Source organism: Cherax quadricarinatus, chromosome 63 (assembly GCF_038502225.1).
Source record: "Cherax quadricarinatus isolate ZL_2023a chromosome 63, ASM3850222v1, whole genome shotgun sequence".
Lineage (NCBI taxonomy): Eukaryota > Metazoa > Arthropoda > Malacostraca > Decapoda > Parastacidae > Cherax > Cherax quadricarinatus.
In genome coordinates this window covers 23,302,745-23,374,833 of record NC_091354.1, presented here as the reverse complement: position 1 = coordinate 23,374,833, position 72,089 = coordinate 23,302,745, and the positions used below count along the sequence as shown (strand labels likewise).

The 72,089-nt window shown below is 42.9% G+C and overlaps 1 protein-coding gene across 1 annotated transcript; it reads left to right on the top strand.

The window, feature by feature from the left end:
* The first annotated feature begins 33,935 nt into the window (after positions 1-33,935).
* On the top strand, positions 33,936-67,324 carry LOC128698148 (uncharacterized). The gene is made up of 6 exons (XM_053790252.2): positions 33,936-34,107; positions 64,695-64,779; positions 65,028-65,146; positions 65,489-65,601; positions 66,355-66,473; positions 66,750-67,324. Exons 1-6 carry the CDS (start codon positions 34,024-34,026, stop codon positions 67,178-67,180), a joined length of 951 nt encoding a protein of 316 aa, XP_053646227.2. The 5' UTR covers positions 33,936-34,023; the 3' UTR covers positions 67,181-67,324.
* The last annotated feature ends 4,765 nt before the right edge of the window (positions 67,325-72,089 follow it).

Genomic DNA, 72,089 nt, shown 5'->3' with positions numbered 1-72,089 from the left:
TACTAGTGACATGAGTAAATTTGCTGATGATACAAAGATAGGCCGTATAATTCACTCTGAGGAGGATATCAATGAACTCCAGGAGGATTTGGACAAATTAATGTCTTGGTCTGAAAAATGGCAGATGAAGTTCAATGTGGATAAGTGTAAGGTACTTGCCCTTGGTAATGAAAATAACCCTCGAAGCTATAATCTAGGTGAAGTAGAGCTTGATCATACAGAATGTGAAAAAAGACTTGGGAGTCATGGTAAGCAGAAATCTAAAGCCAAGACGTCAGTGCCTTAGTGTGCGCAACAAAGCCAACAGATTACTTGGTTTTATCTCAAGAAGTATAAGTAACAGAAGTCCAAAAGTTATTTTACAGCTCTATACATCACTAGTGAGGCCTCCTTTAGATTATGCTGCTCAGTTTTGGTCCCCTTACTACACGATGGACATAGACTCATTAGAGAATATACAGAGAAGAATGACTAAAATGATTTACTGTGTAAGGAACCTCCCGTATGAAGATAGACTTAAAGCCTTAAATCTCCACTCTCTGGAGAGGCGTAGAATGAGGGGAGATATCATTGAAGTGTATAAGTGGATGACAGGCATAAACAAGGGAGATATTAATAAAGTACTGAGGGTGTCGAACCAGGTAAGAACAAGAAATAATGGATATAAGTTGGATAAATTTAGATTTAGAAAGGACATAGGTAAGTACTGGTTTTCTAACAGAGTTGTAGATGCGTGGAACAGTCTTCCCAGTTGAACATCAAAATGATAAATGGTTGTTAGGTAAGACACATATGCAACAGTTAGGTATCTTTATTATGAAACGTTTCGCCTACACAGTAGGCTTCTTCAGTCGAGTACAGAAAAGTTGATAGAAGCAGAAGATACTTGAAGACGATGTAATCAGTCCATCACCCTTAAAGTTTTGAGGTGGTCAGTCCCTCAGTCTGGAGAAGAGCATTGTTCCATAGTATGAAATAATATGGAGATGAAGTGACAGGATGGAGCCTTATAAGCCTCCATCCATTTGAAGACAGTAGAACTATATACAGAAGATGAGGTAATCAGTCCCTCAGCCTTGGAGTTGGTGTGAAGAGCACCATAGTCGTAAAGGTTCTAGAGCAGAGGAAGGAGGCTGGCACTTATATATTAACGTCAGGTGGAAAGCGAAAGGTTGCCACCATGTTACAATAGATGTACATGTGCTCTTTTACCTAACATATTGTTGGTAACTCTACAAACATTATTAAACGATTCAATACATTGTAAAAATGTCAGCATAGTTGCTGATCCCCCTTATATGTGTTGTATAGCATATCATAGTACCATCCATGTGCTTTATATAGAAGATCCCTTTTAGGCCGAGTGTTTGTGTGGCGTCACGGGATGCGCATGTGTACGTTCGTACCTTTGCCTCCCTCCCTCCCTCTCAGTCGGCGTGTAGACATAGGCAGGACAAAGCAGGCTGGGCTCCATCTCCCATTACCACAGTCTGACAATATAGCGTTACCATCCAACAAGTGTGTCTACCTTCAACCCTCAAATCTCCTTTAAGAACCCCTATGACAATTGGTGACAGCGGTGTGGGCGTAAAATTGATAATTACGCCGATGTACGGAGATTTCTTTCGTCCAGCAAGACGGCCATTTCGTGTCGCCAGTAGGCCGACCTATCCAAGCCAGCTACTCTCTCAAGCTTCTACCAGCCATTACATTATTCTCTGGTCAGTCTCTTTGTATTAGTGTTTATCTGCTTATTTGCATCACTCCCGAGGGGTAGACCCGAGTTTGCAAAGTAAGCCAGCAACCAGTCTGTGGTGGGGGAGTCAGAACAACCCAGTCAGTCCAGCCTAGCCTACTCCATCCAGCTTTTGCCTGCCAAGCCAGCTTTCCACTCCTGCTGTGCTCATCGTGAGAAGTTATCAAGCTATTCTCTGTGAAGGGTTAAGATAAGCCAAGCCACCCAGCAACTAACCCAGGTTTCTTACCCCAGTACTCAAGCAAGCCACGTGGGTACAGTCTTCATCGCTTGTGATTCAAGCTCCAAGCCATTCTGAGTGCTCTTTTTCATCCCTGTGGTGTTGTGGTATTTCGTGGATTTGTTTTTAAGCCAGCCGGCTTAGTTATCTTCGTGCCAGTCAGAGTGTCCCCAGTGAGGCTTACGCCGTTCATCCCATAGGCCCACTCACTCACCACGCGGTCGCCACTGCCCGGCCTCAGACGCCTCACTCAGCTATTAACCCACTCACCCAACCTCTACCATTGTTTTAGTAATCTTACTAGGGTACTAGCACCATATTTTAAGAACCACATAGGGGGTCAAGAGCTAGAGTGTGTTTCGCGCCACCGTTGAAAGCCTCCTGTGTGGTCTATCGTCGATGTAAGCGTAATTCTACGATCACGTGAGGACAGTAGCCAGCCACAAGACGACATCAACACCTCCACCACCCTTCCACCTCATTCTTCAACAAGGCGTTAAAATGATAATATTTTTCATAGAGACATTTGCGAGTGTTGAGACATTTCTTTTGTGTTCCAGTGATTTTTCTTAGTGACATTCAGTGACTCTTGATTAGACTCAGTGTTTATTATATACTGTTTGCAATAATTTTTTCCCTTCTTAATTCAGTGTTAATTTCCGTGCATTAATACATGTCTGTTGTGTTGTGCTTCTTTTTTTTGTACACTTGAAGTACCTAGTGTTTTTTCTTTGTTGTGTGTGCAACATATAAGCGGTATAAAACTTGTGTTACACTTCACAATCACCTTGTGTTCATAGTGTTGCAGTGAAGTAATTCAGTAATTTATTACCTTGTATTCTGCATCGCAACTCAGTGTTGTCTGTTATATTTTCCTCCCAGTATTTGCGTATTCTTGTTTTGTTTTCTCTGTGTGTGTTGAAAATTTTTTGCGTTCATATTCTTTCATTAGCCAGTGTCTAATTTGTCTTATTTTCACAGACTATAGTGCTATTATTTTGTGCAAGCAAGAGATTATTTTCCAAACTTTTCACACATCAACTTTCATAGCAAGAAAATTCTAGTATTGTGTTTATGTTGATGTGTTGTGTTCTACATCACTCTAAGCGTTCAAACCTTTTTGTTGTGTGTTTTAGCACCTATTATTTTCCATGTTTCATTGAACAAATTCACTCTTAGTGCAATTTTTAAGTTTTTCTTTTAAAGTAAATTGTTCTTTTGCTTGTTAAGTGTTGCTTAAGTTGCAGTTAAGAGTTAAAGTGTTCACTCAGTTCATTCCTTGATAATAACATTTTCTTTTCTTGTAAACTGTATTTGTGTGTGTAATATTTTTTTTATTATTGCACATTGACTCATTTTGCAGTAATCCTTGTGCAAACATTTTGTCAGTAAAATTTTTCTTGCAGAAATTTTGTGTATTGTTGTGCAATACTCTTGATTAGCAATTGTTATTTGCAATAATGCTACAGTTTATTTCAGTGCAGTTTCATATGTTCTGTGCATAATATTTTATTCTTTCTGTGCCATTTTATTTTATTTCAGTGAATTGTTCCCAGTTTGTTTTATTTTGCACAAGCTTTATTGAGTCCATTTTAACATTTTTGATTTATTTTATCATTTTTTTGCTGTATTTCCCTATTGCATTGAGAGTAAAGACAACTCACTGTGCCATTCATTCAATTTAAAGTAAAGTTGAGCAAATTACAAGTTCTCTTGATTGTCATTATCCTCTCTCAACCTTAATTTATTATATTTCATCTGTAGACCCAAGAATAAATGCCTTAAATGGCCTCATATAAAAGAACTTAGAAGTTGGTGTTTGTTCTGACAAACATAAATTTCTGATTTGAACTTGGGTCGGCCAAGTGTTTTCGTTTGTGGGTCTGGTTTTGGAATTAAGGGGGACCTGCCTAGTGTGAGCTGCCTGGCCTACTGGAGTATTTCTTCTTTCTTGTGCTCTAATGAGCGAGAGGGGTTGGATCTGAGCAGACTTTTGGCTTCAGCCTCCTCGGTAACCTGGTTATGGACCAGGTGTTTTGGCTCCTTCAGTGCCGTAGTGATTGACCAAGTGCTTTGGCTCCTTCAGTGCCCTGGTCATGGACAATGTACTTTGGCTCCTTCAGTGCCCTGGTTATAGACCAGGTACTTTGGCTCCTTCAGTGCCCTGGTTATAGACCAGGTACTTTGGCTCCTTCAGTGCCCTGGTTATAGACCAGGTACTTTGGCTGGCAATATAAACACAAATGCAGTATAATGTGATCCTTTATTGACTACGTTTCGCCCACACAGTGGGCTTTTTCAAGTCACAAACAGAACTACCTGGGGTGAACGAACGAACGAACGAAAGTTCAGGTAAGATCCCAAATGGGATGAGCGGGGAAGACGGGACAGACGAAGAATAGTGCTGGAGAGGAGTGTTCTTAGTCGTAGAAATAGAGCCAGGGCTTAACCCAGCAGCAAAGGCGATCGTGGGACAGATATTGAAAAGAGAAATTCCGGTTCTTCTGTTGGGACTCCGGTGGGGTGAGCTGGGAGTAAGGGACTTGCGACCTTTAGAGCTAGAGAGGAGTGCAGAACTGAGTCATGTCTTAACCCAAAAAAGCTAAGGCGAACGTGGGTCAGAGAATGGTACCTGTCTTAGAAGGTACCTGTCAGCGGATCCAAGGTTATTTGTAAGTAGGGTTAGGAGCAGGATCATGCAAGGAGTAGAAAAGGTTGTGTTGGTTTGTGGGTCTGCGAATGTCTTCGTCAAGGAGAGAGGTCCAGTAGTCATGTCGTGTCTCAAGTTTGTCTATCTGTCTGTCACTGAGCCTCTTCCAGTACAGATTCAGCGCAGGGACGTCTAACTGGGCATGGAGAGACTCGCTTGTGGCGAAGTCCTCCCATCTGACATCAAGCACCCAGCGCAGCGCCTTGTTCTGGACACGCTGCAGTTTAAGTAAGTTTGTTTTTGCTGCAAGAGAGAGGGCTAGAGGAGAGTAAGTTATCAGAGGACGTATTAGGGATTTGTAGAGGTGTAGTTTGGTGCGTTGAGAGGCATGTTTCAGCTTGTAGAGGCCCGCAAGGGCCTTACTAGCTATTGCATGCCTTGAGTGAATGTGTCCGTGTAAACGAAGAAGGTAGTCAAGATTAACGCCAAGGACAGTGACAGATTGTGTGATAGGGAAGTAAGTGCGGGTGTCAGCTGTTCTGAGTTCGACAGGTAATGGAGGATCACGTTTCCTGTAGTTAAAATACGTAATGCTGGATTTTGCTGCATTGGTTTTGATCCTCCATTTTTGTTCCCAGATGGCTATCCTGTCAACCTCATTTTGTGTTTTGTGTGTGAGTGTATCTATATTGGCATGAGTGATAAGTTGTGTAATGTCGTCTGCATAGGCTAGTGTGATGGAGTTGTGGTATATAGGTGTTGGAATGTCGTTAGTGTATAAAATGTAGAGGGTAGGGGAAAGGACAGATCCCTGGGGTACTCCAGCATTTAGTGTGAAGTAGTCAGAGTAACAGCCTTGGAATTTGATTCTCATGGTACGGCCGTCTAGGAAGTTGCAGAGGAGTTTACGAGTATTGAGAGGCAGGTTGAAGTTAGTGCAGAGTTTGTACTTGAGCCCCTCGTGCCACACAGTGTCAAAAGCTTTTTCAACGTCTTTTGCAACCAGGGCTGTCCTGTTTCTTTGTTTTGTGTTTATGTGGATGTAGTTGAGAATGATGTTAATGGCATCCTGTGTGGATCTGTGTGTTCTGAAGCCAAACTGGCCATCTGAAAGTAGAGAATTATGTTCCAGGTATCTGCGAAGGCGATGATTAATGAGTTTTTCAAAGAGTTTTCCTAAAGTTTCGAGGAGGCTGATAGGGCGATAGTTTCTAGGGTCAGAGTGGTCTTTATTGGGTTTAGGAAGGAGGATAGCAGTAGCAGCTTTGAAGAGGGAAGGGAAGTATCCAGAGGCAAGGGAGGCATTGAGGAGGTTTGTGTAGGCAGTAATGATAGAGTCAGGAAGGTGTTTCAGGATAATATGGTTTAGGCCAGAGGCACCAGGAGCCTTTGGAGGAAGGTGTCTGAGGAGAGTTTTAATGTCTGTGTTGGTGAAAGGAGTGTCGAGTTCTTGGGAGGAGGTAAGAGTGTCTAGATGTATGTGGCTGTCTGGTGTTGTTTCTTGTGTGTGTGCAGTGTTCCAGTGTTCTATGTTCTGAATGTGTTGAATAACGTTAGGGTGAGGTGGGTGAGCGTGGAAGATGTTCTCCCAGATGTGTTTGAAGATGTTGGTAGCAGCCTGTGGGTCTGAGATGTGTGTGTTGTTGTGGGTGATGTGTTTGAATTTGTTGGTGGGAGTAGTGCCTCTGATTTTTTTGATAAAGTTCCAGAAGGCTTTAGTGTTTTTAACACGCTGCCTGTCCGCTTGTTGTATTAGTCGTGACCAGTGATTGTTGTGGTCTTGGTCTAGGCTGTGTAAAATGTTGTTTCTAAGGTAAGTGAGATCTAATCGGACTTGATTAAATCTATGTGTGTTGTAGAGGAAGCGGTTGTGGTAGCAGATAATTAGTCTTCTTGTTCTGAGTGACGGTTTGAAGGAATAACGAGTGGTGTGAGTTTTCTTTGGTATTGCGATGTTGGCTGCTTGTGTAATGGTGTCCTGGATGAGATCAAGTTGAGTATCGATGTCAGAGATAGGTTTGTTGTTGTAGTCATAGGTGAGGTTAATATTGTCTATGTGTTGTTTGAAAGCATCCCAGTCAGCGTTCTTGTAGGAGAATGAAGGTGTGGTTGGAATGAGGATAGGGTTGGAGGAGATGTGTAAGATGACTGGGATGTGATCAGAGCCTGTAATAGGGCCAGGTGAGATGTAATGTTGAAATAGAGAGCTGGCTCGGTTTGCCAGAATGATGTCTGGTTTGCCTTGGCCCGTGTGGTTGAAGAAGGTATTGAAGTCTGGGCCAAGATGAATTAGGTGTTTATGGTTTGTGAAGTTGAGTAATTGGTGACCAAGTTGGTTGTTACTGGTGTGATGAAAGGCAGTGTGTTTGGCATTCATGTCAGCTAGTAGGTAAGTTGGTGTGTTGGTGTAGTTGAAGACTAAGGAGAGGTCGTGTATGTTGAGAGTAGTGTTTGGGCGAGCATAGGTGGTGAAAAAGATAAAGGGGCCAAGGTGGGTGTGTATTCTGACCGCAAGACAGTGTTGGTGAATAAAAGGGATTGGGAGAAATTCATGTTTTATGTTGGAATTGACAAGGATGGCAACCCCATCGTGGGGATCATAGGGGGACTGTAGTGCAGTATAACCATAATGGCGGATACATTGAGGGGCTTTGAGGCAGGTACTGTTTAGCAAAACAATATCTGGCCTCTCTGCTTCAAGGAGCTCGGCCAGTAGGTGTCTAATTGTAAAGTAAGAACGTACGTTGAACTGAATCGCCTTAAACGTGATTTAATGGTTTCGTCTTAGCAAAGTTAATGTCGGGGGAGGAGTTTGGATTAAAGCCCGTGATAGTGGTGCCATCAGTGGATGTGTGTTTGTAGGTGCTACGGACCCGTTTCCTGGAGGGGGAGGAAGAGATGGATCTGTTTTTATGTTCTTTGGTCTGTCCGTTAGAAGTTGGGGTAGGTTTAGGTTTGAGTGGATTTTGTCTGGAGGAGGTGGAGTTGGACCTGGATGAGGTTTTGGTTGTGGTGGAGTGGGCGAAGGTGGATGCAGAGGAAGTGGAAGTTTTGGTAAGCTGTGAGGAAGTGGAAGCTTTGGAAGGGGATGAAGTGGGTAAGGAAGTGGGGGGAGGGGTGGTCGTAGCAGTAGCAGTAGGGGTGTTGGTGGGAGGTGTAGAAGTAGTGAAGAGAGGTAGTGGAGGAGGAGAGCTGGTGGGAGTAGGAAGTGGGGGGGTGGGAGAGAGGAAGGAGGGAGAGGTTGTAGGAGGCTTGGAAGAGAAGCAGGAAGGAGGGATAATTAAAGAGGGAAGATTGTTAGCAGACAAGATTAGGTTAAGGACATGTGAGTAGTCTGATTGGTAAGCTTGTGAGATTACCATCGCAGAGTGGGCAGCAGTGGCAAGTTGACAGTTAGTTTTGTAGTCTAGTGTGGGTGTAGAAGGAGAAGTGCTTGTAGTCTGTGTGTTGGTGTTTGATGTGTGTAGAGTAGAAGAGGTAGACCAAGTGCGTGGGGAGGCCCAGGCATTGGGGGTAGGGGAGGGAGGTGTGGAAGGGGAGGGAGGTAAGGAAGGGGAGGGAGGAGCAGGGAAGGGGTTGGGTAGGGAGGGAGGTTGGTTTGCTCTGAGGGAGGAGAGAATGTGCTTTCTAGAAGGGCAGGAATTTGCAACTGCAGTGTGTGACCCGCCGCAGTTAGAACATTTAAGGGGGAGGTTGCAAGTATTCCAGAAGTGGCCAGTTGCTGAACATCTGGAGCAGACTTGTGTAGATGTGCATGTGTTTTTGTCGTGGCCGAATTTGTAGCATTTAAGACATTGTGTGATTGGGTGGAAGTTCGGAGTGAAGAGAGCGTTTGGAGGAATGCGGATGGTCTTGGCAAAGATTCCTTGACTGAAGAGTGTAGAGGCGTCAGCAGGAGTAGAACAGCGTATTTTGAGAATGGTAGAGTTTTCTGGTCTGTAAATATCGTCAACAGAGACTTTGTTCTTAGTACTGATATCTTTTATTAAGTCTTCTTTGTCTGTGTCATAGGCTGTCAGGAGAGAGTAGTCTACGTGTTTAGCAATGACTGTGCTTTTGGCACGGTGCTCAGGAGTCCAAATAATGGTGAAGCCTGCGTTGAGAAGTTTTTGTCTGGTATCGCTTGAGGTGTACGCTTCGTAGGAATGTTTGTCAAGAAGGAGTTTGAAGCCTGAGTTGGTTTTGAAGACTTTAAGTTGAGGTGCACCAGTGATCTGATATAATAAATTTTCCGGACAGATAGTGGCATCAGGATTAGAAAATTTGAGGTTTAGCGAGAAGGAATTGGATTTAGTAGAAGCAGAGGCAGGTGTGGGAGGTTGGGGGAGAGTGGAAGGGGGGTGGGAGGTGGAAGGCAACGAAGGCATCGTCTAATTACGAAAAGATGTAATTGGAGGTGACAATCGGCCAAAAAGTGAGAGTACTCAGCTAGGCAAGTACGTGTAAGTAGACACACGTACTTGCCTGGCGCAGGACACTGAGGAGGTGAACTGTAGCTTGATGGAGCACTGTATATCCTGAGTGGTGGCGAGACTGGCTGTATGGCGTGCAGTCAACAGGCGAAGAGAATTCAGGCAGCAAGAGGCTTCCTGCCCTTCGGTCGGCAACCACCGACGCACCAATCCTGATGGTGGAGAGGAAGACGAAGGTCCAGCAAGCACTACTCAAAGCACTACTCAACACGGGGTAATTTCGAGAGAGGCGAGATCGTCGATGTGTTAGGTAAGCACACGTCACCACTCGAGCTAAGTCGCTTGATCGCTTCTCACTGTCGAAGTGTTCTTGACCTGGGGTGGAAGGAACGCGAGTATTTATAGTCCGGCTGAGGTCAGGTGAAGAATGCTGCATCTGATGATGTACCGAGTTGGGTTGTAGAGTCTAAAAACTTGGGTAGCTTGGAAAGGAGACTGGACAAGTTTGTGAGCAGACCTTCTACAGTGTTCTTATGTGGGATAGCGATGAAGAAGTTTCTTGGCAAGTGGTTCAGCTATGTTATAGAAGCCACTATTCTGGTTGAAGTTGTCGGATATAGAAATAAGTGATGATTCCAGGATTCTTCGGTATTGGGTGTTGTCTTCTGTGGCGATAAGTCTTGAGTTTCTGTAGTTTATCAAGTGGTTGTGTGAATTACGGTGTTGTACGCAGGCATTCCTTGTGTCGTCAGACCTGCTTGCGTATTGGTGTTCTGAAATACGTGTTTGGAGGTCCCTTGATGTTTCGCCCACGTATAACTTGTTGCAGTCATTACAAGGGATTATGTATACCCCTGCAGAGGATGGAGGCTTGTCCTGCCTACTACTGGTGATGTCCTTGATGGTCGTGGTTGTGGAGGTAGATACTTGGAATGATGTTTTGGCAAAGATGTTGGAAACATGTTTGGCAATGGAGTTGGTGGGAAGGACTATGTATCTCTTCTCGGCAGTGTCTTCTCTGGGTGTGTTGAAGATGTTTAGTGCTCGCCGTCTGCAGTCTCTGATGAAGTGACGAGGATAGTGGAGTTTGGAAAATACCTGTTCAATTATAGTGCATTCTTCCTCAAGGAACTCGTTGCTGCAGATTCTGAGTGCACGCAGGAAGAAGCCTATAATTACACCACGTTTGGTTTTGGTGTCGTGGTGAGAGTAGAAGTGGAGAAGATCGTTTTGGTTGGTGGGTTTTCGATAGACTTTAAAACGAAGTTCGTGGTCAGCTTTGCAGAGTAGAACATCAAGGAAAGGAAGAGTGTTGTCGACCTCTTCTTCAAGTGTGAACTGGATTGAAGGCTCGACCTGGTTGAGCTTGTCTTGGAGAGCTTGAACGTTGAAGCGTTTAGGAGTTATGAGGAGAATGTCGTCAACATAACGGAGCCAGGTGACAGACGAAGGAATAATGGTGGAGAAACGTTCGGCTTCTAGATGTTCCATTGCCAAACATGTTTCCAACATCTTTGCCAAAACATCATTCCAAGTATCTACCTCCACAACCACGACCATCAAGGACATCACCAGTAGTAGGCAGGACAAGCCTCCATCCTCTGCAGGGGTATACATAATCCCTTGTAATGACTGCAACAAGTTATACGTGGGCGAAACATCAAGGGACCTCCAAACACGTATTTCAGAACACCAATACGCAAGCAGGTCTGACGACACAAGGAATGCCTGCGTACAACACCGTAATTCACACAACCACTTGATAAACTACAGAAACTCAAGACTTATCGCCACAGAAGACAACACCCAATACCGAAGAATCCTGGAATCATCACTTATTTCTATATCCGACAACTTCAACCAGAATAGTGGCTTCTATAACATAGCTGAACCACTTGCCAAGAAACTTCTTCATCGCTATCCCACATAAAAACACTGTAGAAGGTCTGCTCACAAACTTGTCCAGTCTCCTTTCCAAGCTACCCAAGTTTTTAGACTCTACAACCCAACTCGGTACATCATCAGATGCAGCATTCTTCACCTGACCTCAGCCGGACTATAAATACTCGCGTTCCTTCCACCCCAGGTAGTTCTGTTTGTGACCACTCTTGTTCCATCCTGTTACATTGCTCTTCCCACCATTCTTCCCTACCAGGAACATCTTCCTCTGATTCCCAGGGCTTCTGACTTTCCCCCTGAGCCCCCATTATTTATTTTAATAGGTTAGGTGTTGTAATGTGTGCTGTTTGTGTATGTAGGGGGGTGAGGGAGTTGTATGGGGGAGAGATGGGGAGAAGGGGGGACGGGGAGAGAGTGATGGGGTGGTCTAGAGAGAGTGGGAAGGAAGGTATAGAGAGAGGGAGAGAAAGAGGGGAAGGAAGGGAGGAGGAAAGAGAGAAGGGGAATGGGGTGACAGAGTGGAAGAGAAAGGATCGAGAGGGAAAGGCAAAAGGAGGGAGAGAGGGAGAAGTTGTGGGAGCGGAGGGGAGGAGGAGGAGGAGGGAAGTGAGAGTAAATAATGTGAGTGTGAGACAGTAAGAGAAAATGGGAGAGTGAGACAGTAAAAGAGAGAGAATGGGATAGTGGGAGAGTGAGACAGTACGAGTGTGAGAGTGAATGAGGCAGTAAGAGAGAATGAGAGAGTTGAAGAGTGATACGGTAAGAGTTGGAGAGTGAGACAGTAAGAGTGAGTGAGAGAGAGAGAGAGAGAGAGAGAGAGAGAGAGAGAGAGAGAGAGAAAGAGAGAGTGTGTGTGTGTGTGTGTGTGTGTACTCACCTATTTGTACTCTCTTCCTGCTCCATGAGCTTCATCATACCTCGTCTTAAAACTATGTATGGTTCCTGCCTCTACTACATCACTTTCCAGACTCTTCCACTTCCTGACAACTCTGTGACTAAAGAAATACTTGTTATCGTCTCTCTGACTCATCTGAGTCTTCAACTTCCAATTGTGACCCCTTATTTCTGTGTTCCATCTCCGGAACATCCTGTCTCAGTCCACCTTGTCAATTCTTCGCTGTATTTTGTATGTCGTTATAATGTCTCTCCTAGCCCTCCTGTCCTCCAGTGTCGTCAGGTCGATTTCCCTTAACCTTTCTTCGCAGTGTGTGTGTTAATGAATATAAATATATTTTCCTCATCATTTTTCTTTCTGTCACAGTCTCGTAACTATTTAAATATACTTATTGAATTCTGACAACTCTCCGGTAATGGTTTCATTGCACGCTTAATAATATAAAAAACAGAAGCACATGTTGAACGATTTCAAGAAGACAGAGCCATCACGGCGATGAAATATCAGGGGAAACCTGAGGACCAGGTTAGTGGTTGAGCACTGCTGCTGGACACTGCTGCTGGACACTGCTGCAGGACACTGCTGCAGGACACTGCTGCTGGACATTGATGCGGGACACTGATGCTGGACACTGATGAGGGACACTGATGCGGGACACTGATGCGGGACACTGATGCGGGACACTGATGCGGGATATTGATGCGGGACACTGATGCGGGACACTGATGCGGGAAACTGCTGCTGGACATTGCTGCTGGACACTGCTGCGGGACACTGCTGCGGGACACTGCTGCGGGACACTGCTGCGGGACACTGCCGCGGGACACTGCTGCGGGACACTGCTGCGGGACACTGCTGCTGGACACTGCTGCGGGACACTGCTGCGGGACACTGCTGCTGGACACTGCTGCTGGACACTGCTGCTGGACACTGCTGCGGGACACTGATGCGGGACACTGATGCGGGACACTGATGCGGGACACTGATGCGGGACACTGATGCGGGACACTGATGCGGGACACTGATGCGGGACACTGCTGCTGGACATTGATGCGGGACACTGATGCTGGACACTGCTGCGGGACACTGCTGCGGGACACTGCTGCTGGACATTGATGCGGGACACTGATGCGGGACACTGATGTGGGACACTGATGCGGGACACTGATGCGGGAAACTGCTGCTGGACATTGCTGCTGGACACTGCTGCGGGACACTGCTGCGGGACACTGCTGCGGGACACTGCTGCGGGACACTGCCGCGGGACACTGCTGCGGGACACTGCTGCGGGACACTGCTGCGGGACACTGCTGCGGGACACTGCTGCGGGACACTGCTGCTGGACACTGCTGCTGGACACTGCTGCTGGACACTGCTGCGGGACACTGCTGCTGGACACTGCTGCTGGACACTGATGCGGGACACTGATGCGGGACACTGATGCGGGACACTGATGCGGGACACTGATGCGGGACACTGATGCGGAACACTGCTGCTGGACATTGATGCGGGACACTGATGCTGGACACTGCTGCGGGACACTGCTGCGGGACACTGCTGCTGGACATTGATGCGGGACAGTGATGCGGGACACTGATGTGGGACACTGATGCGGGACACTGATGCGGGACACTGATGCGGGACACTGCCGCGGGACACTGCTGCTGGACATTGATGCGGGACACTGATGCGGGACACTGATGCGGGACACTGATGCTGGACACTGATGCGGGACACTGATGCGGGACACTGATGCGGGACACTGATGCGGGACACTGATGCGGGACACTGATGCGGGACACTGCTGCGGGACACTGATGCGGGACACTGATGCGGGACACTGATGCGGGACACTGATGCGGGACACTGATGCGGGACACTGATGCGGAACACTGATGCGGAACACTGATGCGGGACACTGCCGCGGGACACGGCCGCGGGACACGGCCGCGGGACACTGCCGCGGGACACGGCCGCGGGACACGGCCGCGGGACACGGCCGCGGGACACGGCCGCGGGACACGGCCGCGGGACACGGCCGCGGGACACTGCCGCGGGACACTGCCGCGGGACACGGCCGCGGGACACGGCCGCGGGACACGGCCGCGGGACACGGCCGCGGGACACGGCCGCGGGACACTGCCAGGGGACACTGCCAGGGGACACTGCCGCGGGACACTGCCACGGGACACTGCCAGGGGACACTGCCAGGGGACACTGCCGCGGGACACTGCCACGGGACACTGCCAGGGGACACTGCCAGGGGACACTGCCGCGGGACACTGCCGCGGGACACTGCCGCGGGACACTGCTGCAGGAAACGAGTACAAGTGAAAATCCTGAAAAACAAGCGAAACAGTAACGTAAAACCTGAAAACTGATGTAAATATATTTGTCTGACTATATGGAAATTTCTTTTATTTTTATTATGCATAAATATGATGAATTTACATAAAGAAATATTAGATTTTCATTGCATCACCGACCTAAATATCTATGCATAATATAGTAACTATTACTGTTAGGTAACATACACTAGGTGGGTTTTTGACTTTGAATAGCCATAATGTTGATAAAATTATTTAAAAAAATAATTTACTTGAGATTAAACAGCTGAGATTCGTTTTCAGCACATCATTGTTAGCTTAAAAGAATCAATTTGATTTCTATGGATAAAATGTTGAAATTTGTCGACTAGTGTTATTTGCCTCCTCATCTTCCTGCACAAGATTCCTTATTTTAATTCCTCCAACAGTCCGTATTACTTGTCTCTTCTATATTCCATCCTTCTTTTGTCCTATCTCTCTTCCTTTGTCTGCACCTGGTCCCCATCACTCTGCTCACCCTCCCGCGGGTGGTGTCAGCGGGACAGATATGCGTGTCGACGCCTGCATTATATACGGTAACACGTTTATGCTAATATCATCCACCTCCCTCCATTTACTCATTTGCCTGTCCGATGCTATTTACAGTGCTCGTTTTATTGGCTTTGGGGAACGACAGGTAGTTGCGTGTAGCTACACACACACACACACACACATACAGCCGGCTGTTATACACACACACACACACACACACACACACACACACACACACAGCTTTAAGACGAGGTATGATAAATCTCGTGGAGCAGAGAGAGGACCTAGTAGCGATCAGTGAAGAGGAGGAGCCAGGAGCTAAGTCTGGACCCCTGCAACCACAATTAGGTGAGTACAGTTGGTGAATTAGGTGAGTACACACATTCACACCCACACATCCCCACATATAGACGCACACACACACTCTCCCCCCCACCTCTCTCCCACTCCCACCCCTGATGCCCCCTCTCTTTCTCACCCTCTTCCTTCTTCTCCCCCCTTCTCTTCATCTTTCCCCCTCTCCCTCTCCCATTCTCTCCCACTTTGCTTCTCCCTCCTCCTCTCTCTCCCCATACTACCCCCTTTTTCCCCCTTCCCACCTCTCTCCCTTTTCCTCACTGTCTCCAGCTTCCTCCTCTCCCTCCCTCCGCCCCCCAACACACTCAAACACACCGCAAAACAACCACACAGAAATACATAGTTTTTCATTCTGCGGCAACCGAACACAAAATGGATTGCTAAAGAGCAGGACAGAAAACCAGCGGACTGGAGGATGAATCTGCGAAGGAAGATTGGGTAGCATAGCTCATGAAAAGGGAACATGAGTGGGGAAGGAAGCCAGAAGAGCTTAACATGGAAATGGAGGAGAGGACAGCTGCAGAGTGCAGGAAGTGGGAGGTGCAAGTCACAGCAGCAGAGGCTAGGATACAAATATTAGAAGAGTAACTGAAAACTGTGAAACAGCCTAAAGAACTAAAGAACAATGTGGGCATGACATAATAAACTGCTACCTCAGTCACAAACAAGGGAAATGTAGGGAGCGAAGGAGTGAAACTGTATGCTGAGGCCCTATCAGGCCATCACAGAGTTTGTGAAAAGAGAGGATCACATCAGGAACAATCGAGGGGACTGAAGAAAATGAAAGAGCTAAGCTATATGTAGAGGCCCTAACAGACCAGAACAGTGCCCAGAAAAAGCTGAGAAGTGAAGACAGGAAGGACTCCAGGAATTCAGAACAGGGAGGTACACCAACAAATGCTGGATGAAATATACACAACCGAGGAGGAAGTGAAGAGGCTGCTATGAAAACTTGATACCTCAAAGGCAGTGGGACCAGACATCTCTCCATGGGTCCTTAGAGAGGGAGCAGAGATGCTGTGTGTGCCACTAACAAAAATCTTTAACACATCCACTGAAACGGGGCAACTACCTGAGGTAGGGAAGATGGCAAGTCCCAATTTAAGAAAGGTGACAGACACGAGGCATTAAGCTAAAGACCTGTAACTGACGTGTATAGTATGCAGTCATGGAGATCATCTGGATAGTGGTGGAACACCTAGATAGACACAGGCTTATAAACAACAGCCAGCACGGTTTTAAGGATGGAAAATCCTGTGTCACAAACCTACTGGAGTTTTATGACAAGGTAACAGAAGTAAGATGTGAGAGAGAGGGGTGGCTAGACCGCATTTTCTTGGACTGCAATAAGGCCTTCGACACAGTTCCTTACAAGTGGTTAATGAAAAAGCTAGAGGATCAGGCACGCATAACAGGAAAGGCACTGCAATGGATCAGAGAATATCTGACAGGGAGGAAACAAGTTATGGTAAGTGACGAGGTGTCAGAGTGAGCGCCTGTGACGAGTGGGGTTCCACAGGGGTCAGTCCCAGCGCCTGTGACGAGTGGGGTTCCACAGGGGTCAGTCCCAGCACCTGTGCTGTTTTTGATAAATGTGAATGACATAACGGAATGGACAGACTCAGAAGTGTTCCTGTTAGTAGACAATGTGAAGATAATGAGAAGCATAAAATTGGTCGAGGATCAGGCAGGACTACAAAGAGACCTGGACAGGCTATATGGAACCACAAATAGGTGAGTACACATCCTAGGAAGAAAGGTTTAGGGAAATCGCTCTGACGACACTTGAAGACAGGAGGATTAGGGAAGACACGATAACGACATTTAATATACTATGTCCAGAGATGGGACACATAATCTAAGGGTCATAATTGGAAGCTGTAAACTCAGACGAGTCAAGGGGATGTTAGAAAGTATTTTTTAAGTCGCAGAGTTGTCAGGAAGTGGAATAGTCTGGAAAGTGACGTATTGGAGGCAGGAACCACAGTTTTACGACAAGGTTTGATAAAGCTCATTGACCAGGGGGAGAGACGAACTAGTAGCGATCAGTGAAAAGGCGGGACCAGGAGCTGTGACTCGACCATTGCAATCACAAATAGGCGAATACAAATAGGTGAGTACACACACACACACACACACACGGATGAGGATCAGGCAGGACTATAAAGGAACCTGGATTGGCTGCAAGCCGGCTCCAGCAGCTGGCTCCTGGAGTTTAACCCCACCAAGTGCTAAGTCACGAAGATTGGGGAAGAGCAAAGAAGTCCGCAGACAGAGCACAGGCTAAGGGGCCAAGGACTACAATCTTCACTTAAGGAGAAAGATTTTGGGGTGAGTATAATGCCGAGCACATCTCCTGAGGTGCACATCAACCAAATAACTGCTGCAGCATAGGGGTGCCTGGCAAACATAAGAATAGAGTTTTGGCACCTCAGTAAGTAATCGTTCAAGACTCTGTACAGCATGTACGTCAGGCCCAAATTGGAGTATGCAGCACCAGTATGGAACCCACACTTGGTCAAGCACGTCAAGAAATTAGAGTGCCAAGGCTTGCAACAAGGCTAGTCCCTGAGCTAAGGGGTATGTCCTATGAAGAGGGGTTAAAAGAAATCGATCTGACAACACTGGAAGACAGAAGGGTGGGGGAACATGAAAATGACATAAAATAATGAGTGGAATTTACAAGGTGGATAGGGACAGGATGTTTCAGAGATGGGACAAAGCAACAACGGCTCACAACTGGATGTTGAAGCTTCAGATGAGTCACAGGGATGTTAGGAAGTACTTCTTCGGTCATAGAGTTGTCGGGTGGTGGAACAGTCTGGAGAGTGATATAGTGGAGGCAGGATCCATACAAGAAGTGGATGCCACAAGCTACAGCTGCAGAAGTTAGGATACAGATCGTAGAAGAGGAACTGAAAATTCTGAAACAGGATATAGAGCAGAACAGGCATGACATTAGGAACAGGAACATAAGCAATCAGCGAGGGGACCAAAGGATAATGCCACTGGGTACATGAATACCAAAGAGAAGGGACTGAAGGATGTAGACAGGTACACTGCAGATTCGCTATCAGGCATTGAGAGATCCAGGAGATGCTTAAATCGGACCCTGAGATACAAAGAGAAAAGCAATGGCAGGATAAAAGGGAGAAGTCAATCTTTGTTCATGTGCTTCATGAGGCTAAAACAGGGAGGAAAAAGGGATTGGAAATATCATGAAAAAAACAGGAGAGGAAGACATGACCCAGCTGACCATTTTTTTAGAGAATAGGAGGATACTCAGGGGGAAAAAAATCATCCAGTCAAATTGATTTTCAGGCCAGAAACAATGGAAAATGATATACTACAAGAGAAAGCACGACTACAGGGCTGATCAAATTACCAGTGGGTGTACCTCAACCATGACAGAACATGAGAAGAAAAATAGAAACTAAACTGATATAAAATAGAGTAAAAAATAAAGACAGGTAAGGAGGCCCAGACTCAGGAGGACTAGAAAATACAACTTTCCTCAAACCCACCCACAGAACACTCTCAACCCCAACAACCTCACAACATCCAAAAGAATTAACCCAAAACCATCCCACACTCCACTCCCACCCACCCATCCATCACAAACTTCCCCTTCACAGCAGCCTCCCATAGTATTCTGCCAGGTTTCCCACTCCCACAGCTCCCATAACCCCTTAGAACAAAGTTTTGATAAAAATAGCTGAAGGTATGGAACACCAATGCCCAATGCAGATGAAAAAACAAATAAATGTGAGGAGGCGCACAAAAGAATCATGGAGGCATACCCAGACATCATAACACTCACAGGAACAAAGGTCATAGGGATGATAACAAGTGCAATCTTTCCATCCGAATATCAAATCCCGAGGAAAGACAGAGGGTACAGAGTTGGGAGGAGGAGTTGCACCGCTCATGAAAAAATAATGGAGATTTGAGGATATGGAAAAATGGACAGATGGAAAGCAAGTGACTACATGGGAATACGTGAAACAGCAAGTCCCAAAGTGGTGATTGCAGTGATGCACAACTCACCACAGAATAGCAGGAGGCCAAGACAAGAGTATGATGAAGGTATCAGAACAATGGTGGACCCACTAGCTCAGGTGGCCAGAAAGGCCCATATGGGTAGGGCAAAGTTACTAGTTGTTGGTGATTTCAATCACAAGGAGATTGACTAGAGAACCTGTGGGGTACCACAAACGTGGAGGGCTATGGCATGCCAAGATTATGTTACATTTTATTCAGTATATATCACACTCCCATATATGCTGTCTCCTGATCAGCGAACCAAATGCTAAGGATTTATCTATCTAATAAGGTCCCCATCATTACATCAGTACCTTTGTTCATCGGCCAGTCACAGATAAGTCCATCAGAGCTGTGAAACAATGTGGTTCACTTGTGACACAAGTTTTGGCAGACTTGTCTGGGCTGCTGGTCACTCACAGTGCTTTGTCTGGCTCTTTTTTTTTTTTTTTGCCTGTTTTGACCACCTCTTATATTATTGTACATAGTGTAAATAGCATACACATTTTAAGTACCGGCTTGCTTCTTTGGTGTAGAAAATACAAATGATATAACCTCTGCTGTCTTTTGCTTGTCCCACTGTTTATCGTAGTATGACACGGTGTGCAGGCTTTTATACATCTGTGTTCATAAAATGGGCTGAGGTGATGGAGGTGGTACTGGAAAGCATCATGCATCAACATGTTAAGGACACTACCAGAGAGAGAGAGGATGAGCCAACGAGGCTGGACCTCATATTCACGTTCAGTAGTTCAGACACTGAGGACATTATGTCTGAAAGACTAACGATTATGTAGCCCTGAGATTCAAAGATATTGTAGAGTTAAAAGTGGAGAGCGAAGCAGCATGAGTAGGATGGAAGAAGCCAAATTATAGAAGAGGGAACTACACAGACATGAGGAATATCCTATACGAAGTTGAATGGGAAAGAGAACAGGTGGGAAAAACAGTAAATGGATTAATGGAAAACGTGGTCACTTAATGCAAGGATGCAGAGGAGAGGTTCGTGCAAAAGGGCAACAGAAACAATGGGAAGATCATTATGAGCCCTTGGTGTAGAGAGCCAAAACTAAGTACGCTAGCGAATGAAAAAGTAAAGAAGACAAAGGACCATGGATAATAAAGAAATTTCCCGAAGAGCCAGAAACGAATATGCATATTCGTATGTTCAACAAAAGCATGGTGTTGGACACCTCATGAAATTCAGTGAGACTAGACTAGTAATTAAGGAAGATAGACGATTTACGACGTCGAAAGTACATAATAGCTGCCCTAATTGCGGTCAGTAACACTATCCATAAAAACTCCGGGAGTTACACTATCTCCAGATTGCTAATCAACAGGATATTACCCATTTTGGAGACTGCTGTAACATGATGTCAACAGGTCCTACTCCAACCCAACCCGTGTCTCCACAATTACTAACACTACTACAACAACAACCCGACATTTCACCTGACTACTGCCACTGTATATACTTGTTTTCTTAGTTATCTGTGTATTAGGACTGAAGAAACCACTCGTGGAGAAACGTTCTCTTTAATAAATGTCCTGAACTGTACACAAGAGTCTTTTTCCACATGTTTCTGATGAAATATCTTATCAAAAGTTATTTTACTGTATCAAGATTTTGAAAAAGAACTTTGATATTAAAATTCTTAAGTAGAGAAGGAATATTAACCAAGTTTTCATGGTAAGGGAGAACCAACATATTTTTAGTTGAATAAGGTTGGTTGACCCTTTTTGAATCGTAAAAATGATTTCTTAAGCTTCTTCGGTATTTTAGATCATTAAATATTTCATAAATTTTCGAGATTTCTTCATCTATGAAGCTGGGCTGCAAATACGCGAAGATCTCAAAAACACTGATGAGAATACAGACAGCTTAACTTTATCTTGATGTGAAGAAGAACTGTACATAAAATATGAAAAAGTCCCCAGAGAAGACATACTTATGAACCGTTCAGGCAATTTATTAACACTATCGCTGCACATTCCATTGCAGTCTTGACACGCCGTATACTGCACAGTTCCAATTAACCGCCAAGTTGAATGTGAATGGTCTAACTCTCATAGCACGATAAATAGGCACTCAAGTATTCAATAAGGAATAGCAATTGGTAATCCATTGAACAAGGCAGGTGGCAGGTCAGGCATAGGCAACATTGTAAGTAGGTGAGCGTAAGTCCCAGGAGGGTGGGAGTCAGGTCACAAGAGGTTGTGGACACAAGCGACCACTGAGAATCCACATTACACTCCAAGCACAAGCCACCTACTTTTCAGACACATAATAAACCCACACATAATTCGACACATAATTACACACACACACACACCACCTACCTCCCCCCTAACCATCCCTCCCTCACACACGCACACAAGGGCAGACACTCATAGAAGCTTTAGACCCTAGTAGCAATTTCCTCTTTATAACCCAGAATTACTGGTATGTATTAACAGTATCTCCCCCTCATACACACATACACACACACACACACACACCTGTACTAGGACAAAATGGTAACTAACTAGGCGAATACACACACACACACACACACACACATACATACACACACATTTCTTCAGCCACAGAGTAGTCAGAAAGTGGAATAGTTTGGGAAGCATTGTAGTGGAGGCAGGATCCATACATAGCTTTAAGCAGAGGTACGATAAAGCTCATGGTTCAGGGAGAGTGACCTAGTAGCGACCAGTGAAGAGGCGGGGCCAGGAGCTTGGACTCGACCCCTGCAACCTCAACTAGGTGAGTACAACTAGGTGAGTACACACTGTAAGTACGTGCCGGTCAAGTCCCAGGAGGTTGGGGGTCAAGTCACAAGAAGTTGTGGGCAGCCAAGGACTACTGAGACTCTACATTACAACGAACAAGCCTTTCAGTACATAATAAACCCACACATAATTCCACACAAAATTACACACACACACACACTCACACATATCCAGACTCACACATACACTCCCCCCCCTCACCACCGACATCTCACTACTTCCCCTGATCCCTCCCCTCCCTCGTTCATCCTCCCCTTCCCCGTTCACCCTCCCCCCCACCCCTCCCCACTCCTCTCCCACATAGCCACAGTTCCTCCACTACCTCCCCCCCCACACTCTGACATACACACTACTAACCTAACGTACAGAACTACATAGGTTTCCCACTCTGAGGCAATCAGGATAAAACAAAAATGGGTTGCCAGAGAGCAACAAGAAAAACCAAGGGACAGGAGGAGGAAGCTGCAAAGGAAGATTGGACAGCAGAGCTCATAAAAAGGGATCATGAATGGGAAAAGAAACTAGAAGAACTTAGCATGAGAATGGAAGAGAGGATAGATATGGAAAGCAGGAAGTGGGAGGTGCATGTCAAAGCAGCAGAGGCTAGGATACAGAGTTTAGAAGAGGAACTGAAAATCTGAAACAGCCTAAAGAACTAAAGAACATTTTGGGATTGACAACAGAGACTGCTACCTCAGCCACAAATAAGGGGACTGTAGGGAAAGAAGGGGCACAACTACATGGAGAAGCTCTATCAGAGGAGACTGTATTAAATGAAAGAGCTAAGCTTTATGTGGAGGCCCTAACAGACAACAACAGAGCCCAAGGGAAGCCGAGAAGGGAAAATGACAGGCCACTGAGCCCAAGTACATTAGCCAGTGAAACTGAAGAAAGGAAAGCTGAAGTGGAGGAAACCAAATTAAATGAGGGGATACACAGGGATATGCAGTGGGAGAATGAAAGGGTGAGGTCACTCTTTGTGTATGGGCTCCAGGAAGTTGAAGGGGAAACATATGAAGCAAGAAAACAAGGGGAAAAAAAATTGAAAGCATAATGAAAGCAATAGGAGAAGACGACATGACCCAGCTGGAAAATTTTCGGAGAATTGGGGGGTTTGTAAAAAAAAAAAAACCCGGCCAGTGAAAGTGACCTTCAAGGCAGAAGCGACTCGGACCAGGATCCTGCAGGAGAAAGCACGATTAAGGGACATGCCGGCATACAGGAAGGTGTATCTCGACCGCGACAGAACACAAGAAGAAAGGCAGAAACTGAGAGAGATGGTACAAAGGCGAAAGGAGGAAAGAGAGGGGATGGAGAAGACAGACAGGAGATCCCAGACCCAGGAAGAAGATCAAATACAGCCTCCCTCACAACTTCCTATAGAAGCCTCCCAACCAGGTCAACCCCAGTGCAACCCAACACTCTAAATCAAAACACCCATGCCACATCCAATGCCCCCACCCACTACATTACAAACTCCACCCCCACAGCAACAACCCATAGTTCCTTACCAGGTCTCCCACTTCCCCAACCCCAATGTACCTCCCAGACCACAGTCTTAGAAAAGAAGTTGAAGGTGTGGTATACAAATGCAGATGGAATAACAAACAAGTATGAGGAGTGGCACGAAAGAATCAAGGAGACATCCCCAGACATTATAGCACTCACAGAAACAAAACTCACCAGAATAATAACAGATTCAATCTTTCCATCCGGATATCAAATCCTCAGGAAAGACAGAGGGAGGAGAGGGGGAGGAGGAGTTGCACTGCTCATTAAAAACCAGTGGGGTTTTGAGAACATGGAAGGAATGGATGGCACGGGCGAAAGGGACTACTTAGTAGGAACAATCCAGTCTGAGAGACATAAGGTGATAATTGCAGTAATGTACAACCCACCACAGAACTGCAGGAGGCCAAGAGAAGAATGCGATGAGAGCAACAGAGCAATGATCGACACACTAGCCGAGGTGGCCAGGAGAGCACACATGGGGGGAGCAAAGTTACTAGTTATGGGTGATTTCAATCACAAGGAGATTGACTGGGAAAACCTGGAGCCCCATGGGGGTCCCAAAACATGGAGAGCCAAGATGATGGATGTAGTACTGGAAAACCTCTTGCATCAACATGTTAGAGACACTACCAGAGAGAGAGGAGAGGATGAACCAGCAAGACTGGACCTTGTATTCACCTTGAGTAGTTCGGACATCGAGGGTATCATGTATGAAAGGCCCCTGGGAGCTAGTGATCATGTGGTTCTGTGCTTCGACTACATAGTTGAGCTCCAAGTGGAGAGAGTAGCAGGAATAGGCTGGGAAAAACCAAACTACAAAAGGGGGAACAACTCAGGCATGAGGAACTTCCTTCAAGACATTCAGTGGGAGAGGGAACTGACAGGAAAACCAGTACGAGAAATGATGGACTATGTGGCAACAAAATGCAAGGAGGCAGAGGAGAGGTTTGTTCCCAAGGGAAACAGAAATAATGGGAAGAACAGAACGAGTCCTTGGTTCACCCAAAGGTGTAGGGAGGCAAAAACTAGGTGTACTAGAGAATGGAAAAGGTACAGAAGACAGAGAACTCAGGAAAATAAAGAAATCAGCCGAAGAGCCTGAAACGAATATGCACAGATAAGAAGGGAGGCTCAGAGACAATATGAAAATGACATAGCATCAAAAGTAAAGACTGACCCGAAGCTGTTGTACAGCCACATCAGGAGGAAAACAACAGTCAAGGACCAGGTAATCAGACTGAGGAAGGGTGATGGGGAATTCACAAGAAACGACCAAGAGGTATGTCAGGAGCTCAACACAAGATTTAAAGAGGTATTTACAGTGGAAACCAGTAGGACTCCAGGAAATCAGAACAGGGTGGCACACCAGCAAGTGCTGGATGAGGTACATATAACCAAGGAGGAGGTGAAGAAGCTGCTATGCGAACTTGACACCTCAAAGGCGGTGGAACCAGACAACATCTCTCCATGGGTCCTTAAAGAGGGAGCAGAGATATTGTGTGAGCCATTAACAAAGACCTTCAACACATCATTTGAAACTGGGCAACTCCCTGAGGTATGGAAAATGGCAAATGTAGTCCCAATTTTCAAAAAGGGAGACAGACATGAGGCACTAAACTACAGACCTGTATCACTAACGTGTATAGTATGCAAGGTCATGGAGAAGATCATCAGGAGGAGAGTGGTGGGGCACCTGGAAAGAAACAAGTGTATAATTGACAACCAGCACGGTTTCAGGGAAGGAAAATCCCGTGTCACAAACCTACTAGAGTTTTATGACAAGGTGACAGAAGACAAGAGAGAGAGGTGGATCGACTGCATATTTTTGGACTGCAAGAAGGCCTTCGACACAGTTCCTCACAAGAGGTTACTGCAAAAGCTAGAGGATCAGGCACACATAACAGGAAAGGCACTGCAATGGATCAGAGAATATCTGACAGGGAGGCAACAACGAGTCATGGTACGCGACGAGGTGTCAGAGTGGGCGCCTGTGACAAGCGGGGTTCCACAGGGGTCAGTCCTAGGACCTGTGCTGTTCTTGGTATATGTGAACGACATAACGGAAGGGATAGACTCAGAAGTGTCCTTGTTTGCAGATGATGCGAAGTTAATGAGAAGAATCAAATCGGATGAGGATCAGGCAGGACTACAAAGAGACCTGGACAGGCTACAAGCCTGGTCCAGCAACTGGCTCCTTGAATTTAACCCTGCCAAATGCAAAGTCATGAAGATTGGGGAAGGGCAAAGAAGACCGCAGACACAATATAATTTAGATGGCCAAAGACTGCAAACCTCACTCAGGGAAAAAGATCTGGGGGTGAGTATAACACCGAGCACATCTCCTGAGGCGCACATCAATCAGATAACTGCTGCAGCATACGGGCGCCTGGAAACCTACGGATAGAGTTCGGATACCTCAGTAAGGATTCGTTTAAGACTCTGTATACCATTTACGTCAGGCCCATACTTGTGTATGCAGCACCAGTTTGGAATCCACACCTAGTCAAGCACGTCAAGAAATTAGAGAAAGTGCAAAGGTTTGCAACAAGGCTAGTCCCAGAGCTACGGGGATTGTCCTACGAAGAAAGGTTGAGAGAAATCGGCCTGACGACGCTGGAGGACAGGAAGGTCAGGGGAGACATGATAACGACATATAAAATACTGCGCGGAATAGACAAGGTGGACAAAGACGGGATGTTGCAGAGAAGGGACACATACACAAGAGGTCACAATTGGAAGTTGAAGACTCAGATGAATCAAAGGGATGTTAGAAAATATTTCTTCAGTCATAGAGTAGTCAGGCCGTGGAATAGCCTAGAAAGTGACGTAGTGGAGGCGGGAACCATATATAGTTTTAAGGCGAGGTATGATAGAGCTCATGGGGCAGGGAGAGAGAGGACCTAGTAGCAATCAGTGAAGAGGCAGGGCCAGGAGCTGTGAATCGACCCCTGCAACCACAAATAGGTGAGTACAGTGTCGAGAGTGACAGTCATATTTAACCGAGAATATGTTGGTTCTCCGTCACCATGAAAACCTTCTGGATATACCTTCTCTACTTAAGGATTTTAAAAATCGAAGTTTTATTTAAAAATTTTGATACAGTAAAAAGCTTCTGAAAAAAAAAATCCCCAAGGAAAGCTGACGGCTGTGTCTACAAGATTTCCTGTTAAAAATGCAGTAGAGTTTATTACGGTCAAACTGGTAAAAATCTTGTACTAAGATTACAACAATATAAATATAGCATTAGAACTGGACAAGAGCCTAATGCTCTGTTTATTCACGAGAGATTTTTAAAAAGCCGACACAGTTGTATCACGGAGGTTTATGATTGAGAAAAATATAATTGATTCAAGCTTCCTAAAAAGTAACTTTGATTTTAATAGAGTTCTTATGCTGGAACAGTCCCAGTTTTGCAAGGGAATGCCAGTGATTCCGATATTTCCGTGTTGCAGTAAGTGGCAGAATTGTTACTTACTGTAAACTTTCCTCTAAGCTTAAAAATCAACTAAATTATTCCATAAGAATATTCTAACTTTGGTGTTGGGTGCACAACACGTTTCTTTATATATCTGAGGATCACCTGATCCTGTTACTGTGTGGTGACCGTAATCCTTTGCGTTTCTTTCACATAATGACGAACTATAACCAATGCTGAATAAATTAATTTTGAACACATCTAATTCTGAATTTCGTGATTCGTCAGGTGGAGAGAAATTAGAATGCGATTACTTACGCAATAACCCGTATGTAAATAATGTGCATAAAGTAGTATGCAGATCATTTGCTTGCTTTTGTTTTGCGGTGGGTGAGTAGATGGCAACTCTATGACTATCTAGAAGAAAGAGGAGAGAGTTGAACTATTGGTGGGGATTTCAGATTTCTCGTGTGTTTTTTGGTGGTAATCATGTCTGCTATGTGCTTGGTAAGGTATGTTTAATTTTCTTTATAAGTGTTGCTTGGCTTGCCTTACCTGTACTCACCTAATTGTAGTTGCAGGGGTCGAGACTCAGCTCCTGGCCCCGCCTCTTCACTGAATGCTACTAGGTCCTCTCTCTGCTCCATGAGCTTTATCATACCATGCCTTAAAGCTATGTATAGTTCCTGCCTCTACTACATCGCTCGCCAGACTGTTCCACTTCCTGACCACTCTATGACTGAAGAACTGCTTCCTAACATCACTGTAACTCATCTGAGTCTTCAACTTCCAAGAGTGACCCCTTGTTTCTGTGTCCCATCTCTGGAACATCTTGTCTCTGTCCACCTTGTCTATTCCACGCAGTATTTTGTATGTCGTTATCACGTCTCCCCTATCCCTCCTGTCCTCCAGTGTCATCAGGCCGATTTCCCTTAACCTTTCTTCGTAGGACATTCGTCTCAGCTCTGGAACTAACCTTGTCGCAAACCTTTGCACTACTCAAATTTCTTAACGTGCTTGACCCGGCTCGGGTTCCAAACTGGTGTACAGTGTCTTGAAAGATTCCTTACATAGGTATCAGAATGCTAATCTCAGGTTTGCCAGGTGCCCATATGCTGCAGCAGTTATCTGGTTGATGTGTGCTTCCGGAGGCGTGCTCGGTGTTATACTCACGCCAAGAGCTTTCTCCTTGAGCGAAGTTTGCAGTCGTTGACCACCTAGCCTATACTCTGTCTGCGGTCTTCTTTGCCCTTCTCCGATCTTCATGACTTTGCATTTGGCAGGGTTGAATTCGAGAAGACAGTTGCTGGACCACGTGTCCAGCCTGTCCAGGTCTCTTTGAAGGCCTGCCTGATCCTCATCTGATTTGATTCTCCTTAACTTCACATCTGCGAACAGTGACACCTCTGAGTCTATCCATTCCATCATGTCATTCACATATATCAAAAACAGCACTGGTCCTTGGACCGACCCCTGTGGGACCCCGCTCGTCACAGGTGCCCACTGTGATACCTCATCACGTACAATGACTCGTTGTTGCCTCCCTGTCCGGTATTCTCTGATCCATTGATGGCCTTTCCCGTTATACGCGCCTGATCCTCTAGCTTCTGCAGTAATCTCTTTTGAGGAACTGTGTCGAAGGCCTTCTTGTAGTCCAAGAAGATGCAATCAACTCACCCCTCTCTCTCGTATCTTACTTGTTACTTTATCATAAAACTCAAGAATGTTTGTGACACAGGATTTGCCTTCCATGAAACCGTGCTGGTTGTCATTTATACTTTTGTTCCGTTCCAGGTGCTCCACCACTCTCCTCCTGATAATCTTCTCTATGACTTTGCATACTATACACGTCAGTGACACTGCTCGGTAGTTCTTTTCTGTCTCCTTTTTTAGTGCCGTCATTTCAAGGGATGTCTCAACAGTTTTTATTCCGAAAAATGGGAACTACATTTGCCGTCTTCCATATCTCAGATAGTTGCCCAGTTTCAAGGGATGTGTTGAAGATTGTGGTTAATGTCACACACAGTATATCTGCTCCCTCTCTAAGGACCAACGGGAGGGACTGACAACCTCAAATTCTACGACTTTAAGGGTGATGGACTGATTACATCGTCTTCACATCTCTACTGTTCCTGCCTACTTTCTGTATTCGACTGAAGAAGCCTACTGTGTAGGCGAAACGTTTCGGAATAAAGTTGTCTAACTGTTGCATATGTGTCTTACCTAACAACCTGTCGGTATTGTATACCATTTTGATGTTCTTCAAGGGATGTGTTGAAGATTGTGGTTAATGTCACACACAGTATATCTGCTCCCTCTCTAAGGACCAACGGGGAGATGCCGGTCCCATTGCCTCACTTAGCAGCTTCTTCACCTCCTCAGTTGTGTGTGTCATCCAGCACTTGTTGGTGTATTCCCTGGTGTCCCCTTCTGTCCTGTCTTCCCAGAGTCCTTCCTGCCTCCACTGTGAATACTTCCTTAAATCTCTTGTTGAGCTCCTCAGCAAAATGCATGTAACTGTGAAGGTGTCTGCACAAAATACAACTTCAACAACAAGAACATCAAATGGGACCAGGTAAACCATGTCTTAAATGAAACATGCTAGGAAGATATCTTAAATAACACGGATCCAAACCATTACCTTGAAATCATCAACTTCCTGGCAGCTGAAGCATGTTCTAGGCATATTCCCCTAAGAAAGAAGAAGAGCAGGAGTAAATTGGAGAAAGACGATGAAGAATCACTGAACTCCTCAGGAAAGCTAGAATATTTGATACAGAGAAGGAAGCGCTGACCAGGGAAATGGAAACTATCGAACTTACGTTAAAGGACTCCTACAGGAACCAGGAGAGACAGGAGGAGCTTAAAGCTATTATTGAAATTGAAAGAAATTTTAAATATTTCTTTCCATATGCCAAAAACAAGGCAAATACCACATCTAGTATCAGACCCTTACTCAGACAGGATGGGACTTATACAGATGAAAGCAAGGAAATGAGTGAAGTACTGAATCCTAGTACGACTCTGTGTTTAGAGAGCCACTAACCAGTCTGAGGATCGACGATCCAAATGATTTCTTTAGGAATGAGCCTCAAAATTCCATCAATGTATGCCAGATTTCCGACATTACCCCAACTCTGATAGATTTTGAAAAAGCCATTGACAACATGCCCATGCACTCGGCCCCAGGCCCAAACTCGTGGAGCTCTGTGCTCATTAAGAACTGCAAGAAACCCCTCTCATGTGCCCTAAGTATACTATGGAGAAGGAGCTTAGATGTGAAGGCTTACTCAGCCCTGTAACAACTTCAGTCAGTATTACTCAGGCTGGCTCCTCCTCAGGAAAATTAATGTATAGAAAAAGAATAAAAACTGACAAAAATAAACACTTTATTATTTAGAAAATATGAAATATAAAACACTTAAATATGAAGTATTAATTCTACATTAAAGAAAATGAAAAATGAAAAATATAAATGATAACTGAATTCAACGCTAATATAAATGTATATAAAACGTGGGTGTCTGGTGTTGGTGACACTGCGTGTTGTTGAAATCGTAGCCGTTGCTGATGATGGGGGAGGGGGGTCGCAGGTGTTGATGACAACCCACCGGCTCGTTCTTCTCAGATTTTCTAGCTTTCAATCCTTCCAGATGACAGGAAAGCAGGTTTTCTCCACTGCAATGATGAGGGGTTAAATCCTGCTACTTGCATACTCAAACAGGTAAGTGGATCAAAATTCGGGACATCTCAGAACGTTAGTCCGTCTCCTTCAATTCTACTCGTTGATTGGCAGGTGACCCTCTTTGTCATCCAAGCTGGAAAGATAGACAGGTTACCCACTGCTTAAGAAATCACTCTCCATGATAAGTACAATACCTGAAAAATGTGGTGATTATTACAACAGTCAACTTAGAGCAAGACGGAAAGGACTAAGTTTATTATTGGTCAAAAGTGAAGCTTCCAAAGAATAAATCCACTAGAATACAAGGCAGGCATGTACTTAAAGTAGTGCTGGGAGCTGAGAGTCTAGTGATTACTGTTTGGACCGGAGCCCCACACGTCACATTTCGGGGGGGGGGGAAGAAGGAGGGGAAGGGATAGCGGGAGCTAGACTGACCCTACCTTAACAAGCAGCCGGCAATCAAACTATCACTTTCGGGGTGGGGGGGAAAAGGGGGGGATAGCGGTAGCTGGACTTACCCTCCCTTAACAAGTAGCCGGCAATGAAACTGTTGCTATATCGCTACTCCTATCTATTGAACTTTTCCCTCACATTAGACATTGGTGAAATTCCACAGTCACTTAAAACAACAGATATAGCCCCACTCTATAAAGGTGGCAGCAAAGTATTAACTAAGAACTATAGACCATAGCTCTAACGTCCCACATAAAAATCTTTGAGTGCTAAGAAGCATGATTGTAAACCACCGGATTCCCAAAAACTGCACAATCCAGATCAACATGGGTTCAGAACAGGTCGCTCCTGCCTCTCACAACTACTCGATCACTATGATATGGCTTTGAATGCACTGGAAGACAAACAGAATGCAGATGTAATATACACAGACTTTGCAAAAGCATTTGGCAAGTGCGATCATGGCGTAATAGCGCACAAAATACGTGCTAAATTAATAACTAGCAAACTAGGGAGATGGATATTCAACTTCCTAACCAATCGAACACAAAGAATATTGGTCAAGCAGTAGCAGCCTGGTTGATCAGGCCCTGATCCACCGGGAGGCCTGGTCGTGGACCGGGCCGCGGTGGCGTTGATCCCTGGAATAACCTCCAGGTAGACTCCAGGTAGTTAGACATACCTCTTGATCGTTTCTTGTGAGTTCCCCGCCTTCTTTCCTCAGCCTGATCACCTGGTTTTTGACTGTTGTCTCTCTCTCTTAATGTCGCTATACAGCAGTTTCCGGTCAGACTTGACTTTCGATGCTATTTCATTTTCATACTGTAGCTGGGCCTCCCTCCTTATCTGTGCATATTCGTTTCTGGCTTTTCGACTGATCTCCTTATTTTCCTGGGTCCTTTGCCTTCTGTACCTTTTCCATTCTCTGGTGCACTTAGTTTTTGCCTCCCTACACCTTCGGGTAAACCAAGGACTCAGTTTGGTCTTCCCATTAATTCTGTTGCCTTTGGGAACAAACCTATCCTCTGCCTCCTTGCATTTTGTTATTACATTCTCCATCATTTCGTTTACTGACTTTCCTACTGTGGGCTTGGAGACTTCACAGGTCTGCTGATTAATTGTATTCGCAAAGTGGTGATACTGATTATGTGGTTTTGTTTTATATTTTTAGGTTTCGGAGTGAGTTATATTTGTATATAATAAGAGTGCACTAAGCAAGGTAAGGGTTAGCAATTGATGTAAGGATACATTTTTTCCTTGATTTTATATTCTCGTTTCTCAGACCTTAGAGTGGTTTCTCATTTTTCTTTTGAGTAGCTGCATCTGTTTGGATACAGAGAGCAGAGACCTGTGTTCTGTGTTCTTCTTAAATAAGACTCGGTGTTGGTTTAAAGCAAGATTTTTGTAATTTAAAGTAATCTTATTTTATGAGGTGGAAAAATGACTAAGCTTCGTAAAATTATGTCCGCTGCAAATGAATGTTTTACATAAAGTGACGTCACAGCATCACAGCGTGTAGGGGGAGGGGAGATGGGGAACGACAGCAACAATGATGTACTGGTATAGCACTGTCTTACTTTTAGAGGAAATAGTCTTTGATGCTGGATGATACGGTGTTTACTTTAGGGATGATGTACTGATGGGTAAATCACCTGTTATTTACGTGTGTGTATATATATATATGTGTGTGTATGTGAGTGTTAGAAGAGAGTCGTGAGTAGTTTGTTTATCAGGAGGCCTGGGTACCGCCGGCCAGATCTGCACAAAAGACAAGATTTTAACTTCCATGACCGCTAGGAGTTTATTTTTGTCTCTAGGTTCAATAAGCTTCAGGAGCAAGCTGACCTTGAGGTATCTGCTAAGGGTATAAAACAATGTGTCTATATTAGGAAAAAAATGTCTTATAATTATATAAATAATCTCGCTGTTTTAGTAAACGTTTCAGAAAGTGAAGATATAGCGCCACTAGACTAACGCGGGGGTAACATGGGGCCAAAGTGGAGATAACTAGTTTTATTTATTTTGTTGTGATGCTTAGGCATAATTTGTCTTTGGGTTTCGTTTTGTGCTCATATAGGCCCTGGCAGGTGTTTGGACCTGTTGTGTGAGTGGGGCATTTGTGAGTTGTAGGGATAGTGAAATAACAACGTATTTATCAGTAGGCTGGAGGCTGTTTTGGAGTATGCTGGCCCTGATCATGTTCAATTTTCTTACAGCCTAGCTTATACGTTTTCGAGTATTTTAACTATGGTTTTGAGATATGAGTTGAAGACGGGTGTATATACGGTTTTCTATAATGTATGTTTTTCAAAAGGGTAGTTTATTTTGACTGTTGGAAGATGAAGGTTATTAACGATACTGACTACCTGTCTAGCGCTTATTGTGATTTTATGACTGTGGTCCTACGTTGGTTTATTTGGACAATTTTGTGTTTATTCCCGAGGTTCCCAACATCTTCGTAACATAGGCTAAGCGCGGGAGAATTACCAAATTATTGTGATGATTCAACTTTAATACCTGGGAAGGTCAATACTTTTTAGTTGAGGTACATCTGGAGGGTAGGTAGTTCCAGGCAAGTTTTGGTCAATGGAAGGAGTAAATATAAAAGTGTAGGTAATATGTGAAATGTTCCAGCAAGGATATTGTGACTTTTATTAATTTACTATTCCGATGGTCTCATGTTCTATGATATATTTATATACATGTCATCTATAAGTCTCCTGAACTGTCATTAAATATTTTTCTTTGGATGACAGCCCTAAGGATTGACTAAAGCTTCCCCATTTCTTTTGATATCTCAGCTGTGCTGATTCTTCAGATAGATCGTGTAGATTACGTAAATGGGTGACCGTAACTGAATGTCTCAAATAGCAAAGAGAGACGATTAACATGGCTAAGAGGCACATATGGCTTACACGTCAATGTTGCTGAGGTGGCGAAGGTAAAGGAAGTATATAAAATTCAGAATTCAGGACCTTGTTCACATACAGTGCCACGGTGACCCGGTGGACACATCACCAGCATAGCGGCACACAGTTTGACACTAATACCTGTAGCCGTGCCAGCAACACCACAAGCAGAAGATGTATCTTCAGTACATTCTGCTTGTCCTTGTGGCACTGCTAGCTCCCTGGGTACCCCGTGGCACAGCGGCAGTTCTGAGTAAGGTAAACGTCATCACCTGTCAAGGCTGAGTGAGTTGATACACTGTAGGGTTGTGGAATAAATAGATGCAGGGCAATTGAAATACTGCAGGATGAAGACTACAGTTATTCAGGTAAGTCAGGTGGGAAGATTAAGGTGCATTCAGGATTTTGACTCATGTGTTGTTCGGGAAGATTCATGTTCCACGAGAAGACTCGGTTACGTCGAGTATTCAGACTTGAGGGAACATTTAGTAAGACCAACGTGATGCTCGAACATGTTAGCACACTATTTAATGGCGAGAAAGGAGAAATAATGTATATTTCGTGCCGAATAAATAAAACTTGCTATTTTTCTTTGCGAATAAAGCAAGCGAAAATTTGTGTATGCAATAATTTCGCAAAAAAATCATTCTGACCCTAACGACAAAATATATTTCATTGCGTTTGTTTATTATAAAAATGACCGTAAACTTACCTAAAATATATTTAGTTGGATTAGGCTAAATGAAATTGCGCTTGTTATAATAAGGTTAGGTAAGTTTGCTTAGGTACTTTTGGTACAAAATCATTAACTTTAGGCTAACATAAATAAAAAAAAAACATATCTTTAAACTCATAAGAGAAAATTTTAGAAAGCAGGTTAAGTGCCAGAAGACAGGACAGGTGAAAAACTGAGGAGCAAGTCAGAAAAAAAATCTGATGACGATAGTACCAGAAAACAGGTCAATAGTAGCAGTAATAAGACAGTAATAGACAGAGAGATGAAGGTAATTAGAAGACAAAAGGATGATAAATGTTCCTGAAGAAGGGATAATTTAATGTTTCTGGCAAAGAGGAATACATTTTCAGTGATAGACAGATGAGAGAGTAAAGGTACGTGAAGCAGTGAGAAAAGCAACTGGGAAAGAGGTACTTAAGACAGAAATCTTTAAACCGGGTGGGGATCTGGTTGTCAAGTGGTTGATCACTTGTTTAATAAATGGATGACAGTGGGTAAGATGCCTAGTGACTGGCAAAGAGCATGCACAGTTTATTTGTACGAGGGAAAAGGGATATTAGAGAGTGTACGAATTCTAGGGGAATAAAACTGTTGTGTATACCAGGTATAGCGTACTGTATTCTTTATTGTAAGAAAGACTGAATAGGAATACAGATGAACAAGGTTTTAGGAGAGTTTGGAGATGTTAGACCAAGTGTTTACGCATGTTTACCAACAGGCTGGAGGCTGTTTGGGAGTATGCTGGCCCTGATCATGTTCAATTTTCTTACAGCCTAACTTATACGTTTTCGAGTATATAAACTATGGTTTTGTGATATGGGTTGAAGACGGGTGTATATACGGTTTTCTATAATGTATATTTTTCAAAAGGGTAGTTTATTTTGACTATTGGAAGATGAAGGTTATTAACGATACTGACTACTTGTCTAGAGCTACAGGTATAGCGTACTGTATTCTTTACTGTAAGAATTAAGGGAAAGACTGAATAGGAATACAGATGTTGGACCAAGTGTTTACGCAGAAACGCATAATTGTAAAATACTTTTTTCTCTAAGGAATTTTTAGTTGCATTTATGGATTTAGAAAAGCATGTGATAAGGTGGAAAGGGAAGCAATGTGGCAAATGTTAAATGTGTGTGTGAAATAGGTGGAAAGTTACTGAATTCAAACAGTAGAGAGTGGATAGCGAGAAGATTGTTATTTTTGAGAAATAGGGAAATTAAAATAAATTAAATAGGGATATGTGATGTCGTAGCTATTTAACCCATTTTTAAATGGGATTGTAAAAAAAACCGCTAGGGTGTTTGGAACAGGAATGGGTTTGAAAGATGAGGATTCTGGTAGGGAGTAAGAGTTGTCACAGTTGCTGTTTGCTAATGACATCATACTTACTTGAGACGGTGAGAGGTTCAAACTCCACCCGTGGTATGGTTTGTTTGCAATCGTGTCATTACGATTTCGTGAGTCGAGTTGGTAGAATAAACAGCAATTTACTCGGAGTAACAAAAAAAATCGATATAATGAAAGACCGGATATCAGACCGAAAGAGAGTGAAGCAAATGTGTCCAAATACTTAGGAGTGGCGGCGTGTTGGTCTATGAATGAGGTGAACCATAAAACTGGCATGGAAAAAGGTGAAATTAAGACACATGTGCAACATCTGGGTATCTTTATTGTAGACGTTTCGCCAACCAGTGGCTTTATCAATACAAATTCTAGGACATAACTTGAAGACAGTAGGATTATATACAGATGAGGTAATCAGTCCCTCAACCTGAGGGACTGATTACCAGATGTTGCACATGTGTCTTAATTTCATCTTGTCGGTATTATATACCATTCTTACACATGGAAAAAGGTGTGCGGTGTATTGAGACATGAAGGGAAAAAAAGGAAATGTGCCTGGTAGAGTACTACCAGGTATGGGATTCAATTGTAGTGAGGAGTCTAGATGTAGTGGACATACCGTGTGTGAGGCCAGTTTATGTGGTGCGAACATTATGCAGGAAAATTCGCAGTTTGAAGATCAGAATGTAAGGAAGTTAAGAGAAGCATTATTAAGAGGACTGGAAGACGTATCTCTATGGATTACTGAACTGACCAAGAATATAAATATCAAAACAATCTTAAGAGCAATGAGGAACAGAGTCAACTCTAGAACCTAATTCTCAAACCCATTAAAACTGTATACACCTAAGAGAGAACGAATATACGATCAGTTGTCAAGGCTAGAACGCATCGACTTCAGGCTGAGGGACTGATTACCTCATACTCCTCCTCTCCTTACGCCTTCCTCTTTGTATTGGACTGATGAAGCCACTGTGTGGCGAAACGTTTCCTGAATAAAGATTCCCATATGCTGCATAAGTGTCTCTCTCAATCTTCAACTTGTCGGTTTTTCAAACCATTCATCACAAGGCTAGAACAGGGAGCGGACTGACTACCTGCCAGTCTGTTGACCCGTCATCAGGTTGGATCACCTGACCCAAACGTCAGTCAGCCGAACATAAGCAATTGAACAGTTTACCAGATGTTTCCGAGACTTATGCTCTATGTACATAAGAAATTCAACCTAACAACAACAATAATAATAGTGATTATACCATGGTATTTTTTATAAAAACATTAAAACATAAGAAAGGAGGAACACTGCAGCAGGCCTGTTGGCCCATACTAGGCAGGTCCTTTACAATTCATCCCACTAACAAAACATTTGCCCAACCCAATTTTCTATGCTACCCAAGAAATAAGCTCTGATGTGCAAGTCCCACTCATGTACTTATCCAACCTAAATTTGAAACTACCCAAAGTCCCAGCCTCAATAACCCAACTAGGTAGACTGTTCCACTCATCAACTACCCTATTTCCAAACCAATACTTTCCTATGTCCTTTCTAAATCTAAACTTATCTAATTTAAATCCATTGCTGCGGGTTCTCTCTTGGAGAGATATCCTCAGATCGCTTGAACTGTTGCATAAAAACGGGTATTAAGTCTGAAGTAACACATACAGATTGAACATTAAAATGGTATAAAATACCGACAGGTTGTTAGGTAAGACACATATGCAACAGTTAGGTATCTTTATTATGAAACGTTTCGCCTACACAGTAGGCTTCTTCAATCAAGTACAGAAAAGTTGATAGAAGCAGAAGATACTTGAAGACGATGTAATCAGTCCATCACCCTTAAAGTTTTGAGGTGGTCAGTCCCTCAGTCTGGAGAAGAGCATTGTTTCATAGTGTGAAACAATATGGAGATGAAGTGACAGGATGGAGCTTTTTATAGCGCCAAGAGGTGAGACGTAGGCCACTAGGAGAGGTAAGAACTCAGATGCTGAGAGGTCAGGTCCCTTTCAAATACAGCCGCTCTTACTAGTGGAAGTTGTCGAAGTTGATTGCAGGTCTCTACCAAGATACCCTTGTGTTGCAGTGTCTGACAGATTGAACATTAAAATGATTACATCGTCTTCAAGTATCTTCTGCTTCTATCAACTTTTCTGTACTTGACTGAAGAAGCCTACTGTGTAGGCGAAACGTTTCATAATAAAGATACCTAACTGTTGCATATGTGTCTTACCTAACAACACATACAGAGTCTGTTTGGATAGAATTTTCAGAGGGGCATGAAAAAATAACTTTAGGTGTGATATACCGTCCCCCAAATTTAGATAGGGACCAGGGAAGACTACTATGGGAGGAAATTGTTAGGGCCACAAGGCACGATAATGTAGTAATTCTAGGAGACTTTAACTTTAGTCATATTGATTGGAATTTCTTGACTGGGAATTTAGAATCATACGACTTCTTAGAAGTAGTTCAGGATTGTTTTTTGAAGCAGTTTGTGACAGAACCTACAAGGGGTAATAACCTGAGTGACTTAGTTCTGGCAAACAATGAATCCCTTGTTAATAATTTAGAAGTTTCAGAGGAACTGGGTGCTAGCGACCACAAATCAATTACATTTAGAATTGAATGGAAGTATGATAGTAGGGATAACTCAGTAACAGTCCCAGATTTTCGCTTAGCAGATTACGATGGGCTTAGAGAACACTTATCATCTGTTGACTGGGGTAACGAAGAGAGCTATCAATATGACAGTTTTCTGAACACAATACATGCTGCTCAAAGAACATTTATCCCTTATAAAGAAATTAGATCAAATAGAAATGACCCAAAATGGATGAATAATAGGCTGAAATATCTACTAGGGCATAAGAAAGGAATTTATAGGCGTATCAAAAGAGGCGAGGGTCATCTTATGAATCAGTATATTGACATTAAGAGGGACATTAAAAAGGGGATAAGAAAAGCTAAAAGGGACTATGAAATTAAAGTTGCTAGGGATTCTAAAACTAACCCAAAAAGTTTTTTCCAGGTATATAGAACAAAAGTCAGAGATAAGATAGGTCCCCTTAAAAATAACTATGGGCATCTTACTGACAAAGAGAATGAAATGTACTCGATTTTAAATAATTATTTTCTCTCGGTTTTTACACAGGAAGACACTAATAATATTCCGGTAATTAATTTTTATAGTGGGCCAGAAGAAGATAAATTATGTAACATCACAGTCACTAGTGAAATGGTTGTGAAGCAGATACACCGACTGAAGCAAAATAAGTCACTGGGTCCTGATGAGGTTTTTTCAAGGGTTCTAAAGGAATGCAAAATGGAAGTCTGTGAACCATTAACTAATATTTTTAATTTATCTCTTCAAACAGGTGTAGTGTCTGATATGTGGAAGATGGCTAATGTAATTCCTATTTTTAAAACAGGGGACAAGTCGTTACCGTCAAATTACCGCCCAATAAGCCTGACCTCAATTGTAGGCAAATTACTAGAGTCAATTATAGCTCAAATTACAAGAAGCCATCTCGATAAGCATAGCTTGATTAATGATACTCAGCATGGATTCACAAGAGGCCGGTCTTGTCTAACTAATTTATTAACTTTCTTCAGTAAAGCTTTTGAGGCTGTTGACCACGATAAAGAATTTGATATTATTTACTTAGATTTTAGTAAGGCATTTGATAGAGTTCCGCACCAAAGACTGTTGAAGAAAGTAGCAGCTCATGGCATTGGGGGAAGAGTGCTCTCGTGGATCGAATCATGGCTCACAGACAGGAAGCAGAGAGTTTCCATAAATGGGGTTAAATCCGAGTGGGGATCAGTAACAAGTGGCGTTCCACAGGGATCAGTCTTGGGCCCGTTGTTGTTTATAATATATATCAATGATCTTGATGAAGGAATTACTAGTGATATGAGCAAATTCGCCGATGACACGAAGATAGGTAGGATAATTGATTCAAACGTAGATGTTAGGGAACTTCAGGAGGATTTAGACAAACTCTACTCTTGGTCAGAAAAGTGGCAGATGCAGTTCAATGTAGATAAATGCAAGGTTCTGAAGCTTGGGAGTGCCCATAACCCTAGTACTTATAAGTTAAATAATGTAGAACTTAGCCATACAGATTGCGAAAAGGACTTGGGGGTTATGGTGAGCAGCAACCTTAAACCAAGACAGCAGTGCCTAAGCGTACGTATTAAGGCAAATAGATTACTGGGATTTATATCAAGAAGTGTAAGCAACAGAAGTCCAGAGGTCATACTGCAGCTTTATACATCATTAGTGAGGCCTCACCTAGATTATGCAGCTCATTTCTGGTCTCCATATTACAGAATGGACATAAATTCGTTAGAAAACATTCAGCGTAGGATGACTAAATTAATACATAGCATTAGAAATCTTCCTTATGAAGAAAGATTGAAGACTCTTAAATTACATTCACTTGTTAGACGAAGAATGAGGGGAGACCTGATCGAAGTGTATAAGTGGAAGATAGGAATTAATAAAGGGGATATTAACAAGGTCTTGAGGATATCTCTCCAAGAGAGAACCCGCAGTTATGGATTTAAATTAGATAAGTTTAGATTTAGAAAGGACATAGGAAAGTATTGGTTTGGAAATAGGGTAGTTGATGAGTGGAACAGTCTACCTAGTTGGGTTATTGAGGCTAGGACTTTGGGTAGTTTCAAATTTAGGTTGGATAAGTACATGCAGACTCGATTGAGAAGGCCATTGGTGAAATGCCTATGATTTTAAACTGATGGAAGATAGAGGTATGGGTGTGTGTGGGAAACAAGCAGGTTGCAACACTTGGGTTGGAAACAGTAAATGTATAAAAGGCATTCAGCATGAAGTTATAAATAAAGACAATAGATCAGGTCAGCAAACAAAGGGGGACAGCAGAGGGCAGCAAGGGACTAGCTCCCTTAAGGTTTACTATACTAATAGCAGGAGTGTAAGAAATAAGATAGATGAGCTAAGATTAATTGCAAGTGCAGGAAACATAGATATTATTGCTATAACAGAGACCTGGCTCAATCTGAAAGATAGAGAGATGCCCTCTGAATGTCACATACAAGGCTATAAATTATTCCACACTGACAGGGTCAACAGGAAAGGTAGTGGAGTAGCGATGTATGTCAGAGACAATTTAAATTGTTGTGTTAGACAAGATATTAAATTAGAAGCGTCAGCCACTGAATCTGTTTGGTTACAGCTTCTCGAGGGCCGAGAAAAACTAATTTTGGGTGTGATTTACAGGGCCCCAAATCTTGATAGGGAGTGCAGTAAACTTCTATGGGACGAAATTCGTAAGGCATCTACATACGAAAATGTTGTGCTAATGGGAGATTTCAACTATAGACAGATTGACTGGAGCAATTTGACAGGAAATTTAGAGTCAGGTGACTTTCTTGATACGATCCAGGATTGTTTTTTAAAACAGTTTGTGACAGAGCCAACTAGGGGAAATAACCTCCTTGACTTGGTTCTTGCCAGTAGGGAAACACTAATTAATAATCTTGAGGTTAATGATGAGCTTGGGGAAAGTGATCACAAATCACTCAGTTTTAATATATCATGGAATTCCCTTAATAATGGCAATCAAGTCTCCGTCCCTGACTTTCGCTTCGCTGATTTCATAGGACTGAAAAATTACTTAGGTGGGCTGAACTGGAATGACCTGACTAAGGGTCAGGTAGGTGGTGATGGTTGCCGATATGATGCTTTCCAGGGCATAGTTCTAGCTGCTCAGTCAAATTATGTTCCAAATAGGGAAATCAGATCAAACAAAAATGATCCTAAATGGATGAACAATAGACTAAAATATCTGATTGGTCAAAAGAGAGGCATATATAGGCAAATCAAAAGAGGAGAGGGGCAATTGAGAAATCGATATATTCAGTTAAAGAGAGAAATAAAAAAGGGAATTAGAAAAGCAAAAAGAGATTATGAGGTTAAAGTTGCAAGAGAATCGAAGACTAACCCAAAAGGATTCTTTCAGGTATACAGAAGTAAGATCAGGGACAAGATAGGCCCACTCAAAAGTTCCTCGGGTCAGCTCACTGACAGTGATAAGGAAATGTGTAGAATTTTTAACACATACTTCCTCTCAGTTTTTACACAGGAGGATACCAGCGATATTCCAGTAATGATAAATTATGTAGAACAGGACGATAATAAACTGTGCACTATTAGGGTCACAAGTGACATGGTCCTTAGGCAAATAGATAAATTAAAACCTAACAAATCCCCAGGCCCTGATGAACTGTATGCAAGGGTTCTAAAGGAATGTAAAGAGGAGCTTAGCACACCTTTGGCTAATCTTTTCAACATATCACTACAAACTGGCATGGTGCCAGATAAGTGGAAAATGGCAAATGTGATACGTATTTTCAAAACAGGTGACAGGTCCTTAGCTTCGAACTATAGACCAATAAGCCTAACCTCCATAGTGGGAAAATTTATGGAATCAATAATTGCCGAGGCAGTTCGTAGCCACCTTGAAAAGCATAAATTAATCAACGAATCTCAGCATAGTTTTACAAAGGGGCGTTCCTGCCTTACGAATTTATTAACTTTTTTCACTAAGGTATTTGAGGAGGTAGATCATGGTAATGAATATGATATTGTGTATATGGACTTCAGTAAGGCTTTTGACAGGGTCCCACATCAGAGACTATTGAGGAAAAATTAAAGCACATGGAATAGGAGGAGAAATTTCTTATTAATATCCCCTTTATTAATACCTATCTTCCACTTATACACTTCGATCAGGTCTCCTCTCATTCTTCGTCTAACAAGTGAATGTAACTTAAGAGTCTTCAATCTTTCTTCATAAGGAAGATTTCTAATGCTATGTATTAATTTAGTCATCCTACGCTGAATGTTTTCTAACGAATTTATGTCCATTCTGTAATATGGAGACCAGAATTGAGCTGCATAATCTAGGTGAGGCCTTACTAATGATGTATAAAGCTGCAGTATGACCTCTGGACTTCTGTTGCTTACACTTCTTGATATAAATCCCAGTAATCTATTTGCCTTATTACGTACGCTTAGGCATTGCTGTCTTGGTTTAAGGTTGCTGCTTACCATAACCCCCAAGTCCTTTTCGCAATCTGTATGGCTAAGTTCTACATTATTTAACTTATAAGTGCTAGGGCTATGGACACTCCCGAGCTTCAGAACCTTGCATTTATCTACATTGAACTGCATCTGCCACTTTTCTGACCAAGAGTAAAGTTTGTCTAAATCCTCCTGAAGTTCCCTAACATCTACGTTTGAATCAATTATCCTATCTTCGTGTCATCGGCGAATTTGCTCATATCACTAGTAATTCCTTCATCAAGATCATTGATATATATTATAAACAACAACGGGCCCAAGACTGATCCCTGTGGAACGCCACTTGTTACTGATCCCCACTCGGATTTAACCCCATTTATGGACACACTCTGCTTCCTGTCTGTGAGCCATGACTCGATCCACGAGAGCACCCTTCCCCCAATGCCATGAGCTGCTACTTTCTTCAACAGTCTTTGGTGCGGAACTCTATCAAATGCCTTACTAAAATCTAAGTAAATAATATCAAATTCTTTATCATGGTCAACAGCCTCAAAAGCTTTACTGAAGAAAGTTAATAAATTAGTTAGACAAGACCGGCCTCTTGTGAATCCATGCTGAGTATCATTAATCAAGCTATGCTTATCGAGATGGCTTCTTATAATCTCAGCTATAATTGACTCTAGTAATTTGCCTACAATTGAGGTCAGGCTTATTGGGCGGTAATTTGACGGTAACGACTTGTCCCCTGTTTTAAAAATAGGAATTACATTAGCCATCTTCCACATATCAGACACTACACCTGTTTGAAGAGATAAATTAAAAATATTAGTTAATGGTTCACAGACTTCCATTTTGCATTCCTTAAGAACCCTTGAAACAACCTCATCAGGACCCGGCGACTTATTTTGCTTCAGTCTGTCTATCTGCTTCACAACCATTTCACTAGTGACTGTGATGTTACATAATTTATCTTCTTCTGATCCACTATAAAAGGGGACCTATCTTATCTCTAACTTTTGTTCGATATACCTGGAAAAAACTTTTTGGGTTAGTTTTAGAATCCCTAGCAACTTTAATTTCATAGTCCCTTTTAGCTTTTCTTATCCCCTTTTTAATGTCCCTCTTAATGTCAATATACAGATTCATAAGACGACCCTCAACTCTTTTGATACGCCTATAAATTCCTTTATGTCCTAATAGATATTTCAGCCTATTATTCATCCATTTTGGGTCATTTCTATTTGATCCAATTTCTTTATACGGGATAAACGTTCTTTGAGCCTCATGTATAGTGTTCAGAAAACTGTCATATTGATAGCTCTCTTCGTTACCCCAGTCAACAGATGATAAGTGTTCTCTAAGCCCATCGTAATCTGCTAAGCGAAAATCTGGGACTGTTACTGAGTTAACCCTACTATCATACTTCCATTCAATGCTAAATGTAATTTATTTGTGGTCGCTAGCACCCAGTTCCTCTGAAATTTCTAAATTATTAACAAGGGATTCGTTGTTTGCCAGAACTAAATCAAGCAGGTTATTTCCCCTTGTAGGTTCTGTCACAAACTGCTTCAAAAAACAATCCTGAACTACTTCAAAGAAGTCGTATGATTCTAAATTCCCAGTCAAGAAATTCCAAACAATATGTCTAAAGTTAAAGTCTCCTAGAATTACTACATTATCGTGCCTTGTGGCATTAACAATTTCCTCCCATAGTAGTCTCCCTTGGTCCCTAACTTTGGGGGACGGTATATCACACCTAAAATCAGTTTTTCATGCCCCTCTGAAAATTCTATCCAAACAGACTCTGTATGTGTTACTTCAGACTTTATACCCGTTTTTATGCAACAGTTCAAGCGATCTCGGACATACAATGTCACCCCAGCCCCCTTCCCGATACTTCTATCTACTTGGAACAATTTAAAACCCTGAATGTGACATTCCGCAGGCATGTCCCGACTTTCTGAATCGGCTGAACGAAAATCAGGGATTTTTACTGTATTATCATTATTCCTGTAATCCCAGTTAATGCTAAAAGTGATGGATTTGTGATCACTTGCGCCAAGCTCTTCAGTGATTTCCAGATTATTTACGAGTGTTTCCTTATTTGACAAGACTAGGTCAAGCAAATTATTGCCCCTGGTAGACTGTTACACACTACTTCAGAAAACCGTCTTGAACTGTTTCCATAAAGTCACTGGACTCCAGATTACCGGTCAAAGAATTCCAGTCTATTTGACTGAAGTTAAAATCCCCTACAATCACTATGTTATTGTGTCTAGAAGCCCTAACAATTTCGTCCCAAAGAAGTCTCCCTCTATTGTGATCCAAGCCTAGAGGTCGGTATATTACACCTAGAATTAGTTTTTCTTGACCTTTTACAAACTCTACCCAAACAGATTCTGTTGCTGTTCCATCTATTTTTATACCTGTTTTTATGCAACAGTTAATATTTTCTCGAACATAATGCAACTCCTCCCCTTCCCACAACATCTATCCACATGGAACAACTTAAACCCTTGAATATTTCACTCAGCAATCATATCCCGACTCTTTAAATCATACCACGTTACAGTTAATGCAATGACATCGAAGTTCCCAGCACATGCTATCAAACGAAGTTCATTAATCTTATTTCTTGCACTTCGACTGTTAGCATAAAATACCATTATGTTTTTTCTTCAGCACATTTTTCCTATTCATCTTTGTTTTTACAAAATTTCTGAAATTATCATTACCTAGGGTTACTCCTTTTTTAATATATCCATACTCATTTTTTATCATTTCTAAACCCATATCTCTAACTAATCCTAGTTTAAAGTCCTAACAACCCCCTCAACTGAGCTAGCAAGAAAACCCACACCTGCCCTGGATAAGTGAACCCCATCCCTGGCATACATGTCATTTCGGCGATAGAAGTTGTCCCAGTTGTCAATGAATGGTACTGCATTATCCTTACAGTGTTTATCCAGCCAGCAATTAATACCAATTGCTCTGGACAACCAACCATTCATTTCCAACACCTCTTCTTGGCAAAATGCCACATATAACAAGGCGCCCCCCCTTCTTCCTAATTATGTCTATTGCTGTCTTGAACCTTCTAAGTCCTCACTTCTACGCTTGCCTACATCATTGCCTCCAGAACTGAGGCAGATGATGGGATTGATCCCATTACCGTTCATGATGTTGTCAAGCCGGCTAACAAGGTCCTCCATCCCAGCCCCAGGAAAGCAAACTCTGTCTCCTACTCCTGTCCTTCAAGCAGAAAGCCCTATCCATATATCTAACCTGGCTATCCCCAACAACAATATTCTTACCTTCCTTGGTGTCGTTTGTAGTGGCGTTACCAGTAGTCGACTCACATTCGTCGGGTAGCGCCGAGAATGCATTGGATGTTTCCACAACAGTTTCCACAGCAGTCTCTTCTTCGTCGTCTCTACCTTTCCATTCGTCTTTGTCAACTTCGTCTCGTGCTGTCCAGCCACTGTCCACGTTCCCTTCTTTACCTGAGGACTCGATACAGGAGGACTACTACGAATCCTCTTGTTTTCCTCAGTCAATCGCCGTATCGCCATCTTCGCTACCTTCAATTCTTCCTTAAGCTGCTGGTAAAGTTGCTTGATTGTGGGCATTTAGGTTCAGTCGACGGGGAGCACACAAGACACTTCTTCACAGAGTTACGTACAGGTCACCACTGAGTTAAGTACAGGCCACCACTGTTAAGTACAGGTCACCACTGGCATTCCACAGTCCTTCATTCTGGGCCAATGAAAATGCTTGGCTATTTTGCACAGCGTTTTCTTTACTCCCAAATGTCCTCCCATGGGACTATGGTGGGCGAAACTAATAGCTAATTCTCCAAAGGTGTTAGATAGCACAGCTAGATATTTACTGGTAGACAGATGATCGTCGGAAGACAAAAGAGACTTTTCCTTTCTCATTAATATACCATTAGCAAGATAGTAACAATTGTCCAGGTCTTGGGCGTCGTCTTCTGTAATAGCTATCTCTCGTAATTTCTCTAGGGATGGATCAAGGAACTGATACCTTATTAAATCTTCTTTCGATAGCATTTTAATATCAGAATCTTGAAAAGGGCCGATCTTAGAATATTTCAGATTTGAAGATCCGGGATGTAAGGATCGGCTGAACAATAAACCGAGACCTAAATCCTCGCCTTCACTTAGGACTTCAGTTGACAAAGGATTTTGAGGCGCTCTAGACATAGCTCTAGTTATAACATTGATAGGAAATAAGGTAGGAGCCTCTTTTCGAACTTCTATGGCATAGGTAATGTCAGTAGAATTATCCATAACTAGAGGCTCTCGGCTTATACCCGGATAGTCTAGATCATTGCCTATGAGTAAGTCAACGCCCTGAATAGGAAAAGTTTCACTGGATATACCTACCGACACAAAGCCAGTATAGGTTGGTGTTTGGATGTATATCCTGTGAAGAGGCTCTTATAATGGCGCCTCCATAGGCTTCTAGTATCACATCTAGCTTGGTGTGAGTCATATCACGGGAAGTATGCCCTGCTTCAATAAGGTTAAATAACTTCCAGTATCACGGAAGGAATAAACTTCAACTAACTGAGCCTCGTCTATCCCAACTTTCACTTTAGCAAAGTAGGGACTCATAGCCGAGCGAATATCTTGTTCTGAAATAAATCTAGTATTGAGTCATCTAAAATGACTACTGATTCGCTCTTTTGAACCTTGTTCAGTACTAGGGTTCAGTTTCTTTTGAGTTGTCGATGAAGATATTACCTGAGTTGGGAAACGAAGTCGCTCGTTCCTGGTATCCCTCTCTACCCAATAACAGTGTTTCCTTAAATGTCCTTTTTTATTACAATAAGTGCAGTTCAATTCACTGTTATGCCTTAGTGGTTTTGAACTTTTCCTAGTGTTAGATCTAAATTTATCATTAATGGGTGTGGAGGCAAAATAGGTCGGGCAAGGATTCTGTATGCGACGTATCTCCGTAAGATTAGATCATCCTTTCTTAGGGGTATATTTAGTCACTGTTTCCTTACATTTTCTTTCGCCAATCAATTGTTGAGATATTTCATAATTATCGGCGAGTGAGGCTGTTTCTAGTATACTTACTATGGGCAACTAATCAAATACCTATGCAAGTCTTCTGGTAAATTATTTTAGATATCCTCATGCAGGATCAACTGGGAAAGATTTTCCATCGATTTAAAGTTAGAAGCTCTACACCATCTCTCAAAAGCGATTTTCTTTTCACGTGCATAATCTACATACGACTGAGTTGGCTGGCGTTTTAATGCTTTAAAGGTTTTTTGATAACTTACTGGGAGGAGATCATAAGCCTCGAGGATAGCCTTCTTAACGGAATCACAATTCACATACTTCTCAAAAGGTAACGAAGCCGTACAACTTTGAGCTTTACCAGACAACGAAGTATGTAACAATGTTGCCCAGTGTTGTCGGGGCCAGCGCATAGCACGTGCCTGATTCTCAAAGACTTCAAAATAAGTATCTAAATCTCCGTCATTAAACCTTGGAACCATAGATGCGGCTTTTTGTATATTGAAAGAATCATTTGAGGATTCAGTACATCTTTCACTCACATTACCTTGTTGTTGTTGTCTTATATAGCGGAGCGTTTCCCTTTGAAAGTCTTCTTCATTTAATTTACGTTGAGCCTCAAATTGAGCAGTCTGTAAAATCAATAGTCTCTCTAATTTCTCAAACTGTCTTTGAGAAATATGCCCCGACGGTATCGAAAAGGAAGGAACTGAACTGGCGGTACGTGGATATTCCTTTGGACGTGCACCCTGGTGAGTGACAGACTGACCATTAATAGGAATTCCTTCAGTAATGTGCGAATGCAGAACAGCGGCTGCACCCTGCAATACTTCATCTACTTTACTAGAAGCCAAAGTGGGACCTGATCTATCGGGTTCAGTTTCAAGATTAACTCCTTGAAATTGTTCTTCTAATTCTTCGCATCTCAACTGGTAGCTTACTTGAGAAACTAAACTTTCAGAGTCAGAATCTTCCGCTACATGATCGTCAGAGGCCCCCGGAAACAATTTGTTTCTAATTATTGCCCTTACGGTACTGGCTGTGTAATATCTATCGTATGGTACTCCCAATTTACGGGCTATCTGCCAGCACGTTTGAAGTTTCAAGGAGTCCAGCTTTGATAATGTTAAATCTTCAAATAAATGTTTAATGTGATCTTCCATGATAAAATTTTTTAAATTAACTAAACATAAATTCCTAGTATATAGCTTTAATATTGTTGTTATGGTCAATGTCTTAGAACAGATCCCGGACAGGTATCCCATTTGTTGCGAATAAGAAATTTTATAAAGAACTTCAGAATGTGGTCTGTTACTATTTTCTTCATAGGCAACAAGATTTTGGATCAGAGTTTGTTAAAGGTATTTTAGAGTCTAGGGGAAATAATTTCAACCGAGAAACTCCATAGAATAATATTAAAATTTATTAAAGTATTTAAATACAATACTTTATCTTCTCTCTGTACCTAATATTATATCTTAATACTTTATGTACAATAAATTTACAATAATATATATATTTAGTTCAAAATCATGGAAATATCACATTAATAAGGAAGATTAATTTTTCTTCCTGTAATTAAGTCTTCACTAACATTTACGTCTTTGTCTTAACAAGACTGTGTAAACTCAAACTACAAAATGTACAAGATTCAACAAGACCTTTGAATCCGGCCGTAAAGGAAGTAGAAAGCAAGAGTTTGTCTGAGAAGACGTATCTCTATGGATTACTGAACTGACCAAGAATATAAATATCAAAACAATCTTAAGAGCAATGAGGAACAAACAGAGTCAACTCTAGAGCCTAATTCTCAAACCCATTAAAACTGTATACACCTAAGAGAGAACGAATATACGATCAGTTGTCAAGGCTAGAACAGGGAGCGGACTGACTACCTGCCAGTCTGTTGACCCGTCATCAGGTTGGATCACCTGACTCAAACGTCAGTCAGCCGGACATAAGCAATTTAACAATTTACCTGATGGTTCCGAGACTTGTATGCTCTATATACATAAGAAATCCTACCTAACAATAATAATAATAATAGTGATTATATCATGGTATTTTTTATATATTAACAGATAATAATGTAACGCCGAAAGTCTCTATTTTAGCTATAAACGGGGACTTTTGCGCTATAATATTAAGTGATGATCATATTCTCTTACAATAGTTAAATATCACAGGATGACCGATCTCCAAGATATAACAGGCATGTAGAGAAAATGGATCAAAATAAGATGACTACGTTGAAGAGTAATCTAAACTCTGATGTCAACTCTCTTCTGGCAAAGCAGCAATTTGAATGAATGATGGTGAAACTGTTTCTTCTTTTTCGGGTCTCCATACCTCGGTGGGAGACGGCGTGTGTTAGTAATAATAGTACTAATCATAGAAATGACGAGGGGAAAAAGGCGAGTGGTGCACTGAGAAGTCTCTGGAGACAAAGAACTTTACCAATGAAAGCAAAGAGGGGAATGTATGAGAATATAGTTATACCAACGCTCTTGTATGGGTGTGAGGCATGGGTTGTGAATGTTGCAACAAGAAGAAGGCTGGAGGCAGTGGAGATGTCATGTCTGAGGGCAATGTGTGGTGTGAATATAATGCATAAAATTCGTAGTTTGGAAATTAGGTGGTATGGGATTAATAAAACTATTATCCAGAGGGCTGAGGAGGGTTTCTTGAAATGGTTTGGACATATAGAGTGGGTGGAATGAAATAGAATAGCTTCAAGAGTGTACAAAACTGTAGTGGTGGGAAGGTGGGGTAAGGGTCGGCCTAGGAAAGGTTGGAAGGAGTAAAAGAGGTTTTGTGTGAGAGGGGCTTGGACTTCCAGCGTGTGTGAGCTTGTTAGACAGGAGTGAATGGAGACATATGGTTTTTAGAAATTGAAGTGCAGTTGGAGTGTAAGCAAGGTAACATTTATGAAGGGATTCAGGGAAACCAGCAGGCTGGACTTGAGTCCTGGAGATGGGAAGTACAGTGTCTGCACTCTGAAGGAAGGGGTGCTAATGTTGCAGTTTTATAACTGTATTGTAAGCGCACCTCTAGCAAGACAGTGATGGAGTGAATGATGATGAAAGTTTTCCTTTTTCAGGCCACCCTGCCTTGGTGGGAGACGGCCGATGTGTTAATAAAACAAACAAATAATAATAATAGTAGCAGTAGTAGTAATAATAGCAACAGCAACAGGATCAGAATCAGCAAAAGCAGCAGCAGTAGTAATAGTACATCTTAATGGGACGGAGATACCAATCTTGACCTTTTATCACAAATTTCTTAAAGACATACTAGATTAATTGTTTATTATTTAAATAATCACATATTTCTTTCTTCCCAATTTCACTAAGTAAATAGTATGTCTGGATAAGATTGGAAAACAGACCAAGAAAAGATTATTGGAGCATTTTTTGAAATTAAAGCAAAAAGAGTTTACATAACTATCACCTAGAACAGTTGGCTATCCACTAGTTTCCCAGTATTGTCCTCATCGCTCTTGGGCCGTGTGGATGCGCTGCGCAAAAAGCTCCTGCTTTCTCTGTTGCGCAACTTTCTGTTTTCACCAAGATGGCTGCCAGCTACCGCAGGAGGAGCAACACCGTGTGTGTTGACCTTGTTAAAGGGACAATTTATCCGACGAATGCCGCTGTTTTATTACCAACGATTATACGGGACACGTTTGGCATTGACAGTGAAGAACTACATGGAATAGCGCTTAATGGTTCTTCAAGAATCTTCATAAAGTTCTGCACAGTGGAGGCGTATGAAAGGATGGTGACTCAGTACCAGGAGAAGAGCATCACCGTATCATCTGGACTGGAGGTGCGCCTGCGGGATGCCTCAAAATACTACACCTGGGTGAGGATTCGCAACGTTCCTTTTGAGGCAGATGATGTGGATATCAGAGAGACTTTTCAACGATATGGTGAGGTGCATGCTATAACTTTAGGCCGATGGACGGATGGAATCTATGCAGGGTTGCCTGCTATATCTTACACCGTCAAGATGACATTGAGAAGACCTATTCCCTCGTATGTTGTCCTGGAGGATTTTAGGACACAGATGTATGTGACCTACGCAATGTATGTGACCTACGCGGGACAACGCAAGACGTGTCGCCTGTGCGGCGCTTTTGACCACATGGCGGGTGGGTGTGGTAAAGCAGCAGCGCTGCGGCCTTGGGAACGGCAAGTAGTTACAGAGTCTCTGGCGGCACCTCTGCCGAAGACTATGAGTGCAGTAGGCAAAGGTAATTGGGCGGACGAAGTGGAGGGCGTGGAAGAGAATTGTGTGACACTACAAGTGGCTTCGGATGCTCCCCCGCAGACAGACCCGAGTGTTGAGCAGCAGCCTGTGGGGGTGGGAGATTCCGGTGACCTACAGGAGTTATCTGCACCCCTACAGGAGATGATTAAGTCTTTCCTGGACGCGCCTGCGGAGGATAACCCATCTACAGACGGGAGAATTCTGATGGTTGAGAAGGACCTGATTGAGCAGATTCCAGGGCCTCTGGAGTCAGAGTCTGGTATGTTGCAGTTGCTACAGGTGGAAGCTGAGGTGCACAAGGGGAGTGGAAATACTGATATGGAGTTTGAGGGTACATCTAGAAAGAGAGCTGGAGGCTCGTCAGATGAGGAGGTTATAACACCAGCTCAGCGTTCAGGGAAGAAGACTTGGGTGGGAGTGATTAAGAAGGGGCAGGGTAGTGCACAGGGGGGGGAGGGGGTCCAGGCGGGAAAGAGTGCATGGGAAAAGACAGAAGCAGCAAAAAGTGTAACAGACAGGACACAGAGACATAGAGGAAAGCCACCCTTTCTGAATCTTTAAGTGTCTAACTATAAACGTGAATGGCCTTAGAGCTGACGGTAAACGAGTATGGTTGGAGGATGTTTTGCGGCGTTTTAACATTGATGTGTGTTTTATTCAAGAACACAATTTTAAGTGTGGCAGAGAGTTGAGGCTGAACGGTTTTAGGATGTATGCTGGTAGTTCAGGGAAATTAAAGGGTGGGGTGGCAGTGGCAGTGAGGGAGTCCAGCCCATTCCACGTGCTCATGTGGGAAGAGGGGGGGAGGGGAGGGTGGTGAGGGTGGAGGGGATATGGGGCGAGATTAGAGTATGTTTTCTGGGGATATATATGCCCGCAGATGGTAACATACGGGCAAAGGTGAATTTTGTAAGGGAGGTTTTGCTTTTCTACATGCAGGGTTTACCCATGGTTTCTATAATAGGTGGGGATTGGAACTGTGTAATCAGGAATAAGGATGTGGAGCCGAGAGGGGCAGGGTGTGTGCTTGGGGTATTGAGGGATTTGTTGAGGGATGCAGGGGTTTATGACATAGTCAGGGGCGATGGGTGGAGAGTAGAGCACATGTTTATGCAGAGGGGTTATACTGCCAGGTTGGATCGTATATATATAACTTGAGATATAACAGTAGAACGTGTAATGACGATAGATTTAGGTTTTTCGGACCATTGTGCTGTTTTGGCAGAGGTGGCATGGGAAGGGATGGTTCGTAGGTATGTGGGTTATTGGAAAATGAATGTGAGGCTACTTCACGGGGAGGCGGAGGGGTTGTTTTTTAGGGAATGGTGGAGGCAACTCTGGGAGGTTCGCAACAAAGAGGAGGATGTCTTGGAATGGTGGGAGAAGCACGCTAAATTGCAGATTAAGGAGTATTATCAGCATAGAGGACGGGATGAGGCGAGGTGGAGGCTTGGTTTACAGAAAAATTTTCAGGGGCAGCTCAATGATTGTTATGAAGGGGAGGGGGGCTAGACTTGGAGAAATAGAGGTTTTAAGGGGAAGGAAGATTGAGGGATATACAAAATTCTCGTTTTGATGCGATACGTGTGAGGGAAGGTTTAGAGAAGGTTCTATGGGGTGACAAACCGTCAGGATGTGTTTTGAGGAGATTTAGGAATAGGCAACAGATGACCACGATTTTGGAATTAGAGGTGTGTAAACGGGTGGGGGGATATAGGGTGGGGGAGGTACTTAGTACCACCGATGGAATGAGTAATTATGCTGATTATTGGTTTAGGAAGAATTTTAAGAAGGGGGAGGGAGGGAGGGAGAGATTCTAGGAGAAGGAATTCGGGGTATTTTAGGGGAGGAGGAGAGAGCGGTAATAGAGGGTAGGATCAGTGAGGAGGAGGTGGAGGAGGCGGTAATGGGCTTGAGTAGGGGAAAAGCGCCGGGCATTGATGGAATTCCTAATGATTTCTATATTACACATTGGGATTGTATGAAGGAATGTCTGGTCTCATTGTTTAACTGTATGAAGGAAAGGGGAGTGTTGGGGGAATCACATGGCACGGGGGTAGTTGTTTTGGTCTATAAGGGAGGGGGGGAAGACCTTGGGTGCTTTAAGGGCGATCTCCCTCATGTGTGCTGATTTTAAAGTTTTTGTGAAGGTTTTAGGTAATCATATGAAAAAGGTGCTTGACCGAGTCCTACATAAAGGACAGTGTGGGATTCCAGGTCGAAGTATGTGTGAAGGGCATGGAAGAATTAAGGATTTTGTGGAGGGTAGACAAGGAAGGGGGGAATCTTGGGGATTGATTGGAAGCAGGCTTATGACAGTGTAGATAGATGTATGTTGTGGATTATTTTACAAAAACAGGGTTTTGGGGATGAGATTGTGCACTGGGTGACTACTTTGTATACACCTGCGATGGTCAGCGTACAGGTTAATTGGAAGTTAGGGTTGCCAGTGCAGTTGGGGAAGGGTTTACGACAGGGTTGCCTTTTGTCTCAGATCCTCTTTGCATGCATGCAGGACCCTTTTTATAGGCTTATAGAGAAAGGAGTGTGGGAACAGGGAGAGGTGGGTCCTGGCAGATGTGGTATTGTGGGGTATGTGGATGACACCACAGTTTTGGTGGGAGGGGAAATAGGATTGGGGAATGTGGGACGTATAATAGAGAATTATGGTGGGGCGACAGGGATGAGGGTTAATGGAGCAAAGTCAAAGTTATTATAAGTAGGCATGTGGGTAGGGGGGAAGGGGAACTGTATGGGTGGAACGTAGTAGATAGAATTAAGATATGTGGGGTTCTGTACATGGCGGACGCTGGGGAGGCGCAGAGAATAAATTCCAAGGAAGTTGTGAGTAGAGCGATGGGTAGGATGCGCGGGTGGAGGACTGGGGATGTAACATTGCAGCGGAGGGTGATGGTAGTAAACACACTTGTGTACAGTAAAGTGTGGGGAGTGGCAGAAGTATATCCCCTGAGGTCGTGTGATATTCAGGAAGTGGAGAGGGTGGTTTTGAGGTATGTGTGGGGTTATGGGAAGCCATGGCTACGGAAGGAGGTGGTGATGATGGGCTTGCAGCAGGGTGGGCTGGGTCTTATACCTTTGGACACACGAGTGAAGGCAGTGTATGTGAAGCAGCAGTACTTGAGGGTGGGAGGGGAAAGGGGTAGAAGGGTGGGAGAGGTCATGGAGGATGTGCAAAAATGGTGGAAGGGGAAGGCACTATTGGTGTGCAAAGATATGGTGTGTAATTTGTTGGCAGTACGGGAAGCAAAAAAAGTAAGGGTAAGTAGACTTGGGAGGACAGGTTGGCAGGGTAAAGTGATACAGGGAGTAGCTACATACCTGATGTATGATTGGAGGGGCATTTGGGAAGACTTTCGCAAGATCAGATTAAAGCCAAGGGTTCGTGAAGTGGTTTATAGATTATGGGAATTCTAGCTACAAGGTCAGCACTGTACAGAATGGGTTATGTAGGTGCGGGCATTTGTTTGCATTGTGGGGAAGAGGAGATGGCTTTTCATGCTGTATATTTTTGTGAAAACTTGGAGTTTGTAAGGACATGGTTAGTGAGGGTCCTGGGTATAGTGGCGGGAGGGGGGAGAAACATTTCGACTTTGAGGGCTTTGCATTTTGATGTGGGCGGGGTTTCCAAGGACATTCGGAGGGCAGTGATGTATGTAGTGGCAGATTTTTTGTATGTCTTGGTGCATGCGGGAGGTGGGGGTGAATGTAGGGTGCGGGCGCTTGCAGCGAGTGTGTATCGTACAGTATGCAGAAATAGGCTACTATATGGGAGGGTGTGGGTAAATAGTTTTCCCTTGGGTTATTGTAATCTGACGGTAGGTGTAATGATAGGGTTGGGTGTAGTTTAGAGCTGGATTGGGCTGTTTCTCCCTAAACTGGCATTTTTGTTCCGTTTTGAGATTAGTGGAGGATGGAAGGAGGAATAAAAGTGTGTGGTAATGGGTGTAAAGTCGTTAGGAATGAGGGGGGGCGTAGGGGGGTGAACTGGTGGCAGTTGGTTAAGAGACAGGGGTTTTATGACTTTAGACGTCTTGAGCATGAAAGGGAACGTGAATTTGTGTTTTTTAATACAGATTGCATGGGGTCAGGGGATGGCAGGGGGTGGCTTTCTGAAGTGTCTTTTGCCAGGATGGTTTGTTAATGATTGAGGTAGTACTGCCCTGTACATGTTTTATTAGGAACAGTAAGTTATATTCTGTAACTTAGTGCTTGACAGAGTAAGTCTGATATTGCTCTGGAACATTGTTAATAAATATATATACCTTGTTGAACATGATAATACATAAAAATGGGAATATGTATTAGTGTGTGAGTTCCAATTTCTAGTGTACTGTTACCATATTAGTTGGTACCCTTCACTTTGTCAAATAATTACTATCTATATATTGTTATAAGTTTTATTTATGATAGTTCTTATGATTGTCTGCATCGCTCTTGGGCCGTGTAGACCCCCTTGCCTGACGCTCCTCAGTAACCTGACAGCAGTGGTACGAGGAGGTGTTGTTGTGTCTCTGTTGACACCACTGGAAAATTACTGGTGTTAAGATGGCGGTTTGTCATCACAGACACATTAATACTATTGGTATTGAACTGCTTCGAGGTGCGATTACACCTAGTTCAGCTCAGATACTCTTACCCAAGATAATCAGGGAGACATATGGCATTCATATGGCATGGGGTAGCGTTCAATGGAGCGCATAGAATATTTGTGAAACTGCTTGCTGCGACAGTTTATGAATCGGTAGTTACGCGCTTTCAAGATGTATGTTTTGACGTTATGCCTGCTGTGCGCGTGAGACTGGTGGACGTGTCTCGATATTATACCTGGATAAAGTTGTGGAATGTCCCCTTTGAGGCGAACGAAGCTGACATCAGAAACGTATTTGAGAAATATGGGACCGTGCATTCTGACCAGCAGGGTAAGTGGTTGATGGGTGCCTACAAAGGTATGCCGAAAGGAACTTTCAGCCTTAAAATGATGTTGTGGCAACCCACACCATCATACGTGTATCTTCAAGATTTTAGGACAGGTAATGGTTTTATATCCTGGACAACGGTGTATGTGTCGCATTTGTGGAGAGTATGACCACATAGCGGTGGCATGCGAGAAGAACAGACATGTAACCAAACCTGTGCAAGAAGAAGTAGCCCCGGTCATATATGGTGAAGGTGAGCATCGATCATCAGAGGAAGGGCGTGGTCGTTTGAGGAGTGAGATGGTGGAACAGGCTTTTCGAAATGAGAGTGAGTCCTCCCCTCAGCTCCCTGCACCCGAGTCGTTGCCAATACCACCTGCTGGATTGGTACCCCGAAATGACGTGTTAAATATAGGGGAGGAATTGGACGAAGCTTTAAAGACCTTGTCACCACCTGTGGTGGAAGCTCCGTCTACGAATGACGTAGCTGGAGACTTTTTGAGTCCAGATTGTAAACAATATGAGACTCAGCGGAATGACGACGAGACAGACATCGGGGGACTTCATACCTCACTGTACAGTGGATGTTGAGGTACACCGTGAGGCTTCCTCAGACCTTGACATGGAGGATAAGAACGTTACGAGGAAACGAGCAGCTACGTCAGATTCAGATGACGTACTGACGCCAGCACAGAGGACTGGGAAGAAAACTGAGAGGATGGGAGAGGGAAGGGATGGAGAGGGGGGAATCATGTGGGACGCCATCACAAGAAGGGAGGCGAATGGGAAGGTACTGTAAAGAAAACCCATAGAAATAACAATTCAAGTGGTGAAAAACGAGAGGAGAAGAGGCAAGGGTGGAAAATATAACAGGCCTCAGGTGTATGTATGCTAATGTTAACGGTTTATGTACTAGACTAAAGAGAGATTGGTTAAACAATTTTCTTAGCAAACATAGAGTTGATGTTATGTTCCTTCAAGAACACAATTTCAAAGGGGGTGAAGTGTTGGAGGTTGCAGGTTATAAAGTACTGACCCTGCCAACTATCCGTTTGAAAGGTGGTGTGGGTCTTTTAATAAAAGACACGAGCCCGTTTGTATTGCAGAGATGTGAGGGGGGTGGAGGGAGGGTGCTGAGAGTGGATGGAACTTGGATGGGAAAGCGTGTATCTTTAGTGTGTATGCCCCTGCGGAGAATAGCACGAAGGTACGAAAGGATTTTGTGTGTGAGGACCTTGTTTATTTTTTGCGTGCACTTCTGGAGGTGACGATAGTGGGGGGTGACTGGAACTGTGTCATCAGGGCAGCTGACATCGAACCCAAAGGGACTGGGCATATGTCTGCACCTCTCAGAAATTTGTTGAGGGATGTTAAGTTACGTGATGTATTTGGGGAGGGGTGTGGGAAACAGAACATACTTTTATCAGAAGGGGATATGCTGCAAAGTTGGACAGAGTGTATATTTCTCAAGGAGTAGTTGCAAAGTCTTTTAATACGGTCGAGACGGTCTTGTCAGATCATAGGGCAGTAGTAGTGGAGGTAGGGTGGGAGGGGATGGCGGAAATTTATCGGCCTTATTGGAAATTAAATATTAGTGTGTTAGGTGATGAGGAAGGTTTAGAGGGTTTTTCTATGCTGTGGAAAGAGCTTTCAAGGGAAGCTCATTGTAACATGGTGGGACTCGGTAGCAAGAGAAAGGATAAAATCCTTTTATGTGAGGGAGGGTAAACATATAAACACTCTAAAATATGGACTAGTGAATTATTTAGAAGATCGATTAAGAGGTTGTTATGAGCAGGGAAAGGTTGGTGGTGTTTACCCCATGGACGAGATTGTAGACATAAAAGATAGCTTGCGAACGTTGCATAATGAGCGGTTTCAAGCGGTGCGGGTGCAAGCAGGATTAGAAGAAGTTTTGTGGGGAGACAAGCCATCCGCATGTGTGTTGCGGCAGCAAAAGCAAAAGCAGGCGCTGATGGCAATCCCTAGCTTGGAGGTACGTGAGACGATGGGAATCCATAGAGCAGGTCAAGTGATAAGAAACATGAAAGCTATGAGTGCATATGTGGATATGTGGTATAAAAAATACTGGACTAGTAGTGATGTGGATAAAGTGGAATTAAATAGGGTGTGCACATATGCCAAGTGCAATTTGGGTCATAGTGATAAGAAGGCTTTGGGTGGGGATATTACTGAGGAGGAAATTGAAATTGCTTTACACGGAATGAGAAAGGGCAAAGCCCCGGGTATTGATGGTTTACCGGTGGAATTTTATTTACAGCATTGGGCGTTGATTGGGAAGTTCATGGTAAGATTATTAAATTGTATGAAGGAGAAGGGTACGTTAGGGAATAAGCAGAATACAGCAATTGTGGTGCTGGTCCCGAAAGGCAAAGGGCAGCCAGACCTTGGGAAGTATAGGGCAATATCGTTGCTCTGTGCAGACTACAAGGTTTTCGCAAAAATTTTGGGTAATAGGGTGAAATGCATGGTTGGGAGGGTTGTTTCACCATCACAGTTTGGGTTGCCGGGCAGGTCGATGTTAGAAGGTCACGGGATTTTAAGAAGTTTTGTGGAGTCAAAGGGGGGTGGGCGGTTTTACTGGCTTTAGACTGGCGAGCCGCCTATGATAGAGTGGAAAGAGGTGCACTGCAGAGTATACTTAGGAGACAGGGTTACGGTGACGAAATAGTTGGGTGGGTAAACACGCTGTATAAGGGAGCAAAGATGAGAGTACAAATAAATGGGTGTATGGGGACGGACTTTGAGATGGGTAGAGGTTTAAGACAAGGGTGCCCTATGTCACAGATCTTATTTGCATGTTTTCAGGTTCCCTTTTACAGGATGGTTGAGAGCACAGTAAATTCCCGGGGTGAGGGAGGGTAGGGGAAGGGAGATGTTGGCCGGCATTAATAGGTTATGTGGATGATACGACTGTTTTGGTGTGTGAACGGATGTCTATGAAAGTGTTGGAAGATGTACGTGTGTTTGAACGAGCCACGGGTATGAAGGTAAATAGTAAGAAGTCAATGATCATGGGGTTGGGTACCTGGAAAGGGGGAGGAATGGTGAGCTGTAACGTGGTTAACACGACTGCGATGTCATTAAAGATTTGTGGTATTATTTATAGAGACAATTTGGTTGTGGCGGGAGGAAAATTCAGTAAGGACATTGGAAAAGGTCATTGGTCGTGTGGGTGTTTTGAGGCCCCAACATCTCACTCTGGCCCAACGTGTGATCGTTGTTAACGTTTTATTGTATAGTAAGGTGTGGCACGTTGCGGCTGTATTCCCGATTACAGGGACAGCGATCAATGGAATATTGAAAAGAGTATTTACCTTTTTGTGGGGATCGAGGTGTGATTGGTTAAGACGTGAGGTTGTTATGTTACCTGTCCATCGAGGAGGTTTGGGATTGTTGGACTTAAAGCGTAGGGTAAAATGTATTTTTCTAAAGTAGGAGGTTTGGCGTGTGGGTGTGATGGTGGGAAATATGGAACAGGTATATATGAGGTTGAAAAAGTGGTATGGGGGAATGGAATTGAGGGAATGTGAGATTGTACTATGGGCTTTGTTGATGGTAAGGGAACGGAAAAACATTCGCATAAGGGTTTTAAGTAGGTTACTGGGGGGTACGTGCGCAGCTCCAGTAGAAGGTTTGTTCCCCATGTACTCGTGGGAAAATATTTGGCTCAGATTTAGTAAGCTGAAATTACGGCCTAGGGTGCGTGAAGTCATGTTCCGTTTTTTACATGGTATATTGCCGTCAGGGGCAATACTACGATCCAGAAGAGTCGTGGAAGGTGGCGGGTGTGGGTTTTGTGGAGGAGAAGACACGGCTTTTCATGTTGTCTATTTTTGCGAAGGTTTAGAAGATGTCAGGGGTTGGTTAGGTAGGGTGGTACAGAGGGTGGGAGGGAGAGGGGTGCAGGTCCTGCGCCCGTTAAGTCTCGACATCGGTGGATTAGACCAGGAAGTTAGACGAGCTTTAGATTATATTATCGTGGATTACATTTATATTTCGTGGGTAATGAGGGGGAAAGGGGTAAGTGAGGTGAGAAGGCGTGTCCTTGCAATAACGTTTTATCGTACAATGTGTAGGAATAGGGAATTGTATGGGATGAGGTGGGATAAGGGTTTCTCGGACGGTTATAAAAGGCTAACTATTGAAAGCCTTGTGAATTTGTGAATAATATACGGGCATGCCGGGTAAGTTTCCGTGTAGGTCAGTGGGAATAGCTGGCTCGTCTCTTGGGGGAGGAGGTGTGAGTTGCGTGAATACGAGATTGGGCATGGATGTATTCTAGTTGTTATGGATGTGTGTTTGTTGGTTCTGGAGTTAGGGTTACTTACTATGCCTTTTGTGTACAAAATGACAGTGGTGCCTTTACAGTATTTATGTTTTTGAAGCTTCCTTTTGTGTAAAGACTCGTTTTTTCTTGAGTCACAAGTTTTCTTAGTATTTTGTTTTTGATTGTGTTTCATAGGTCCAGATATTTGGGTTTACAAACCTGCATATATGTATATATATATATATATATATATATATATATATATATATATATATATATATATATATATATATATATATATATATATATATATATATATATGTGTGTGTGTGTGTGTGTGTATATATTATGCATGTTTTATCCCTTCCCTGTTACTGTTCAATCTAGTCTGTGAGTCAACAAAGTATTAAAGGGATATAACACGCGTACATTACCCTGAGTCGTCCAAATTTATCCTATAAATATTTCGTAATATTGTGATTTTTGTTTGTGATTCAAACGTAGTTCATAGGTATCAAGATTGAACACATATAAAATGGATGGAAATTGCTAGCGATTAATATGATCATCAATTTATATATTTATTATGTTAATGAATTTGTGTTAGAGTAAATAATTGAATTTGTGTCTAAGTTGGAATTTTTATAAACAATTGTGTATTTTGTATGCAAATTACATAAACTATTGTTTAAACATCAATGTAACATGTTTGTATGATGTGCATGTAGGTTATAATGGGTTAAGTGGGGTTTCCACCAGTGTTATATTTGTTACGCAAACAGTTATATCTTTTGGTACTGTGTGTGTTTAGTGAAACGTACGTATGTGTTTTATGGTGTGTTTGTCGTATATATCTATTCGTATTAGTTACAAAGATTTTTTCTGGTATTTATGGTGTGAATCTTGGTTTACTCTATAGAATATGATGTTTTAAATAAAATATAAAAAAAAGTTCTTATTTTATACGTTTAAGTTTGCAAATGTAAGGTGTTGTGACGTATAGTGCAAGTGGCATTTATCTTGCACTGGGGAGAAGGGGAAGTGTAATTTAATTATGATTGGATCATAACGACATGTCGTTGGATGTATGTACACTGTATTTAGAAGACGGGAAGGATTGTGAGGATTCCCAATATATGTATTAATTCTTATGTAAATTTCATGGAATTCAGCGTGATAACAATGTACACCTATTAGTCGGATGATAAGTATTGATATTTTTATGCTTATTGTAATATAATTTTGATTGATGAAATGTATAATCTGGTATTTAGCTTTGGAGTAAAGAGATAAAAAGCATAGGTGATGGGGGATGTTTTGTGTCAGCACAAAGATGAACCAGCAGTGTGTATTTAGAAAATGGAAAATTTTTATTTTTCTGTGGCGGAGTCGACAAGGGGTTCTTATATTCTTTTACTTTATTGTATTCTAATATATTTTTAAATTCAATGACTGATGGTGGTTATGAGTGGTGACGGCAGACGCAGTTACTAGGCATGTGGGGGGGGGGGGTTGAAGTGTCAGCGGTAGTGTATTAAATCCACCTTCGTGTACGATATTGATTGTTACCATAGGGTATATGAGGATTAGGGTGTGGATTGTGTTCAATGGTGGATGTGTGCCATCATGTTCAGACATTCCTTGTATTATAGTCAGCCTTTTAGATGGCTGGATTGTGTTTATATATGTTGTCAATGATGTCCTTAATGCTCTTATATATGTATAAGAGATTTGTCAATGAGTATACTAAGGTGAAAGTGGTATGTTTTCAAGGGGGGGGGGAGTGTAAGCATTACTAGGTAGGACTATTGTTTATTATAAGACCAACATTTCACGTGAAGCACAATACATAAAAGCAGTGTTTGATTTGAGTGCAGCAGCCAGTTCTGATGTCATTATATAAGTGCTTCTTCGGTATTTGTGTAGTCACTGCAGATTGTTTCACTGCCTGTATCTTGTTACATATTGATTATGTACCCATATATTTTGTACCTGAGTTTTAAATAAAATATTAAAAAAAGTTTCCCAGCATCTGTTGTGAGTTCAACATGTACTCACCTAGTTGTAGTTGCAGGGGTCGATTCACAACTCCTGGCCCCGCCTCTTCACTGGTCGCTACTAGGTAACTCTTCCTGCTCCATGAGCTTTATCATACATCTTCTGAAAGCTATGTATGGATCTTGCCTCCACTACTCTACTTCCCAGACTATTCCACTTCCTGACAACTCTGTGACTGAAGAAATACTTCCTAACATCCCTGTGATTCATTTCAGTCTTCAACTTCAAATTATGACTCCTTGTTGCTGTGTCCCATCTCTGGAACATCCTGTTTTTGTCCACCTTGTCAATTCCTCTCAGTATTTTATAAGCCGTTATCATATCCCCCTACCTCTCCTGTCCTCCAGTGTCATCAGGTCGATTTCCCTTAACCTCTCCTCGTAGGACATGCCCCTTAGCTCTGGAACTAGTCTTGTTGCAAATCTTTGCACTTTCTTTAATTACCTTACATGCTTGGTTAGGTGTGGGTTCCAAACTGGTGCTACATACTCCAATATAGGCCTGACACACACGGTGTACAGGTTCCTATGCTATTCCTTATTGAGATATCGGAATGCTGTCCTTAGGTTTGCTAGGTGCCCATATGCTGCAGCAGTCATTTGGTTGAAGTGTGCCTCAGGAGATGTGCTCGGTGTTATACTTACCCCAAGATCCTTTTCCTTGAGTGAGGTTTGTAGTGTCCGGGCCGCCTAGACTGTACTCCATGTACGGTCATCGTTGCCCTTCCCCAATCTTCATGACTTTGTACTTGGTGGGGTTGAACTCCAGGAACCAGTTTCCGGACAAGGCTTGCATCCTGTCCAGATTCTTTTGTAGTTCCGCCTGCTCCTCCTCCAATTGAATTCTTCTCATCAACTTCGCATCATCTGCGAGCAGGGACACTTCTGAGTTTATTCCGTCCGTCATATCATTCATGAACACCAGAAACTACACCGGTCCTAGGACTGACCCCTGTGGAACTCCGCTCGTCACAGGCGCCCACTCTGACGCCTCGTCACGTACCATGACTCACTGATGTCTTCCCGACAGGTATTCCCTGATCCATTGCAGTGACTTCCCTGTTTTACCAGCCTGGGTCTTATTTTACAGGCTGCAGTGAATGTCAAGGTTCTTACGAGTCCTACCAAGCTGGGAATTAACAGCTCACTCCTAGTAGGCAGTAATTTGCCTCCAGGTAAGTACTTACTGACTCAGTGTTTTAATCCAATAAGTACATATTTACCATTAAAAAACTGCTTTAAATGCCTGACGTATGTATTGATTAAATCATTATAATAGAAATACACCGTCATCACCAGCAATATTTTGAGTATTTATACAATGTGGTTATATATATATATATATATATATATATATATATATATATATATATATATATATATATATATATATATATATATATATATATATATATTCTCACAGGGTTCTGCAAGAAATGTGCTACCAAGCCAGGGCAGGAGACACTAGTGTTCCCAGGAACACCTGTGTGTATCTCGTCAGGCACACGTCCCACTCGCTCGGTCATAGACTGGACACTCAAGGTGGGAGCCAACTCTTACGATGTTTGGTTGACGTTGTCATTCTTAGGTATTGGTTGTCATGCGCTCATTACATAGCGGATCGAACCTTCAATACTTGAGTTGCATGACTCATACGAGCTTAGCGCTTCACATAAATTTAATGAGTATAAGCATAGACAGGAGACGTTGTGGTTAATATTCTCTTGATTCAAGGAAGTGGAGCTGTCCTTCCCATCATATATTAATATCTCTTTATCCCCGACGAGTTTAGTATTTTGGTGAATGATAATAATAATTATAATGATTATTATTATAATTATTTCAATAAGAATATCGATACTAATGTGAATATTAACAATACAGACTTCAGACCCAACCTCTGTGTTGAACATCACTTGTGACTTGACGAACTTCCCACTCAACCCTCAACCCACTGATGATCGACTCTTTCTTTCAACCGTTCAAAGACTGAGAACGTAAGTTAACCACGTACGTTTACTGCAATATATATATATATATATATATATATATATATATATATATATATATATATATATATATATATATATATATATATATATATATATATATATATATATATATATATATATATATATGTACATAAATGTCGTGCGGAATAAGTAATACTAGTCAGTTAGCTTGAACTTATTTAAAATTAAATCTTTTCTAAAATTTTCACTTATACGTTTACAGATATATATATTTTTTCATTTATAATAATGTAAAAATAATAAATTTGTACTAAAAGAACCTTAGAAAACTTACTTAACCTTATTATAACAAGAGCAATTTAATTTTGCCTATCCAACTAAATATATTTCAGAAATATTTACAATAATTTAATAATTAACATACACAACGAAATATACTTTCGTGTTAGGTTCGGAATAATTTATGCAAATTATTGCACACACAAATTTTCGCATGCCTTAGTCGGCAAAAATAGTGTTGCTATTTAAGCCAAAATCGCAATTTTTACCTAATCGGCACGACATATGTATACCGAGGTTTAAGTTTCTATCAGTAAATATGCATCAAGTGGCGTAAAGCAATAAGTAGTGATGTTTACATTCACTAAACAACAGTTTTTTTTTTCATTTTGTCCGTGATGTTGCCTTTCCAATATAGACCTGGTTTGAAATCTGGCCGGAAACTGATGGTTCCCAGAACGATTAATAAACAACTATTGTTTTCCTCTATCATTACAGTTTCAGCCCCCGAGGACCTAGACACCTCATTACAAAGTCTAATTTCGCTTCTCTCATCTACTACAAGCAAAATCAACTCAATAAATCTCAAATCTGCTGTTCCGTGTCTGTTTTGGCTGGTAAGTAGGCCTACCTCAGCCTATGGCACTATCTGAAAGTCTTTTCCATCTTAATATAATGATCGTGTTGTTGTTTTTGTCAATTAAGTCTTTAAGGCACACGTTACAGATTAGGCTTATAAGACAACGTTTCACACAGTGAAATGGTGCCATTTTAAGCTCATCCAACAAACTGTTTGTCTTTCACTATTATCGACACTAAACTGAAGTTCGCGAGTCAGCTTTTTGCTGTGAATTATGTGACCATAAATGACAAATTAATTATATTTTCAACAGGGAAGAATGTCACCACTTTGTCCACTGCCACAACAACCTCACCAGCCAACACATCTGTTACACCAAGCACTAATTCAACATCACCACTACCAGGTTCACCCCCACCTCTACCAGGATCACCGCCACCTCTACCAGGATCACCACTAACTCTACCAGGATCACCACCACCTCTTCCAGGACCACCGCCACCTCTTCCAGGATCACCACCACCTCTTCCAGGATCACCACCAACTCTACCAGGATCACCACCACCTCTTCCAGGATCACCGCCACCTCTTCCAGGATCACCACCACCTCTTCCAGGATCACCACCAACTCTACCAGGATCACCACCAACTCTACCAGGATCACCACCAACTCTACCAGGATCACCACCAACTCTACCAGGATCACCACCACCTTTACCAGGATCACCTCCGCCACTAGGATAATCACCACCATCACGAGGGTCCCCGCCACCACCTGGACCACCACCGTCACCTGAACCACCACCACCTGGACCACCACCGTCACCTGGACCACCACCACCTGGACCACCATTACCACGAACAGTTTTACCCCCACCATTCAGGCTAATATCATCACCAACAACAGAAACACCAACACCAACGGAACATCAACAGGAGCACCAACACCAACAGGAACACCAACATCAACAGGAACACCAACACCAACAGGAACACCAACATCAACAGAAACACCAACACCAACAGGAACATCAACAGCAACAGAGGTACTGCCTACAACAGACTAATAACACAATATAAGAGATTCCCAATAGCACCACCACTAGGAAAATTATCACCAACATTACCACCACCACCATCACGAACACTACTACCACCACCACCACCACTACTACCACCAACACTACCGCCTCTACCACCACCACCACCACTACTACCACCACCACCACTACCACCAACACTACCGCCTCTACCACCACCACCACCACTACTACCACCACCACCACTACCACCAACACTACCGCCTCTACCACCACCACCACTACCACCAACACTACCGCCTCTACCACCACCACCACTACCACCAACACTACCGCCTCTACCACCACCACCACTACCACCAACACTACCGCCTCTACCACCACCACCACTACCACCAACACTACCGCCTCTACCACCACCGCCACAAACAACTGAATCACCTCTACTATTCGCACTACGAATCCAATTATTACTGCTACTACCGTCGTTATTACTACATTTACAACTATTCATGCTGCTATAACTGCTCTTCATACAATTTATGGTACTGTTCCTATTTTATTCCTTTTTCATCTATGTCTGCTACTAACGCTCTCACAACTATTTTCATCTATAGTACCCGGGGGATTTATTGAAAAAGTTTTTAAGATGTTTTTAAATGTAGTTACCAAAATTTAGCATATTAATGTAAACGTTTTTATCCCTGTTGTCAAGAACTGCGACTGTCGTAGTTATCCAGCCGTATATAATATTCAATCAGTCGTATATTACAACAGTCATATATATTATTTTTAATATTAATGACAATGATAAGGTCTCTTGAGAACTTTGTTATTTTTAGAGAAAATTGGAAAATTATATTGATTCATTTTAAGTCCATTACATATCAAATATTGATAAATGAAATGTTTGTAACGAAAAAATACATAGATAAAGTATAATGAATTTTAAATGTTTCCTCTCATGTTTCACGGAAATTCGAAAATGTTTACAACCAGATATTATAAATAAAACTTATTGACTACATAATTTATCCTATACGACTATTCCTAATTTGTAATATAATTTCTGATATAAGAAATATATTCTATTGTTTGCATCCAAAGTCTACTAAATTTCAATTTTAAGAGTGTTTTATTTTCCCCTTTTAATCAGACGTACAATATTTGCTTCTTGGAACAAAATAATGTGTTTTGGTGTGGCATGCAAAGAGTAAGTTACATTTATTCGGCGTATGTACACACTCCCATATAGACTGTCTCTCAACCAGTGAACAGGGTGCTAAGGGTTTAACGATTAAGGGGGCCCCATCCTTAAATCAGTACCTTGGTTCAGCCAATCATAATGTGGGTCGGACAATTGCCAAGGTAACGTGATAGCAACTGGGTTAGCTCTTGTCAGATTCATACAGTTGCTTGTTGATCACGGTTGTCTCTCTGGCTGTTGTCTTGCCTCTTGATTACTGTGATACACTTATTTTCCAAACTCTTGTACATAGTGTACATAAAGGTAACTACCTCTAATCATACTTGATGTAAGAAGATATAATTTAAAGACTACTGTTGTGTTTATTTTCGCTCTAAGTCCCTTTACCACCCAGGATAACAGACCTTTCTCGCCTGGGGGTGTAATTTTGGGCCTACTTGATGTGCAGTAGATAAGAACCAAACTTCATCTATTCCTTCAGTTTACACTCCAGTAAAGTCACGGCTAGAAAGGCATAAGTTTTTCAAAACTAAAATATTATTTAAATGTCGAAATAAAATATATAGTAATAGGTAACAAAAAAAGGCACAATACTGTGACTGGAACGATACACAAATAACCCGCACATAAAAGAGAGAAGCTTACGACGACGTTTCGGTCCGACTTGGACCATTGACAAAGTCCCACTAACCAGAAGTGGAGCAGGACGGCTATATATAGGCAGGAAAAGGTGGTGGTAGTAGTAGTAGTAGTAGTACAAGAATAGTATATAATACCGACAAGATAAAATTAAGACACGCGCAACACGAGGGTCATCACCACCACCAGGACCATCACCACCACCAGGACCATCACCACCACCAGGGCCATCACCACCACCAGGACCACCACCACCACAAACAGGACCACCACCACCAACAGGACCAACAGGACCACCACCACCAAGACCACCACCACCACCATCTCCACCAACTGGACCACCACCACCACCACCAGGACTACCACGATCACCGCCAATAGGACCACCACCATCACCACCAACAGGACTACCACCAACAGGACCATCACCAGCGGAACCACCACCACCAGAACCACCACCACCAGAACCACCACCACCAACGGAACCACCACCACCAGCAACTTTCCCACCACCGACAACAACAGGACCACCACCAACAGGACCATCACCAGCGGAACCACCACCACCAGCAACTTTCCCACCACCGACACCAACAGGACCACCACCAACAGGACCACCACCAACAGAACCAACGGTACAACGACTCTCGTAAAGATTAAAAAAAAATATTTCTATACAAATTTCTTCAATAATTAGTAAAATTTTAATACAAAAATAACTGTAATTAAAATACAGCAGCGTTTAGTGTATGAAGCCGATGACAGAATGTATTCTGATTTATTTAATAAAACTTATATAAATTCATGAAGCTCGGAATGAACGCCTCACTTAAAAAAAATAAACCATTAATACTGTAAGTCTGAAGAAATCAGAAAAGTTATTCTCCAGTTATTACTCAAAATAAAACAAATTTAACTTGATTCATCATGTTAGAAAACTGATACATATTCATCTTTACTGTCTGAAATTTTAGATCATCATCCTTCTTAAAGAATGCTTCATCGTGAATGGTTTGAAGACGATACGATGAGTCATTCTTTAATAATTAAATGTAAATAATTTTTTAATGTATTTAATAAAATTGACCGATTAAGAATGATAAAGGATAATTAGAACATTCTCCTTCCTTTCAAGAAAACACACCGGCAGTGAAGGTTTGAAACCCATCAGATGAGGCATTATTCAGATATTGCATGCATTCTGGATTTCTTGAACTACATCTGTGATAAATGGTTTTGAAAACCGACAAGTTGAAGATTGAGACACTTATGCAACATATGGGAATCTTTACTGCGGAAACCACACAGTGGTTTCATCAGTCCTATACAAAGCAGAAGGTGTAAGGAGAGGAGGAGTTTGAGGTATTCAGTCCCTCAGTCTGGAGTCGATGTGTTTAGTCCATCAATCTTGTAGAATGTACAGCATAGGGCCGTAGACGTGGCTTATATACTGTAGTCAGGTGAGGTGAAGCAGGAGGAGGCGGGGTCATATTGGTACCATCCACTAGTCGAAGTAGGTCTTCCTCCAAAGGTTGATTATTGAAAACTTTTACAAGTACTCGAAGTAACCATAATGGTAACTACAAACTCTGTAATGTGTGTCATTAAATATTATACTTGTTCATAAAAGAATGGTTTAAAAAATTTTAACGCGATGTTAAGGGTATACTCAAATACAGTTACATAGATCATGCATAGCAGCATATGTGTAAAGAACCTGGGATAACACAAAGTGACTTATTTCCTCTACTGAACACACAGAGAGGGAGCAGCCATTAAGTTAGCAATCAGTGAGGGAGCAACCAGTGTGGGATGGAGCAACCAGAGTGGGATGGAGAAACCAGTGTGGGATAGAGCAACCAGTGTGGGAGGGAGCAAACAGTGTGGGAGCAACCAGTGAGGGAACAACCAGTGTGGGAGGAAGCAACCAGTGTGGGAGGAAGCAACCAGTGTGGGATTGAGCAACAAGTGTGAGAGGAAGCAACCAGAGTGGAACGGAGCAACCAGTGTGGGATTGGGTAACCAGTATGGGATAGAGCAACCAGGGTGGGATTGGGCAACCAGTGTGAGATGGGGCAACCAGTGTGGGAGGGAGCAACCATTCAGGCAGCAACCAGTGTGGGAGCAACCAGTGAGGGAACAACCAGTGTGGGAGGGAGCAGCCAGTGTGGGAGGGAGCAGCCAGTGAGGGAGGGAGCAACCAGTGTGGGATTGAGCAACCAGTGTGGGTGGGAGCAACCAGTGTGGGATTGAGCAACCAGTGAGGCAGTAACTAGTGCGGGAACAACCAGTATGGGAGGTCTCAGCAGTACCAGTACCAGTAACCAGTTACCAGTCTGGTAGGGACTCAGTACCAACCGTCTGTGTTAATCACTTGTTATTCACTGTTACAGCTGACCTAGCATGATTTGAAGACCGCTCGCCCTCTGAGGCACTCAGCAAGCCAGCTCAAGTAGAGACATTAGACAGGCGGCAGGTCAGGCTTGGTGCTTACCATATATTCCGTCTAATATACGTACGTGAGTGTTTCTTACCCAATCCACGTTTCGAACCCCCACGTGACATTCGATGGCAGCATTGTGGGCGTGGATTTACGGGTATTTCCGAAGTTAGAAGATTGTGGGGTGCCGCAGGTCAGAGGTGACCGTCTCTGCCACCCCCAGCTAGCCGCTTCTACCCTCACCCACCTCCACCCTGTGTCACTCCAGCCTGCAAGCCAGTTGCAGCCGCTTTTCAAGCTTCCTGCCTTAGTTCGTGTGCTAACTGC

What these genes read in the sequence shown, in the direction of transcription:
- LOC128698148 (XM_053790252.2), top strand. Translation starts at nt 34,024, where the DNA reads ATGTATCTTCAGTACATTCTGCTTGTCCTTGTGGCACTGCTAGCTCCC. An exon ending in TCATAGACTGGACACTCAAG is followed by an intron (nt 65,147 to 65,488) that starts GTGGGAGCCAAC and finishes TTAACAATACAG; the next exon opens with ACTTCAGACCCAACCTCTGT. An exon ending in ACCGTTCAAAGACTGAGAAC is followed by an intron (nt 65,602 to 66,354) that starts GTAAGTTAACCA and finishes CTATCATTACAG; the next exon opens with TTTCAGCCCCCGAGGACCTA.